The 70,464-nt window shown below is 46.5% G+C and overlaps 21 non-coding genes and 1 pseudogene across 21 annotated transcripts; 9 read left to right on the forward strand and 13 right to left on the reverse strand.

The window, feature by feature from the left end:
- The first annotated feature begins 19,316 nt into the window (after positions 1 to 19,316).
- Positions 19,317 to 19,480, forward strand: LOC134898849 (U1 spliceosomal RNA). The gene has a single exon (XR_010172537.1). It is a non-coding gene; the product is annotated as a U1 spliceosomal RNA (small nuclear RNA).
- Positions 19,481 to 19,632: 152 nt separating this feature from the next.
- On the forward strand, positions 19,633 to 19,795 carry LOC134899440 (U1 spliceosomal RNA). The gene has a single exon (XR_010173119.1). It is a non-coding gene; the product is annotated as a U1 spliceosomal RNA (small nuclear RNA).
- Positions 19,796 to 20,469: 674 nt separating this feature from the next.
- On the forward strand, positions 20,470 to 20,633 carry LOC134899195 (U1 spliceosomal RNA). The gene has a single exon (XR_010172876.1). It is a non-coding gene; the product is annotated as a U1 spliceosomal RNA (small nuclear RNA).
- A 152-nt stretch (positions 20,634 to 20,785) lies between these two features.
- Positions 20,786 to 20,948, forward strand: LOC134899377 (U1 spliceosomal RNA). The gene has a single exon (XR_010173054.1). It is a non-coding gene; the product is annotated as a U1 spliceosomal RNA (small nuclear RNA).
- A 674-nt stretch (positions 20,949 to 21,622) lies between these two features.
- On the forward strand, positions 21,623 to 21,786 carry LOC134899119 (U1 spliceosomal RNA). The gene has a single exon (XR_010172802.1). It is a non-coding gene; the product is annotated as a U1 spliceosomal RNA (small nuclear RNA).
- Positions 21,787 to 21,938: 152 nt separating this feature from the next.
- Positions 21,939 to 22,101, forward strand: LOC134899435 (U1 spliceosomal RNA). Its single transcript, XR_010173113.1, has one exon. It is a non-coding gene; the product is annotated as a U1 spliceosomal RNA (small nuclear RNA).
- A 671-nt stretch (positions 22,102 to 22,772) lies between these two features.
- On the forward strand, positions 22,773 to 22,936 carry LOC134898939 (U1 spliceosomal RNA). The gene has a single exon (XR_010172627.1). It is a non-coding gene; the product is annotated as a U1 spliceosomal RNA (small nuclear RNA).
- A 152-nt stretch (positions 22,937 to 23,088) lies between these two features.
- On the forward strand, positions 23,089 to 23,251 carry LOC134899600 (U1 spliceosomal RNA). The gene has a single exon (XR_010173253.1). It is a non-coding gene; the product is annotated as a U1 spliceosomal RNA (small nuclear RNA).
- A 671-nt stretch (positions 23,252 to 23,922) lies between these two features.
- LOC134899014 (U1 spliceosomal RNA) lies at positions 23,923 to 24,086 on the forward strand. The gene has a single exon (XR_010172701.1). It is a non-coding gene; the product is annotated as a U1 spliceosomal RNA (small nuclear RNA).
- Positions 24,087 to 24,443: 357 nt separating this feature from the next.
- On the reverse strand, positions 24,444 to 24,606 carry LOC134899486 (U1 spliceosomal RNA). The gene has a single exon (XR_010173158.1). It is a non-coding gene; the product is annotated as a U1 spliceosomal RNA (small nuclear RNA).
- A 152-nt stretch (positions 24,607 to 24,758) lies between these two features.
- On the reverse strand, positions 24,759 to 24,922 carry LOC134899047 (U1 spliceosomal RNA). Its single transcript, XR_010172733.1, has one exon. It is a non-coding gene; the product is annotated as a U1 spliceosomal RNA (small nuclear RNA).
- Positions 24,923 to 25,592: 670 nt separating this feature from the next.
- Positions 25,593 to 25,755, reverse strand: LOC134899289 (U1 spliceosomal RNA). Its single transcript, XR_010172969.1, has one exon. It is a non-coding gene; the product is annotated as a U1 spliceosomal RNA (small nuclear RNA).
- A 152-nt stretch (positions 25,756 to 25,907) lies between these two features.
- On the reverse strand, positions 25,908 to 26,071 carry LOC134899097 (U1 spliceosomal RNA). The gene has a single exon (XR_010172782.1). It is a non-coding gene; the product is annotated as a U1 spliceosomal RNA (small nuclear RNA).
- A 674-nt stretch (positions 26,072 to 26,745) lies between these two features.
- On the reverse strand, positions 26,746 to 26,908 carry LOC134899267 (U1 spliceosomal RNA). Its single transcript, XR_010172947.1, has one exon. It is a non-coding gene; the product is annotated as a U1 spliceosomal RNA (small nuclear RNA).
- A 152-nt stretch (positions 26,909 to 27,060) lies between these two features.
- LOC134898815 (U1 spliceosomal RNA) lies at positions 27,061 to 27,224 on the reverse strand. Its single transcript, XR_010172506.1, has one exon. It is a non-coding gene; the product is annotated as a U1 spliceosomal RNA (small nuclear RNA).
- A 38,464-nt stretch (positions 27,225 to 65,688) lies between these two features.
- On the reverse strand, positions 65,689 to 65,852 carry LOC134898728 (U1 spliceosomal RNA). Its single transcript, XR_010172419.1, has one exon. It is a non-coding gene; the product is annotated as a U1 spliceosomal RNA (small nuclear RNA).
- Positions 65,853 to 66,523: 671 nt separating this feature from the next.
- Positions 66,524 to 66,686, reverse strand: LOC134899642 (U1 spliceosomal RNA). Its single transcript, XR_010173293.1, has one exon. It is a non-coding gene; the product is annotated as a U1 spliceosomal RNA (small nuclear RNA).
- A 152-nt stretch (positions 66,687 to 66,838) lies between these two features.
- LOC134898730 (U1 spliceosomal RNA) lies at positions 66,839 to 67,002 on the reverse strand. The gene has a single exon (XR_010172421.1). It is a non-coding gene; the product is annotated as a U1 spliceosomal RNA (small nuclear RNA).
- A 671-nt stretch (positions 67,003 to 67,673) lies between these two features.
- On the reverse strand, positions 67,674 to 67,836 carry LOC134899454 (U1 spliceosomal RNA). Its single transcript, XR_010173132.1, has one exon. It is a non-coding gene; the product is annotated as a U1 spliceosomal RNA (small nuclear RNA).
- A 152-nt stretch (positions 67,837 to 67,988) lies between these two features.
- LOC134898778 (U1 spliceosomal RNA) lies at positions 67,989 to 68,152 on the reverse strand. Its single transcript, XR_010172468.1, has one exon. It is a non-coding gene; the product is annotated as a U1 spliceosomal RNA (small nuclear RNA).
- A 693-nt stretch (positions 68,153 to 68,845) lies between these two features.
- On the reverse strand, positions 68,846 to 68,987 carry LOC134899557 (U1 spliceosomal RNA; annotated as a pseudogene).
- A 152-nt stretch (positions 68,988 to 69,139) lies between these two features.
- On the reverse strand, positions 69,140 to 69,303 carry LOC134898787 (U1 spliceosomal RNA). Its single transcript, XR_010172477.1, has one exon. It is a non-coding gene; the product is annotated as a U1 spliceosomal RNA (small nuclear RNA).
- Between the last annotated feature and the right edge of the window lie 1,161 nt (positions 69,304 to 70,464).

The following is a 70,464-nucleotide window of genomic DNA, read 5'->3' on the forward strand; positions in this document are numbered from 1 at the left end:
AGGTGAATGAAAGTGGGGTAACAGGAAAGGTGGGGGAAGAAAACAGAGGGATGGAGGGGAGACAGAGGAGGGGAGAGAGGAGGAGGTGGAGGAGACTAGGGGGGAAGGCTAAAGATACATTATTAGGTAGACACTGAGTGATGTGGGGAGTATAAGAAAACCTTGACATAGTGTTAAGTAGGTAAATAGGTTGAGGGAAAGTGGAAGTAGGAGAGGAGACTGTAAGGCAATCCGAGCAGAAGAATTGCAGAAATGCAGGTGAGAAAAGCAGTGTAGGCTCAAGGGGTGTAGATTTAGTATGAAATGAGTCAAAAGCGTAGATAAAGTGGGTGCAGAAAAGTATTTGGAGTGTAAGAAATGAAAGGATTGTGAGAGGTTTAAGAAGCAATGGTAATTATGTTAGATGTTTTAAGTGTTTGCAGGTAAAATTGCATTGGTGCAGCTGTGCTTAAAAAACAAAATTACAATAATACAGATACAGGCATTTGTAGGTGAAATGGATGGTTTATGAAATGTCCAAGTAAGGTAGTTCTGTGCTATGTAATCAGATGCAACAATCAGGAGGTGAGTGATCTGAGGAGTAAGTGACTCACATTTGTTATTAGTTCTTCAGTTTTCTTTGTTTTGTTAGATTGGTGTGCTTCTGTTTTCCTTCTTTTTCACTTCGATTGAACGCTGATTGAACACTGCTGTTATGTGTCAATTTTATCACGCTTTGATAAAAATGCACGCTTAGATCAATAAATGCACAGCCAAATGGCTTTGCACAGCCTACACCATTGGACTTAAGTAGAAGACTATTACAAGTGAAACCAATAATTGAAATCTGTAACCACACCCCACCCCCTCAAATGCCAGGCAATAAATTACCGTAAAAACAACAACCAGGCATTCCACAAAGATTAAACTGGGTCTATATCATTCAAAACTTTAAAAAAGTACTTCAAAATCACATACTATGCAATAATGTTTCAATTTGCATAACCCAGCAGAATTAGCTTTGCATATATAGATATAGTGCAGCAGAATATATTGGTGGTTGTAGTCAATTGTAATTACCTGTAGGTGACAAGAAGAGAAGAAACGTCAATTCACAATCAATATCAGCTGAAGATAAATTAACGCTGATTGAACGCTGCTGTTATGTGTCAATTTTATCACGCTTTGATAAAAATGCACGCTTAGATCAATAAATGCACAGCCAAACGGCTTTGCACAGCCTACACCATTGGACTTAAGTAGAAGACTATTACAAGTGAAACCAATAATTGAAATCTGTAACCACACCCCACCCCCTCAAATGCCAGGCAATAAATTACCTTAAAAACAACAACCAGGCATTCCACAAAGATTAAACTGGGTCTATATCATTCAAAACTTTAAAAAAGTACTTCAAAATCACATACTATGCAATAATGTTTCAATTTGCATTACCCAGCAGAATTAGCTTTGCATATATAGATATAGTGCAGCAGAATATATTGGTGGTTGTAGTCAATTGTAATTACTCAGCAGAATTAGCTTTGCATATATAGATATAGTGCAGCAGAATATATTGGTGGTTGTAGTCAATTGTAATTACCCAGCAGAATTAGCTTTGCAAATATAGATATATTGCAGCAGAATATATTGGTGGTTGTAGTCAGTTGTAATTACCCAGCAGAATTAGCTTTGCATATATATAGTGCAGCAGAATATATTGGTGGTTGTAGTCAATTGTAATTACCCAGCAGCAGCTCTACTGCACTCAACATCACCAGTGCTCACAATATATATAATGCTATATACTATGCCATAGTGGTGCTTACTGTATAACACCTCCTACTGCGTTCCCCCTGGCAATGAGCATGACACCCAGAGAGTGAAACCCCTGGCAATGAGCATGACACCCAGCACGTGAAACTCTTGGCATTGAGCAGTTTTTGTAAAAGTAATTAGAAGCTTTACTGTAGGGCATAGTGTATCACAGATATTGTGGTGAGTGACATAATATGTTCCAAAGGGCATTAATGTGTGGGGCTTAACATGGTGGAAATTACTGTACTTTTTTCCCTGTGGTGGCCGAGGTCTGTTGGTGCAGGGTCAAGAACTGGGGTGTAAGGTAGTCTTTGCCTGCAAGGCTACGCCCATTTTATGGAGACCATACCCATTTTTGCGAGGTTACGCCCCCCCATCCCGTCCGGAGCGCTCACGCAAATATAGTTTTTTTTATATATATATATATATGGGGGAGGGGCACAATTTTTAATGCCAATGGTGGCGGGGGGCACGCATTTGAAGCCAAATTGTTTAGAAACACCCCTGCAAGAAAATATCTGCAAATCCAATGTTACCATAAGTGTGGCATATACCTGCGCTTGCTCGCGGGATGAGAACATCTCCCTAATTGAATTCAGCGATATGAATAGAGGTTGTGCAGCAGCCACAGAAAGGGTTAATCTCTGCAGCTTGTCACGAAATTACATTGTTGCAATTTTAGCTGGGAGCTGCAATAATTACTCTAATACATAACACAGCCAACACTTCTATATTCACACAATATACTGCATGGTGAATATAGAAGTGGTGCTTACTAAACAGCACCTCCTACTGCATTCCACATCACCGCTGGTCACACTCATATCAGGCCCATAATGCTGTATACTATGCCATAGTGGTGCTTACTATATAACACCAGGTGCTGTGCAGTGGTCAAAACACACTAACTGGTCCCATGCTGTTGTTGAACTAAAGGCCTATACACACGATGAGATTCGGTCTTTGCTAATAGGTTTAAAAAGGTTACATAAAAGCTACTTTATGTATTTATTCATTAAAGTTTTTAAGTTGTATTTTACAACCATACAATGATATGATATATAATGTATCGTATAATCATTACATAATGTTGATGGCATTGAATTGTCTCTGCCTTGACTAGTGGCAGCAGCTTCAGCACTAGGTGGAAGTGGATCTTGATCTTTCCCTATTTTACCCTCTACCTTTTTGTTCTCCATTTTTTAATGTGTGGAATTATATGCCAGTAATATATCTGGAATTAGACGGTGGTAATGTCTGGAATTAGATACCACTAGATAGATACCAGATATCACTGCATACCCTCCAACATTTTACACACAAAAATCGGTACAAATTAGAAAAAATGGGCGTGGTCACAGGTAAAGGGGCGTGGTCACGCCCCTTTTCCTATACTTTCAATGGAAGTTTGGAGAGCCAAAAATAGGTACAGACCATGAAAAAAAGGCACTGTACCTATTAAAAAGGTACAGTTGGAGGGTATGTCACTGTGACTGGAATGATGACATATGCACAGTGACAGGACACTACCACAGCACCCTACAGCAGCCATATGCGGCACAAGACACTGGAGTATTAGTAATGTACTGTAGTATACTGAGCACCACAAGACAATGAGCAGTGATACGGAGCACTGATGAGATTACTAGAACTGACACAGAGCAGCCAGATGCAGCACTGGACTATTAGTAATGTTCTGTAGTATACTGAGCACCACAATGCAGCACAAAACAATGAGCAGTGATACTGAGCACTGATGAGGATACTAGAACTGACACTGAGCAGCAAGATGCAGCACTGGACTATTAGTAATGTACTCTAGTATACTGAGCACCACAATGCAGCACAAGACAATGAGCAGTGATACTGAGCACTGATGAGGATACTACTGAGAACTGACACTGAGCAGGAGAGACACACTACAATTTCATCTTGCGCCTCTTTTTTTATTTATCTTTGCATCATGTGCTGTTTGGGGCTATTTTTTTAAGTGCCATCCTGTCTGACACTGCAGTGCCACTCCTAGATGGGCCAGGTGTTTGTGCTGCCCACTTGGGTCGCTTAGCTTAGTCATCCAGGGACCTTGGTGCAAATTTTAGGACTAAAAATAATATTGGGAGGTGTGAGGTGTTCAGAATAGACTGGAAAGGAGTAGAAATTGGTTATTGAGCTTAATACTATAGGATCAAAATTACCCCCAAATTCTATGATTTTAGCTGTTTGAGGTTTTAAAAAAAAATCACCCGAATCCAAAACCCGAAAGGGTGGTTTTGCCAAAACGCGTCCGTATCCAAAACACAACTGCGGATCCGAAACCAAAACCAAAACATGAAACACGAAAAATGCCCGCTGCACATCTCTAGTTAGGGGAGAAGCATGTAGCCTTGTAGACTATGCACAGCTATATCTAGAAAAATATACGATCTAATCTTTAACCAACCAATGCAAGAAAGTATTTAATGTGAAAATACGAAACACTAGACTAATTGGAGGTGCGCCCTAAAGCAAATTACAATGTTAGGATTAGGGGGTTCGGAAAGACCTCTAGTGTATACACTACTATATACATTTTAAGATAGGAAGGTACAAATTACATATTCACATTGCATCTATGGGCTGGATTCAAATGTCCCTTTCCTCCCTCAATCGTGCCCGTCAGCAGCTATTCTAATGTTGCTGCCAACGGGTGCGACATGTTTATTTCAGCTCGCTACCCCCAGGGGAAACAAGCTGAAATGTGTGCAAAGAGACCCATTTGGGCAACCAAACGGTGTCTTTTCACGATCGCGCCCATTACTTTATTCAGGTTTAGGTGCTTTGTGCACCTAAACCAGAGTGTAATGGGCGCAATAATTGAGGGCATTTGAATTTCCCTTATATGTGTGTGTGTGATATACACATAGACACACATACTGTATTTCTTTATATAATGGACACCTCAGTTTCTATTCATTCATGTCCTGCCCCCTACTCTGTCAGACCCCTTCCCCTCTACTTTTCTGACCCCAAACGCCACTCATTCTTGTTGAGTGCTGGTGGGCCCATTCAGAATTTTGCTATGGGGCCCACAAAGGTCTAGTTACGCCACTGGGCAGGGTTATAGAGGAGGCGGTGCAAGGCATCCTGGGAACAGTCAAAGCTTTAGCCTGTTGGTGCCTTGGATCAACATCCAACTCTACACCCCGATGTTAGTGTAGTGCCTTTTGGGGTTAAGGTTTTACAGAAAGTTACAGGTTTTTTTAATTTAGTAAAATATGCCCCATTTTAAAGATAGGGCATTTCAATTTGTTGCACCTGTGCAGTACATAGCAGCCTGCAGGGCATGTACAGTGGCTTCATTTGGGTGCACATACATTGCCGGCTCCTGGTTGCAAACTGAAATTATTGTGTGTAAGTGGAATTAGCGGTGTTTATGACATACAGGGGGTGGGGGAGGTTTGTGGTTGGCGGGGGGCACGCTGTGCGATTATTATCCTGCATCTATACATACATGCGCTAACACCTGGACATACACTGATGTACCCACACCTAATATCCATACATACACGCCCTGACACCTGGACATACACCAACATTCCCACACCTGCATCTATACATACACATGCTGACACCTGGACATACACCAACATACAAGCACCTGCATCTATATATACACGCGCTGACAAATGGACATACACCGACGTACCCACACTTGCATCTATACATACATGCACTGACATCTGGACATACAAGCACCTGCATCTATACATACACGCGCTGACACCTGAACCTACACTGACGTTCCCACACCTGCATCTATACATACACATTCTGACACCTGGACATACACAGACGTACCCACACCTGCATCTATACATACACGCGTTGACACCTGGACGTACACTGACGTACACACACCTACATCTATATATGCATGGATGCAAATGTGGGTACGTCTGTATACGTCCAGTTGTTAGCATGTGTATGTATAGATGTTAGGTGTGGGTACATCAGTGTATGTCCAGGTGTCAGCACATGTATGTATAGATTCACATGTGGGTACGTTGGTGTACGTTTAGGGGTCAGCGTGTTTATGTATAGATGTTGGTGTGTGTATGTCAGTGTACGTACAGATATAGGTGTGTGTATGTATGTATGTATGTATGTATGTATGTATGTATGTATAGTGGAAGGTGTGATACATACATATAACACATACATGATAGATACATACATATATCACACACACGATAGATAGATAGATAGATAGATAGATAGAACACATACATACAAGATAGATACATACATACATACATGATAGATACATATATACACACACATACGATAGATAGATAGATAGATAGATAGATAGATAGATAGATAGATAGATACATATATATATATATATATATATATATATCACAAACATATATGATTCATACATATATCACACACACATACATGATACATACATGAGAAAGACCTGGGATGGTGATGAGGCCCGGGCCCCCTGCTGATGTTGCGTTGAGGAAGGCAGTGTTCCAGGGCGGATGCCAGTCGGGGAGAGCGCCGCGCAGCCCGGGAAAAATACTGCTGAGGAGCTACATCTGGAAGAGCCCCAGGGAGGGAGAGTGTCACATGCCCCATCCTGCGCGGCACACTCTGCAGGCCTGCACATGGGAAGGGAGGTCTCTGGCCACACATACTCACCCTGCTGCTGAAGCCCCGCTGCTGTCCCCATCAGCGCTCTCCAGCGGGGAGCGGGGCCAGGATGAACCTCAACCTGTGAGAACTATCTTCATGATCAAGAGATCTCATATGCAAGATAAGTATGTGTTGGGAAAGGGCTGGGGAGGGCGGCTGCTCGGGCACACCCTCGTCAAGTTAAGGAGATTTAACTGAGGAAGCACAAGGGAACTCTCGTCTGGGGACAACAACTGCAGGGAGACCACATCTTTTCAGATGAACATGGGAGGGCGGAAGGCTGCCTAATACTGAAGCACCCTCAGACATTAAACCATATGCAACAACTATTGCAAGCATTCCTGGGGGAAGGTCTGCAGCAGACGGATTTGCATTCGGTGATGTCATCCAAGCAGTGGGCCAAAGTTGGCTGGAACCCTCATCTGTATATGAAAAGAGAAAAGGGGCATGCGGGGCATGGCGGTCTTTTGCGGCGCTTGGATAACCCCAAGTTTGCATTAAACACCCCCACCCTCCTTCGGTGTGGGGCTCATGTTGGCCATGCCCAAGCCCCTGAAGCATTCAAGCTGATTTCTTGCAGCAGCTGGGTACTGTAACAGCTTCAGAGCTGCTCTACAAGACAAGTAAAAGGGTGTGGGCCCTGCAGCACCACCGGTAGTTTGCATACACACATATATAGGACAGCATCTCTTATATGCCCCAGGGTCAATAAAATAGTATCCTTGTCTAGGCTATCCATCCCCTCAGATAAGGCATTTGTCCATGCCGCTACAGCACTACACACCCAGGTCGACGCAATTGCCGGTCTGAGTAAGGTACCTGAATGTGTATAAATGGACTTCAGGGTAATCTCCTGTTTGCAGTCAGCACACTCTTTGAGGGTAGCCGTATCCTGGGACGGAAGGGCTACCTTCTTGGATAAGCGTGTTAATGCTTTGTCCACCCTAGGGGAGGATTCCCATCGTAACCTATCCGTTGATGGGAAAGGATACGCCATAAGAATCCTTTTGGAAATCTGCAGTCTTTTATCTGGAGATTTCCAAGCTTTTTCACATAACTCGTTCAGCTCGTGTGAGGGGGGAAAGGTTACCTCAGGCTTCTTTCCCTTGTACATATGTACCCTCTTGTCAGCGACAGGGGGTTACTCTGTGATGTGCAAAACATTTTTTATTGCCATAATCATAAATCGAATGGATTTTGCCAATTTTGGCTGTAACTTGCATCATCGTAATCGACACTGGAGTCAGAATCCGTGTCGGTATCTGTGTCAACAAACTGGGATAGTGGGCGCTTATGAGACCCTGACAGTCCCTGCAACATAGGATCAGGCATGGGTTGAGACCCTGACTGTCCCAAAGCTTCTGCCTTGTCTAATCTTTTGTGCAATGAGTTTACACTAGCATTTAAAACATTCCACATATCCATCCAATCAGCTGTCGGCGGAGACACCACATTCATTTGCTCCCGCTCCTCTCTAATATAGCCTTCTTCCTCAGACATGTCGACACACGTGTACCGACACACCACACACACAGGGAATGCTTTTTCTGAAGACAGTTTCCCCACAAGGCCCTTTGGAGAGACAGAGAGGGAGTATGCCAGCACACACCCCAGCGCTATATAACCCAGGAATAAAACAGTAACTTAATGTTTGCCCAGTAGTGCTGCTGTATGTAATTTGCGAATTATGTGCCCCCCCCCCTCTTTTCAACCCTCTTGTCTAACGTGGTATAAGCAGGGTAGAGTCCGGGGAGCTTCCTCTCAGCGGTGCTGTGGAGAAAAAATGGCGCTGGTGAGTGCTGAGGGAGAAGCCCCGCCCCCTCGGAGGCGGGCTTCTGTCCCGCTTAAACTGTAAAATTGGTGGGGGCTCATACATATATACAGTGCCCAGCTGTATATATGTTATATTTTTGCGAAAGAGGTTTATATTGCTGCCCTGCACCCTTACAGTGACCGGAGTATGTGAGGTGTATGGGAGCAAAGGCACACAGCTGCAGTGCTGTGCGTTACCTCAGTGAAGATCATGAAGTCTTCTGCCGCCCCTGAAGTCTTCTTTTCTTCTCATACTCACCCGGCTTCTATCTTCCGGCTCTGCGAGGGGGACGGAGGCGCGGCTCTGGGACGGACGGTGAGGGTGAGATCCTGCGTACCAATCCCTCTGGAGCTAATGGTGTCCAGTAGCCTAAGAAGCAGGACCTTGCAACTCAGAGAGTAGGGCTGCTTCTCTCCCCTCAGTCCCTCGATGAGGGAGTCTGTTGCCAGCAGTGCTCCCTGAAAATTAAAAACCTAACAAAATACTTTCTGTCAGAAAGCTCAGGAGAGCTCCTGAAAAGCACCCAGTCTCCACTGGGCACAGTATCAAACTGAGGTCTGGAGGAAGGGCATAGAGGGAGGAGCCAGTGCACACCCAGAACTAAAGTCTTTCTTAAAGTGCCCATGTCTCCTGCGGAGCCCGTCTATCCCCATGGTCCTTACGGAGTCCCCAGCATCCTCTAGGACTTTAGAGAAAATAGGATTTTAATACCTACTGGTAAATACTTTTCTCTTAGTCCGTAGAGGATGCTGGGCACCCGTCCCAGTGCGTACTGTGTCTGCAGTTATTAAATGGCCCTTAACTCCAGAACATTTATGTGGAGACAACTTTCCTGACTTAACCATCTTCCTTGGATGTTTTCCCCCTGTGTGACCGCTCCCCAGCCTCGGAGGGTTGCATCCGTGGTCCCTAGGATCCCGTCCTGGATCCCAAACCATCGCCCCTCTAGGTGGTGAGAACTGTGCAGCCACCAATGGAGTGAGATTCTGGTCTTGGAAGACAGGATTATCCTCCGGTGCATGTGTAGGTGGGATCCGGACCACTTGTCCAACAGGTCCCACTGGAACACTCTGGCATGGAGCCTGCCAAACTGAATGGCCTCGTAGGCCGCAACCATCTTCCCCAGCAACCGAATGCATTGATGGATTAACACTCTTGCTGGTTTCAGAATTTGTTTGACCAGACTCTGGATCTCCAGAGCCATTCCACTAGAAGAAAACCTCTTCTGTGTCCAGTATCACTCCCAAAAACAACAACCGCGTCATTAGGACCAACTGCGATTTTGGCAAGTTTAGGAGCCAACCATGTTGTTAAAGAACTGTCAGGGAGAGTAGATGTTTTGCACCAACTGGTACCTGGATCTCGCCTTTATCAGGAGATCATCCAAGTACGGGATAATTGTGACTCCTTGCTTGCGAAGGAGAACCATCATTTCCGCCATCACCCTGGTGAAAATCCTCGGAGCCGTGGACAGACCAAACGGCAACGTCTGAAATTGGTAATGACAATCCTGAATTGCAAACCTCAGGTAGCTTGATGCAGTGGCTAAATGGGAACATGTAAGTAGGCATCCTTTATGTCTACCAAAACCAGGAAATCTCCTTTATCCCCCGGACTGGAGATCACTACCCTGAGAGATTCCATCTTGAAATTGAATTTCTTTAGGTAGAAATTAAGGGATTTCAGATTTAAGATTGGTCTGACTGAGCCGTCCGGCTTCGGGACCACGAAGAGGCTTGAATAAAAACCTTCTCCCTGCTGACTAAGGCTGATTTGAACAATCGGTGAGGGGGAACTTCTTGAAACCCCAGTTTGTACCCTTGGGACACTATTTGTAAAACCCACGAGTCCAGGTCCGAATTAATCCCGAACTGACTGAAGAGTTTTAGACGTGCCCCCCAGTGGTGGAACTAGCGAGCAGTGGGCCCATGTGCGACAAAATGGCTTGGGCCCCCCCCCCCCCATCCCTTCCCATCCAAGTCCACCCCCTCACCCCTGGAGAGGATCTGGTGAGGGGGGCCTGCTCAGGGAAGTGGATACCTAGCAACAGTGCCGTAACTAGACATTTTAGCAGTGTGTGCAAGAAACGGCATTGGAGCCCCACCCCTGCATGCAAAACAGGGGCAGTGCGCGCTGTAGGCGCGCGCAAAAAAACATAGTGGCGTGGCTTCGTGGTTAAGGGGTGTGGCCACAAAATAATACCAATTCATAAAACGGTGCACAGTAGTCTCCATTATTCAAATTACGCCGCACAGTAGCACCACTACACCAGGTAGAGACCCTTTTACACCTTACGGCGGACAGATTCCTCTTTTTACACATTACAGCAGACAGCGTCCTCTTTTTACACATTACAGCAGACAGCGTCCCCTTTTTACACATTACGGCAGACAGCATCCCCCTTTTTTACACAACGGCAGACAGCGTGCCCTTGTTACACATAGCGGCAGACAGCGTACATTTTTTTCACATAACGGCAGACAGCCTGCCCTTGTTAAACATAGCGACAGACAGCGTACACTTTTTACACATAACGGCAGACAGCCTGCCCTTGTTAAACATAGCGGCAGACAGCGTACACTTTTTTCACATAACAGCAGTCAGCCTGCCCTTGTTACACATAATGGCAGACATCGTACACTTTTTACACATTACAGCAGACAGCTTGCCCTTGTTACACATTACAGCAGACAGCTTGCCCTTGTTACACATTATGGCAGACAGCGTGCCCTTGTTACACATTACGGCAGACAGCATCCCCCTTGTTACACATTACGGCAGGCAGATTCCCCCTTGTTACACATTGCGGCAAGCAGATTCCCCCTTTTTACACATTGCGGCAAGCAGCTTCCCCCTTTTTACACATTGCGGCAGGCAGATTCCCCCTTTTTACACATTGCGGCAGGCAGTCCCCCTTTTTACACATAGCTGCAGGCAGATTCCCCCTTTTTACACATAGCGGCAGTCAGATTCCCCCTTTTTACACATTGCGGCAGGCAGTCCCCCTTTTTACACATAGCTGCAGGCAGATTCCCCCTTTTAACACATAGCTGCAGGCAGATTCCCCCCTTTTACACATAGCTGCAGGCAGATTCCCCCTTTTTACACATAGCGGCAGGCAGATTCCCCCTTTTTACACATAGCGGCAGGCAGATTCCCCCTTTTTACACATAGCGGCAGGCAGTCCCAACAAAGAAAGAAAGAGAAGAAAGAAAGAAAGAAAGAAAGAAAGAAAGAAAGAAAGAAAGAAAGAAAGAAAGAAAGAAAGAAAGAAAGAAAGAAAGAAAGAAAGAAAGAAGAATTATACTTACCCTCTCCGCTGGCTCAGGCTCCTCGTGCAGCTTGACGATTCCCGGGCAGTAGAGAAGGAGGAGGAGGGAGGTGGAGGAGGGAGCCGCAGCAGCGCTGTCTTATTGGTGGAGGCGCTGCTGCTGCTGCCCCTCTGCTTCACTATAGGCTGTTCTCGGAAGACAGCCTATAGTGAAGCAGAGGGGCAGCAGCAGCAGCGCCTCCACCAGTAACAAAGCGCTGCTGCAGCTCATTCCTTCACCTCCCTCCTCCTCCTCCTCCCCCCCGTGCCGCTGCTCCTCTCATCTCCAAGCGACCCTCCTCCCTCTTCGTGTGTTACAGAGGCGGCAGCGTGTCTGGTGCTGCGGCTGCTGCCCGTAGTGCCCTGGCCTGATCTGTTCGTTACGACGGGCGGGCGGCGGGAGTCGCAGGACGCAGACCTGACGGGAGCGCTGGTGTGCGGCTGCGGCATGATACAATGAGTCATTGTGACTCATTGTAATGCCGGCGGCTGTGGGCCCTTGAGTGCGGCGGGGCCCCAGTGCAATGCACTGCCTGCCCTGCCAGTAGTTTCGCCCCTGGTGCCCCCCACTGGTGTGGGCTCCTGCAAGAGAGCCCCAGCGTCATGCAGTGGATTTGGCAGAAGCAGAGGACTCTGCTCCTGCGATCTTGAAGAGGCTTCTTGGAGTCAGCATCAGCATTCCCTTGGTGAATCCACAATGCCCTCCTATCCGAGACTGCCATGAAATTGGCCCGTGAGCACTTGTGCCCGGTGTAGGATTTTTAAATATGTGTAGTTTACTGTATGCAAGGGTTTAAAACCTTTTAGGAACTGAGATCTAAGGTGTATTACATGTAGTTTAAAAAAAACAAAAAAGGTTTATTTTATGGCAGTAGTTTCCAAACTGGGGTTCTTGCACTGGTAGCATAGTTTGGTGGTCCAGGACCAATTAAAATTATTTATACTTTATTAAATTGGCAAAACCATTCCCTCACAACATAACTGAACCTGAGGATGACATGCTATAAACACAATTTACTTAATTTTATATTTTTTTCTGAATTTCTCAATAAAAAAAACTTTGGCCTAGGGGTGCCGTGAAACAAATTTTGATACTATTTATTTATATAGTGCTCTTTCTCCAACAGGACTTGAGATATGGCTTCTGGAACTGAACACAGGATTCTAAATGTGGCTGTACCAAGGACCTATACAGTGGCATTACAGGTTGAGTATCCCTTATCCAAAATGCTTGGGACCAGAGGAATTTTGGATATCGGATTTTTCTGTATTTTGGAATAATTGCATACCATAACGAGATATTATGGTGATGGGACCTAAATCTAAGCACAGAATGCATTTATGTTTCATATATACCATATACACACAGCCTGAAGGTCATTTTAGCCAATATTTTTTATAACTTTGTGCATTAAACAAAGTGTGTGTACATTCACAGAATTCATTTATGTGTCATTTATACACACAGTCTGAAGTTCATTTAATACAATATTTTTAATAACTTTGAGTATTAAACAAAGTTTGTGTACACTGAGCCATCAAAAAACAAAGGTTTCACTATCTCAGTCTCACTCAAAAAAGTCCGTATTTCGAAATATTCCGTATTTCGGAATATTTGGATATGGGATACTCAACCTGTATTACTTTTTTCTGCTACTGGTTCTTTACCTATGCAAACAAGCATCTGACTTGCCTTTCCTATTGCTTTGTTACATTGCTCACCTGAAATAGTAATACTTAGATAGCTTTCCTCTTGCCATTATAATGCCCTTAATATTATAGTTAGCCTTTGTATTTTTGAGACGTGTATGATTTTGCATTTTTTGGCATTAAATGTTGCCATGTTCTTGACCATTCCTCTAGTCCAGGGGCGGAACTGCCAGAGACAACGGAGTCAGTTGCCGCCGGGCTCCAGCCCTAAAGGGGCTTCCTCCATTGCCCTCCGGCTGTTACGTGCCCTTCCTACTAAATAGACAAAGGCGCTACCAGCAGGGTCTCGCAGTTTGTACATTCCATGCCGTAACACCCTTCTTTCCACCTTTTTCAAGACCCAGCCCAGCAGCCTCGCCGCTGCCACCACCGCTAGCTGCAGCACTGCCAGCGGTGGGGTGCCCCTGCTTCTTCTCACACCACAGATAGCTGGGCAGCACTGCAACTGCCTGCCTGATTGCTCCGCCCCCTTCCGGCTCCCAAGCACCTCTGCTGCCCAGTGATCCAGGAGCCTGCTGCTAGGAAGAAGTGGCCGAGCTTCAGCAAGCGAGTCTGGACACTGGCGGAGGAAGCCATGATAACCAGATAATGGGGAGTGGAGAGCCAGTTCCAAGGTAATACTTTATACAGCTGGTTGAGATCCTGGTCGGTGGATATGGATTCCAAGAAAACCCTGGAGGTGCTTCCTTTCAAGGGAGACACTCTCTTTGGAGAAGACCTCAATAAGATTGTAGCTGATCTGGCTACTGCTAAAACAGCTTGCCTACCTAGTATGACTCCTACCACGCAGAAGGCTAAAAGTACTTTCCCTTGGCCCTTTCATCCTCAAGGTAAAGCGTACCCAAGGTCAGGCATACCCAAAGCAAGCTCATGCTTCCAGACCTGCCAAGCCCAGACTGAAGCAAGCCTGGGCTGCCCATCAGCCTGCTTCCAAAACGGACAAGCCTGCCGCATGACGGTGCAGGCCTCCCTCTGGGGGATCCCAGGGTGGGGGCCCCGACTTCTAGGTTTGGCATAATTCTAAGCTAGAGAATTCTGTTTGGAGCTCACCTTGTACTTTGTGAAGAAATAATCAGCATTGTGGCTGAGCAGATACATGTAGTGTGTGGCTGCAAACTGCATGGATCTCCTGCGTTGTAATGCTGATACTTTTTTTTTCAAAGTACCAATAGCTTCATATAATGTTCACAATTTTTATGCAGGATCAAATAGCTCAATAGGTAGGGTGTTTGATTAGAATTCAACAGGTTATAGGTTTGAATCCTGGGTATGGTAGTTTGAGATGTGTTATTTAATAAAGTATGTTGTTCTGACTGCCGGCATCCTATCACCTGGGATATCATACTAAATAAATGGAGTTGATCAATTTTTTTTTTTTTTTTTTTTTAAACTAGGGACAATTTCCAGATACTTTTCTTTATAACTGAGATTGCCCCCTGGAACTTCACATCAGTTGACAACTATGCATGAGTGGGCAGTGGTTGCTCTGGATCTGCCCACCCATTTATGTGCCGTCATAAAAGAAAGCACAACTGACAGTTATCCTGGGCGTACACTACACAATTATCTGTCAGGCTATCTATCCAGTCTGGATGGATGGAATGAAAATCTGGTAATGTATAGGAGCAAATGTCAATTAACCATTTGCTCCCAAACACTAGAAAAGTGGTCAAAAATGGTCATTACACAAATTGGTTAAACCCAAAATTTTACCAATTTGTTTAGGGGACCATTTTTGTCCATTTTCTAGTGTTTGAGAGTAAATCGTTGATGGTCATTTGCTCACATAGATAACCGGATTTCTATTCCAACCAGCCAGTGTTGGAGATATGGTCTGCCAGATTACATAATGCATACCAGAGCCATAACTAGACTTTTTGGTGCCCTGTGACAGATAATTATATGCCCCCCCACCCCTCCCCATTTTTGCAATATGGACAAAAGGCGCATGCCTTGTGGGGAAGGGGCATAACAAGATTGGTCTCAGAGAAAGCACATGAGATATGAAGATATATCTAGTATACTTGACACTCAATGGTTTGTGGTATTGCCGGGGTGCCCTCCTTAAATGCATATACAGTCACACATGGCGTGTTTGTGCAAATGGCATATCAGCAGTCAGCACTAACTGGTGACATGCCATTTGTACAAGTAAGCCATGTGTGACTAATATATAAACATACTTTATTAAATAACACCTCAAACTATCATACCCAGGATTCAAACCTATAACCTGTTGAATTCTAATCAAATACCCTACCCATTGAGCTACTTGATCCTGCATCTATTCTAACCTCCAAAAACAGATTCAGTTGCATTTTCCAGCGTGTTTTGTTTGCGCCTTTGCAAATGTCTTACATCGACAAACTTATTTAGTACTATTTTGCAAATAGGGTTACATTGTCGCAACATTGTGTTCCCTAATTGCTTGATTTTTTTAAATGCAACAATTGATAAAGACACCTGATAATTGCTCTGTGGAGTCTTATTTTGTGTCTACTTCTTATCTACATTTAATTCCCTACCTCTAATCAAGGCATTTTTAAATGCTGGGGGCTGCCAGGACGTGAGGCCTACCTAGACTTTAGATCTGAATTTGAATGTACTTGTGAACTAACTTAATTTCCTACTTCTAAATTCATTCCTAAATTCACTACTTACATTAATCCTGTAGTTGGGCATTTTGAGCCTTCAATTGTGGGCATTGTTTTGTGTCCAGACCAGCAGCTGGTGGTGTGCATTTGCTGGAAAGGCATCGAAGACCTCCGATATGCTGCATCTCCTGATGTGTGTCTCCCTCAAGTGGCTGTCAGCAAATGCATGCTAGACACCCCATTCCAAGCTGATTGTGACATCACGGAACATGCATCATAGAACAGGCATGCTAGAATATGGGTCTTCAACCTGCGACCCTCCAGCTGCTGTGGAACTACATATACCAGCATGCCCTGCCTCAGTTTTAGCATACCTTAATAGCAAAACTGTGGCAGGGCATGCTGGGATGTGTAGTTTCACAGCAGCTGGAGAGCCACAGGATGAAGACCCATGTGCTAGAGCCAAGCCGCAGGTACATTGAATGCTAGCAAGCTGAATGTTTAAATCATTTTTGTTCCGCAGCATTCCAATGCGGAAGATTCCATGGAACCAGAGATTATTCCATTGAGAAGGACATGCTGCCTGGATGACTGCACTGTGCAAATTAAATCACGGAGCCAGTTGGCTTGTGGGTGGCTCTGGTGACTGGGTGGTTGGGTGGGCGGTGTGTCGGAGGTGGAGCACATGCAAATGAATGTGTATCATCCAGCTAGTGAGAGTGAAAACTCATGCAGGAGTGTGCCTGCTTGTCAGTGGGTTATGCACATTGCCAGGCGTCAAATCTACATGGAGCAGCTGGAGGGGACAAGAGCAGGTTTGCAAAATATAGATAGAAGAGCATATATGCTGGCGCATTCTCCATGATTGTGTCAGCTTATGTTTTGGTGCACTGCACTTTCCTTCACTAAGTTTTAGCCATTTTGGTTAAACGCAAGTGTAGTTGCTTCTCGCCCTTTTGGCTGTGATCTTGTATCGTGGTTGAAGAGTCTGCTGGAGGGATTGTTTTCTTCATTGGCGAGAGACTGAAGATATTCCAGGATGGAAGGCTTGGGAACACTATCCGTTTTTCAGTTGTGGAAGAGCACAGAGGTCGGATTAGACTACATTCTATAGTAAAGGATACCTTTCTATTTATTGCCCCTCCCCTTATATGTGTCTGTGTTACAATAAAGCTTCGGTCTTGTGATTCCCTCACCCTCTTACACTCCACACACATAGCCTTATTAACTGTTGTATTATTGTATAGTTTAAATGTATAGTGCAGTTCATGATTTATAGTGTAGGCTGGCCTGTGCTGTAGTTCTTGAACTGTACTATACCGACAGCATTTGTATTGTGTTTTGGCTGTGCTGCAACACAGTACTTATGTGTGTAATGTTTATGTATGTTTTTTTGCTTCTTTATGTCAATAAAGACTGCTTTTTCAATCCAATATCTGAAAACAATCAATGTTTATCTTTGATGGCAATAGAAGTGGTATGATATTTGCTGCTTTGAAAGGCAATATCTGATATGTCCCCTATCTGGGAACCATATATTAAATGGCTTTTCAGAAAAGGAAGATGGTAGAAGAGCTTTCAGTACTTGTTGGACCGATGCACATTTCCTATTCTAGCCTCCAAAAACAGATTCAGTTGCATTTTCCAGTGTGTTTTAAATGCGCCTTTGCAAATGTCTTACATCTACAAACTTATTTAGTACTATTTTGCAAATAGGGTTACATTGTTGCAACATTGTGTTCCCTAATTGCTTGATTTTTTAAATGCAACAATTGATAAAGACACCTGATAACTGCTCTGTGGAGTCTTATTTTGCGTCTACTTCTTATCTACATTTAATTCCCTACCTCTAATCAAGGCATTTTTAAATGCTGGGGGCTGCCAGGACGTGAGGCCTACCTAGACTTTAGATCTGAATTTGAATGTACTTGTGAACTAACTTAATTTCCTACTTCTAAATTCATTCCTAAATTCACTACTTACATGAATCCTGTAGTTGGGCATTTTGGGACTTCGATTGTGGGCATTGTTTTGTGTCCAGACCAGCAGCAGGTGGTGTGCATTTGCTGGAAAGGCATCGAAGACCTCCGATATGCTGCATCTCCTGATGTGTGTCTCCCTCAAGTGGCTGTCAGCAAATGCCTGCTAGACACCCCATTCCAAGCTGATTGTGACATCACGGAACATGCATCATAGAACAGGCATGCTAGAACATGGGTCTTCAACCTGCGACCCTCCAGCTGCTGTGGAACTACACATCCCAGCATGCCCTGCCTCAGTTTTAGCATACCTTAATAGCAAAACTGTGGCAGGGCATGCTGGGATGTGTAGTTTCACAGCAGCTGGAGGGCCACAGGATGAAGACCCATGTGCTAAAGCCAAGCCGCAGGTACATTGAATGCTAGCAAGCTGAATATTTAAATCCTTTTTATTCCGCAGCATTCCAATGTGGAAGATTCCATGGAACCAGAGATCCTTCCATTGAGAAGGAAATGCTGCCTGGATGACTACACTGTGCAAATTAAATCACGGAGCCAGTTGGCTTGTGGGTGGCTCTGGTCACTGGGTGGTTGGGTGGGTGGTGTGTCGGAGGTGGAGCACATGCAAATGATTGTGTATCATCCAGCTAGTGAGAGAGAAAACTCATGCAGGAGTGTGCCTGCTTGTCAGTGGGTTATGCACCTTTCCAGACGTCAAATCTACATGGAGCAGCTGGAGAGGACAAGAGCAGGTTTGCAAAATATAGACAGAAGAGCTCTCCAGCCTAGTTTGCTGTCTGTTTCCACTTCTCTTTTCTTGAGCCGCTCCCTTCTATGCCCTTGCGCACTATCCTGACTTCTCCCATCTGCTTACTTTGTGCCTTCCAACGCACAATGCGAACTACAGGTAGTGCTGCAGGGCCCACACCCTTTTACTTGCCATACAGAGCATCTCTGGAGCTGTTACAGTGCCCAGCTTCTGCAAGAAATCAGCTTGAATGCTTCAGGGGCTGGGGCATAGCCAACATGAGCCCCACACCGAAGGAGGGTGGAGGTGTTTAATGCAAACTATAGGTCATCCAAGCGCCGCAAAAGGCCGCCATGCCCTGCACGCCCCTTTTCTCTTTTCATATGCAGACGAGGGTTGAAGCCAACTTTGACCCACTGCTTGGATGACATCACCATATGCAAATCCATCTGCTGCAGGCCTTCCCGCAGGAATGCTTGCACTAGTTGTTGCATTTGGTTTGTTGTTTGGGGGTGCTTCAGTATTAGGCAGCCTTCTGCCCTCCCATGTTCATCTGAAAATATGTGTTCTCCCTGCAGTTGTTGTCCCCAGATGAGAGTTCCCTTGTGCTGCCTCAGTTGAATCTTCTTTACTTGACAGAGATGTGCCTGAGCAGCGGCCCTCCCCAGCCCTATCCCAAATCATACTTATTTTGCATAGGAGATACCATGGTCATGAAGATTGTTCTCCCAGGGTGAGGTTCATTCATTGCATTCTGGGTATGCTGACCCCTGTGATTTCCCCAAATTTGGGAAACTTGACTGCATTATTTGTGGTAGTGGGGGACTGTGTTTGTGCTTTCCTCTGGTCAGCTCTGGTAAAAGTCAGATTTCTTTGTCTCAGATCTTCCTCTAGCCTTGTTCTTCTTTCGAGAGTTCCCTTGTGCTGCCTCAGTTGGATCTCCTTTACTTGACAGGGGGGTGCCCAAGCAGCGACCCTCCCCAGCTCTAGCCCAACTCCTACTTACCTGCCAGGTGAGATACTATGATCATGAAGGTGCTTCTCCCAGGGCAAGGGTCACCCATTGCACTCTGGGTGTGCTGCCCCTGTGATTTCCCCAAATGTGGGAAACTTGACTGCATAATTTGTATTTCCACTGGTCGGCTTTCATATAATTCAGATCTCTTTGTCTCAGGTCTCTCTCCAGCCTAGTTTGCAGTCTGTTTCCACTTCTTCTTTTTTGAGCCCCTCCCTTCTATACCCTTGTGCACTATCCTGACTTCTCCTCCTGTCTGCTTACTTTGTGCCTTCCAATGCACAATGCAAACTACAGGTAGTGCTGCAGGGCCCACAAACTTTTACTTGCATTACAGAGCAGCTCTGGAACTGTTACAGTGCCAAGCTGCTGCAAGAAATCAGCTTGAATGCTTCAGGGGCTGGGGCATTGCCAACATGAGCCCCACACCGAAGGAGGGTGGGGGTGTTTAATGCGAACTAAGGGTCATCCAAAAGCCGCAAAAGGCCGCCATTCCCTGCATACCCCTTTTCTCTTTTCATATGCAGATGAGGGTTCCAGCCAACTTTGGCCCACTGCTTGGATGACATCACTGTATGCAAATCCGTCTTCTGCAGACCTTCCCCCAGGAATGCTTGTACTAGTTGTTGCATTTGGTTTGTTGTTTGGGGGTGCTTCAGTATTAGGCAGCCTTCTGCCCTCCCATGTTCATCTGAAAATATGTGTTCTCCCTGCAGTTGTTGTTCCCAGATGAGAGTTCCCTTGTGCTGCCTCAGTTGAATCTCCTTTACTTGACAGAGATGTGCCTGAGCAGCGGCCCTCCCCAGCCCTATCCCAAATCATACTTATTTTGCATAGGAGATATCATGGTAATGAAGACTGTTATCCCAGGGTGAGGTTCATTCATTGCATTCTGGGTATGCTGACCCCTGTGATTTCCCCAAATGTGGGAAACTTGACAGCATTATTTGTGGTAGTGGGGGACTGTGTTTGTGCTTTCCTCTGGTCAGCTCTGGTAAAAGTCAGATTTCTTTGTCTCAGATCTTCCTCTAGCCTTGTTCTTCTTTCGAGAGTTCCCTTGTGCTGACTCAGTTGGATCTCCTTCACTTGACAGGGAAGTGCCCGAGCAGCGACCCTACCCAGCTCTAGCCCAACTCCTACTTACCTGCCAGGTGAGATACTATGATCATGAAGGTGCTTCTCCCAGGGCAAGGCTCACCCATTGCACTCTGGGTGTGCTGCTCTTGCGATTTCCCCAAATATGGGAAACTTGACTGCATAATTTGTGTTTCCACTGGTCGGCTTTCATATAATTCAGATCTCTTTGTCTCAGGTCTCTCTCCAGCCTAGTTTGCAGTCTGTTTCCACTTCTTTTTTTTTGAGCCCCTCCCTTCTATACCCTTGTGCACTATCCTGACTTCTCCTCCTGTCTGCTTACTTTGTGCCTTCCAATGCACAATGCAAACTACAGGTAGTGCTGCAGGGCCCACAAACTTTTACTTGCATTACAGAGCAGCTCTGGAGCTGTTACAGTGCCAAGCTGCTGCAAGAAATCAGCTTGAATGCTTCAGGGGCAGGGGCATTGCCAACATGAGCCCCACACCGAAGGAGGGTGGGGGTGTTTAATGCGAACTAAGGGTCATCCAAGCGCCGCAAAAGGCCGCCATTCCCTGCATACCCCTTTTCTCTTTTCATATGCAGATGAGGGTTCCAGCCAACTTTGGCCCACTGCTTGGATGACATCACTGTATGCAAATCCGTCTTCTGCAGACCTTCCCCCAGGAATGCTTGCACTAGTTGTTGCATTTGGTTTGTTGTTTGGGGGTGCTTCAGTATTAGGCAGCCTTCTGCCCTCCCATGTTCATCTGAAAATATGTGTTCTCCCTGCAGTTGTTGTCCCCAGATGAGAGTTCCCTTGTGCTGCCTCAGTTGAATCTCCTTTACTTGACAGAGATGTGCCTGAGCAGCGGCCCTCCCCAGCCCTATCCCAAATCATACTTATTTTGCATAGGAGATATCATGGTAATGAAGACTGTTATCCCAGGGTGAGGTTCATTCATTGCATTCTGGGTATGCTGACCCCTGTGATTTCCCCAAATGTGGGAAACTTGACTGCATTATTTGTGGTAGTGGGGGACTGTGTTTGTGCTTTCCTCTGGTCAGCTCTGGTAAAAGTCAGATTTCTTTGTCTCAGATCTTCCTCTAGCCTTGTTCTTCTTTCGAGAGTTCCCTTGTGCTGACTCAGTTGGATCTCCTTCACTTGACAGGGAAGTGCCCGAGCAGCGACCCTACCCAGCTCTAGCCCAACTCCTACTTACCTGCCAGGTGAGATACTATGATCATGAAGGTGCTTCTCCCAGGGCAAGGCTCACCCATTGCACTCTGGGTTTGCTGCTCTTGCGATTTCCCCAAATGTGGGAAACTTGACTGCATAATTTGTGTTTCCCCTGGTCGGCTCTCGTATAATTCAGATCTCTTTGTCTCAGGTCTCTCTCCAGCCTAGTTTGCTGTCTGTTTCCACTTCTCTTTTCTTGAGCCGCTCCCTTCTATGCCCTTGCGCACTATTATGACCTCTCCTGTCTGCTTACTTTGTGCCTTCCAACGTCAATGCAAACTACAGGTAGTGCTGCAGGGCCCACACCCTTTTACATGCTTTACAGAGCAGCTCTGGAGCTGTTACAGTGCCCAGCTGCTGCAAGAAATCAGCTTGAATGCTTCAGGGGCTGGGGCATAGCCAACATGAGCCCCACACCGAAGGAGGGTGGAGGTGTTTAATGTGAATTAGGGGTCATCCAAGCGCCGCAAAAGGCCGCCATGCCCTGCACATCCCTTTTTTCTTTTCATATGCAGACGAGGGTTGAAGCCAACTTTGACCCACTGCTTGGATGACATCACCATATGCAAATCCATCTGCTGCAGGCCTTCCCCCAGGAATGCTTGCACTAGTTGTTGCATTTGGTTTGTTGTTTGGGGGTGCTTCAGTATTAGGCAGCCTTCTGCCCTCCCATGTTCATCTGAAAATATGTGTTCTCCCTGCAGTTGTTGTCCCCAGATGAGAGTTCCCTTGTGCTGCCTCAGTTGAATCTCCTTTACTTGACAGAGATGTGCCTGAGCAGCGGCCCTCCCCAGCTCTATCCCCAAATCATACTTATTTTGCATAGGAGATACCATGGTCATGAAGATTGTTCTCCCAGGGTGAGGTTCATTCATTGCATTCTGGGTATGCTGACCCCTGTGATTTCCCCAAATGTGGGAAACTGGACTGCATTATTTGTGGTAGTGAGGGACTGTGTTTGTGCTTTCCTCTGGTCAGCTCTGGTAAAAGTCAGATTTCTTTGTCTCAGATCTTCCTCTAGCCTTGTTCTTCTTTCGAGAGTTCCCTTGTGCTGCCTCAGTTGGATCTCCTTCACTTGACAGGGGGGTGCCCGAGCAGCGACCCTCCCCAGCTCTAGCCCAACTCCTACTTACCTGCCAGGTGAGATACTATGATCATGTAGGTGCTTCTCCCAGGGCAAGGCTCACCCATCGCACTCTGGGTGTGCTGCCCCTGTGATTTCTCCAAATGTGGGAAACTTGACTGCATAATTTGTGTTTCCCCTGGTCGGCTCTCGTATAATTCAGATGTCTTTGTCTCAGGTCTCTCTCCAGCCTAGTTTGCTGTCTGTTTCCACTTCTCTTTTCTTGAGCCGCTCCCTTCTATGCCCTTGCGCACTATCCTGACTTCTCCCGTCTGCTTACTTTGTGCCTTCCAACGCACAATGCGAACTACAGGTAGTGCTGCAGGGCCCACACCCTTTTACTTGCCTTACAGAGCAGCTCTGGAGCTGTTACAGTGCCCAGCTGCTGCAAGAAATCAGCTTGAATGCTTCAGGGGCTGGGGCATAGCCAACATGAGCCCCACACCGAAGGAGGGTGGAGGTGTTTAATGCGAACTAGGGGTCATCCAAGCGCCGCAAAAGGCCGCCATGCCCTGCACGCCCCTCTTCTCTATTCATATGCAGATGAGGGTTGAAGCCAACTTTGACCCACTGCTTGGATGACATCACCATATGCAAATCCATCTGCTGCAGGCCTTCCCCCAGGAATGCTTGCACTAGTTGTTGCATTTGGTTTGTTGTTTGGGGGTGCTTCAGTATTAGGCAGCCTTCTGCCCTCCCATGTTCATCTGAAAATATGTGTTCTCCCTGCAGTTGTTGTCCCCAGATGAGAGTTCCCTTGTGCTGCCTCAGTTGAATCTCCTTTACTTGACAGAGATGTGCCTGAGCAGCGGCCCTCCCCAGCTCTATCCCAAATCATACTTATTTTGCATAGGAGATACCATGGTCATGAAGATTGTTTTCCAAGGGTGAGGTTCATTCATTGCATTCTGGGTATGCTGACCCCTGTGATTTCCCCAAATGTGGGAAACTGGACTGCATTATTTGTGGTAGTGAGGGACTGTGTTTGTGCTTTCCTCTGGTCAGCTCTGGTAAAAGTCAGATTTCTTTGTCTCAGATCTTCCTCTAGCCTTGTTCTTCTTTCGAGTTGCTCCCTCGGTGTGGGGCTCATGATGGCTATGCCCCAGCCCCTGAAGCATTCAAGCTGATTTCTTGCAGCAGCTGGGCACTGTAACAGCTCCAAAGCTGCTCTGTAAGGCAAGTAAAAGGGTGTGGGCCCTGCAGCACTACCTGTAGTTTGCATTGTGCGTTGGAAGGCACAAAGTAAGCAGACAGAAGAAGTCAGGATAGTGCGCAAGGGCATAGAAGGGAGCAACTCAAGAAAAGAGAAGTGGAAACAGACTGCAAATTAGGCTGGAGAGAGACCTGAGACAAAGAGATCTGAATTATACGAGAGCCGACCAGGTGAAACACAAATTATGCAGTCAAGTTTCCCACATTTGGGGAAATCACAGGGGCAGCACACCCAGAGTGCGATGGGTGAGCCTTGCCCTGGGAGAAGCACCTACATGATCATAGTATCTCACCTGGCAGGTAAGTAGGAGTTGGGCTAGAGCTGGGGAGGGTCGCTGCTCGGGCACCCCCCTGTCAAGTGAAGGAGATCCAACTGAGGCAGCACAAGGGAACTCTCGAAAGAAGAACAAGGCTAGAGGAAGATCTGAGACAAAGAAATCTGACTTTTACCAGAGCTGACCAGAGGAAAGCACAAACACAGTCCCCCACTACCACAAATAATGCAGTCAAGTTTCCCACATTTGGGGAAATCACAGGGGTCAGCATACCCAGAATGCAATGAATGAACCTCAATCTGGGAGAACAATCTTCATGACCATGGTATCTCCTATGCAAAATAAGTATGATTTGGGATAGAGCTGGGGAGGGCCGCTGCTCAGGCACATCTCTGTCAAGTAAAGGAGATTCAACTGAGGCAGCACAAGGGAACTCTCATCTGGGGACAACAACTGCAGGGAGAACACATATTTTCAGATGAACATGGGAGGGCAGAAGGCTGCCTAATACTGAAGCACCCCCAAACAACAAACCAAATGCAACAACTAGTGCAAGCATTCCTGGGGGAAGGCCTGCAGCAGATGGATTTGCATATGGTGATGTCATCCAAGCAGTGGGTCAAAGTTGGCTTCAACCCTCGTCTGCATATGAAAAGAAAAAAGGGATGTGCAGGGCATGGCGGCCTTTTGCGGCGCTTGGATGACCCCTAATTCACATTAAACACCTCCACCCTCCTTCGGTGTGGTGCTCATGTTGGCTATGCCCCAGCCCCTGAAGCATTCAAGCTGATTTCTTGCAGCAGCTGGGCACTGTAACAGCTCCAGAGCTGCTCTGTAAAGCATGTAAAAGGGTGTGGGCCCTGCAGCACTACCTGTAGTTTGCATTGACGTTGGAAGGCACAAAGTAAGCAGACAGGAGAGGTCATAATAGTGCGCAAGGGCATAGAAGGGAGCGGCTCAAGAAAAGAGAAGTGGAAACAGACAGCAAACTAGGCTGGAGAGAGACCTGAGACAAAGAGATCTGAATTATACGAGAGCCGACCAGGGGAAACACAAATTATGCAGTCAAGTTTCCCACATTTGGGGAAATCGCAAGAGCAGCACACCCAGAGTGCAATGGGTGAGCCTTGCCCTGGGAGAAGCACCTTCATGATCATAGTATCTCACCTGGCAGGTAAGTAGGAGTTGGGCTAGAGCTGGGTAGGGTCGCTGCTCGGGCACTTCCCTGTCAAGTGAAGGAGATCCAACTGAGTCAGCACAAGGGTACTCTCGAAAGAAGAACAAGGCTAGAGGAAGATCTGAGACAAATAAATCTGACTTTTACCAGAGCTGACCAGAGGAAAGCACAAACACAGTCCCCCACTACCACAAATAATGAAGTCGAGTTTCCCACATTTGGGGAAATCACAGGGGTCAGCATACCCAGAATGCAATGAATGAACCTCACCCTGGGATAACAATCTTCATTACCATGATATCTCCTATGCAAAATAAGTATGATTTGGGATAGGGCTGGGGAGGGCCGCTGCTCAGGCACATCTCTGTCAAGTAAAGGAGATTCAACTGAGGCAGCACAAGGGAACTCTCATCTGGGGACAACAACTGCAGGGAGAACACATATTTTCAGATGAACATGGGAGGGCAGAAGGCTGCCTAATACTGAAGCACCCCCAAACAACAAACCAAATGCAACAACTAGTACAAGCATTCCTGGGGGAAGGTCTGCAGAAGACGGATTTGCATACAGTGATGTCATCCAAGCAGTGGGCCAAAGTTGGCTGGAACCCTCATCTGCATATGAAAAGAGAAAAGGGGTATGCAGGGAATGGCGGCCTTTTGCGGCGCTTAGATGACCCTTAGTTCGCATTAAACACCCCCACCCTCCTTCGGTGTGGGGCTCATGTTGGCAATGCCCCAGCCCCTGAAGCATTCAAGCTGATTTCTTGCAGCAGCTTGGCACTGTAACAGCTCCAGAGCTGCTCTGTAATGCAAGTAAAAGTTTGTGGGCCCTGCAGCACTACCTGTAGTTTGCATTGTGCATTGGAAGGCACAAAGTAAGCAGACAGGAGGAGAAGTCAGGATAGTGCACAAGGGTATAGAAGGGAGGGGCTCAAAAAAAAAGAAGTGGAAACAGACTGCAAACTAGGCTGGAGAGAGACCTGAGACAAAGAGATCTGAATTATATGAAAGCCGACCAGTGGAAACACAAATTATGCAGTCAAGTTTCCCACATTTGGGGAAATCACAGGGGCAGCACACCCAGAGTGCAATGGGTGAGCCTTGCCCTGGGAGAAGCACCTTCATGATCATAGTATCTCACCTGGCAGGTAAGTAGGAGTTGGGCTAGAGCTGGGGAGGGTCGCTGCTTGGGCACCCCCCTGTCAAGTAAAGGAGATCCAACTGAGGCAGCACAAGGGAACTCTCGAAAGAAGAACAAGGCTAGAGGAAGATCTGAGACAAAGAAATCTGACTTTTACCAGAGCTGACCAGAGGAAAGCACAAACACAGTCCCCCACTACCACAAATAATGCAGTCAAGTTTCCCACATTTGGGGAAATCACAGGGGTCAGCATACCCAGAATGCAATGAATGAACCTCACCCTGGGAGAACAATCTTCATGACCATGGTATCTCCTATGCAAAATAAGTATGATTTGGGATAGGGCTGGGGAGGGCCGATGCTCAGGCACATCTCTGTCAAGTAAAGAAGATTCAACTGAGGCAGCACAAGGGAACTCTCATCTGGGGACAACAACTGCAGGGAGAACACATATTTTCAGATGAACATGGGAGGGCAGAAGGCTGCCTAATACTGAAGCACCCCCAAACAACAAACCAAATGCAACAACTAGTGCAAGCATTCCTGGGGGAAGGCCTGCAGCAGATGGATTTGCATATGGTGATGTCATCCAAGCAGTGGGTCAAAGTTGGCTTCAACCCTCGTCTGCATATGAAAAGAGAAAAGGGGCATGCAGGGCATGGCGGCCTTTTGCGGCGCTTGGATGACCTATAGTTCACATTAAACACCTCCACCCTCCTTCGGTGCAGGGCTCATGTTGGCTATGCCCCAGCCCCTGAAGCATTCAAGCTGATTTCTTGCAGAAGCTGGGCACTGTAACAACTCCAGAGCTGCTCTGTATGGCAAGTAAAAGGGTGTGGGCCCTGCAGCACTACCTGTAGTTCGCATTGTGCGTTGGAAGGCACAAAGTAAGCAGATGGGAGAAGTCAGGATAGTGCGCAAGGGCATAGAAGGGAGCGGCTCAAGAAAAGAGAAGTGGAAACAGACAGCAAACTAGGCTGGAGAGCTCTTCTGTCTATATTTTGCAAACCTGCTCTTGTCCTCTCCAGCTGCTCCATGTAGATTTGACGTCTGGAAAGGTGCATAACCCACTGACAAGCAGGCACACTCCTGCTTGAGTTTTCTCTCTCACTAGCTGGATGATACACAATCATTTGCATGTGCTCCACCTCCGACACACCACCCACCCAACCACCCAGTGACCAGAGCCACCCACAAGCCAACTGGCTCCGTGATTTAATTTGCACAGTGTAGTCATCCAGGCAGCATGTCCTTCTCAATGGAAGTATCTCTGGTTCCATGGAATCTTCCACATTGGAATGCTGCGGAATAAAAGGATTTAAATATTCAGCTTGCTAGCATTCAATGTACCTGCGTCTTGGCTTTAGCACATGGGTCTTCATCCTGTGGCCCTCCAGCTGCTGTGAAACTACACATCCCAGCATGCCCTGCCACAGTTTTGCTATTAAGGTATGCTAAAACTGAGGCAGGGCATGCTGGGATGTGTAGTTCCACAGCAGCTGGAGGGTCGCAGGTTGAAGACCCATGTTCTAGCATGCCTGTTCTATGATGCATGTACCGTGATGTCACAATCAGCTTGGAATGGGGTGTCTAGCAGGCATTTGCTGACAGCCACTTGAGGGAGACACACATCAGGAGATGCAGCATATCGGAGGTCTTCGATGCCTTTCCAGCAAATGCACACCACCTGCTGCTGGTCTGGACACAAAACAATGCCCACAATCGAAGTCCCAAAATGCCCAACTACAGGATTCATGTAAGTAGTGAATTTAGGAATGAATTTAGAAGTAGGAAATTAAGTTAGTTCACAAGTACATTCAAATTCAGATCTAAAGTCTAGGTAGGCCTCACGTCCTGGCAGCCCCCAGCACTTAAAAATGCCTTGATTAGAGGTAGAGAATTAAATGTAGATAAAAAGTAGACACAAAATAAGACTCCACAGAGCAGTTATCAGGTGTCTTTATCAATTGTTGCATTTAAAAAATCAAGCAATTAGGGAACACAATGTTGCAACAATGTAACCCTATTTGCAAAATAGTACTGAATAAGTTTGTCGATGTAAGACATTTGCAAAGGCGCATCCAAAACACGCTGGAAAATGCAACTGAATCTGTTTTTGGAGGCTAGAATAGGAAATGTGCATCGGTCCTACAAGTACTGAAAGCTCTTCTACCATCTCCCTTTTCTGAAAAGCCATTTAATATATGGTTCCCAGATAGGGGACATATCAGATATTGCCTTTCAAAAGCAGCAAATATCATACCACTTCTATTGCCATCAAAGATAAACATTGATTGTTTTCAGATATTGGATTGAAAAAGCAGTCTTTATTGACATAAAGAAGCAAAAAAACATACATAAACATTACACACATAAGTACTGTGTTGCAGCACAGATAAAACACAATACAAATGCTGTCGGTATAGTACAGTTCAAGAACTACAGCACAGGCCAGCCTACACTATAAATCATGAACTGCACTATACATTTAAACAATACAATAATACAACAGTTAATAGGGCTATGGGTGTGGAGTGTAAGAGGGTGAGGGAATCACAAGACCGAAGCTTTATTGTAACACAGACACATATAAGGGGAGGGGCAATAAATAGAAAGGTATCCTTTACTATAGAATGTAGTCCAATCCGACCTCTGTGCTCTTCCACAACTGAAAAACGGATAGTGTTCCCAAGCCTTCCATCCTGGAATATCTTTGGTCTTTCGCCAATGAAGAAAACAATCCCTCCCTCCAGCAGACCCTTCAACCACGATACAAGATCACAGCCAAAAGGCCGAGAAGCAACTACACTTGAGCTTAACAAAAATGGCTAAAACTTAGTGGAGGAAAGTGCAGTGCACCAAAACATAAGCTGACACAATCATGGAGAATGTGCCAGCATATATGCTCTTCTATCTATATTTTGCAAACCTGCTCTTGTCCCCTCCAGCTGCTCTATGTAGATTTGACGTCTGGCAAGGTGCATAACCCACTGACAAGCAGGCACACTCCTGCATGAGTTTTCTCTCTCACTAGCTGGATGATACACAATCATTTGCATGTGCTCCACCTCCGACACACGACCCACCCAACCACCCAGTCACCAGAGCCACCCACAAACCAACTGGCTCCGTGATTTAATTTGCACAGTGTAGTCATCCAGGCAGCATGTCCTTCTCAATGGAAGGATCTCTGGTTCCATGGAATCTTCCACATTGGAATGCTGCGGAACAAAAAGGATTTAAATATTCAGCTTGCTAGCATTCAATGTACCTGCGGCTTGGCTCTAGCACATGGGTCTTCATCCTGTGGCCCTCCAGCTGCTGTGAAACTACACATCCCAGCATGCCCTGCCACAGTTTTGCTATTAAGGTATGCTAAAACTGAGGCAGGGCATGCTGGGATGTGTAGTTCCACAGCAGCTGGAGGGTCGCAGGTTGAAGACCCATGTTCTAGCATGCCTGTTCTATGATGCATGTACCGTGATGTCACAATCAGCTTGGAATGGGGTGTCTAGCAGGCATTTGCTGACAGACACTTGAGGGAGACACACATCAGGAGATGCAGCATATCGGAGGTCTTCGATGCCTTTCCAGCAAATGCACACCACCTGCTGCTGGTCTGGACACAAAACAATGCCCACAATCGAAGTCCCAAAATGCCCAACTACAGGATTCATGTAAGTAGTGGATTTAGGAATGAATTTAGAAGTAGGAAATTAAGTTAGTTCACAAGTACATTCAAATTCAGATCTAAAGTCTAGGTAGGCCTCACGTCCTGGCAGCCCCCAGCATTTAAAAATGCCTTGATTAGAGGTAGAGAATTAAATGTAGATAAGAAGTAGACACAAAATAAGACTCCACAGAGCAGTTATCAGGTGTCTTTATCAATTGTTGCATTTAAAAAATCAAGCAATTAGGGAACACAATGTTGCAACAATGTAACCCTATTTGCAAAATAGTACTAAATAAGTTTGTCGATGTAAGACATTTGCAAAGGCGCATCCAAAACACGCTGGAAAATGCAACTGAATCTGTTTTTGGAGGCTAGAATAGGAAATGAGCATCGGTCCTACAAGTACTGAAAGCTCTTCTCCCATCTCCCTTTTCTGAAAAGCCATTTAATATATGGTTCCCAGATAGGGGACATATCAGATATTGCCTTTCAAAAGCAGCAAATATCATACCACTTCTATTGCCATCAAAGATAAACATTGATTGTTTTCAGATATTGGATTGAAAAAGCAGTCTTTATTGACATAAAGAAGCAAAAAAACATACATAAACATTACACACATAAGTACCGTGTTGCAGCACAGCCAAAACACAATACAAATGCTGTCGGTATAGTACAGTTCAAGAACTACAGCACAGGCCAGCCTACACTATAAATCATGAACTGCACTATACATTTAAACAATACAATAATACAACAGTTAATAAGGCTATGGGTGTGGAGTGTAAGAGGGTGAAGGAATCACAAGCCCGAAGCTTTATTGAAAGACAGACACATATAAATGGAGGATTAATAAATACAAAGATATCCTTTACTATAGAATGTAGTCCAATCCGGTCTTTCAACTCTTCCACAACTGAAAAACGGATAGTGTTCCCAAGCCTTCCATCCTGGAATATCTTCAGTCTCTCGCCAATGAAGAAAACAATCCCTCCAGCAGACTCTTCAACCACGATACAAGATCACAGCCAAAAGGGCGAGAAGCAACTACACTTGCGTTTAACCAAAATGGCTAAAACTTAGTGAAGGAAAGTGCAGTGCACCAAAACATAAGCTGACACAATCATGGAGAATGCGCCAGCATATATGCTCTTCTATCTATATTTTGCAAACCTGCTCTTGTCCCCTCCAGCTGCTCCATGTAGATTTGACGCCTGGCAAGGTGCATAACCCACTGACAAGCAGGCACACTCCTGCATGAGTTTTCACTCTCACTAGCTGGATGATACACATTCATTTGCATGTGCTCCACCTCCGACACACCGCCCACCCAACCACCCAGTCACCAGAGCCACCCACAAGCCAACTGGCTCCGTGATTTAATTTGCACAGTGCAGTCATCAAGGCAGCATGTCCTTCTCAATGGAATAATCTCTGGTTCCATGGAATCTTCCGCATTGGAATGCTGCGGAACAAAAATGATTTAAACATTCAGCTTGCTAGCATTCAATGTACCTGCGGCTTGGCTCTAGCACATGGGTCTTCATCCTGTGGCTCTCCAGCTGCTGTGAAACTACACATCCCAGCATGCCCTGCCACAGTTTTGCTATTAAGGTATGCTAAAACTGAGGCAGGGCATGCTGGTATATGTAGTTCCACAGCAGCTGGAGGGTCGCAGGTTGAAGACCCATATTCTAGCATGCCTGTTCTATGATGCATGTTCCGTGATGTCACAATCAGCTTGGAATGGGGTGTCTATCATGCATTTGCTGACAGCCACTTGAGGGAGACACACATCAGGAGATGCAGCATATCGGAGGTCTTCGATGCCTTTCCAGCAAATGCACACCACCAGCTGCTGGTCTGGACACAAAACAATGCCCACAATTGAAGGCTCAAAATGCCCAACTACAGGATTAATGTAAGTAGTGAATTTAGGAATGAATTTAGAAGTAGGAAATTAAGTTAGTTCACAAGTACATTCAAATTCAGATCTAAAGTCTAGGTAGGCCTCACGTCCTGGCAGCCCCCAGCATTTAAAAATGCCTTGATTAGAGGTAGGGAATTAAATGTAGATAAGAAGTAGACACAAAATAAGACTTCACAGAGCAATTATCAGGTGTCTTTATCAATTGTTGCATTTAAAAAAATCAAGCAATTAGGGAACACAATGTTGCGACAATGTAACCCTATTTGCAAAATAGTACTAAATAAGTTTGTCGATGTAAGACATTTGCAAAGGCGCAAACAAAACACGCTGGAAAATGCAACTGAATCTGTTTTTGGAGGTTAGAATAGATGCAGGATCAAGTAGCTCAATGGGTAGGGTATTTGATTAGAATTCAACAGGTTATAGGTTTGAATCCTGGGTATGATAGTTTGAGGTGTTATTTAATAAAGTATGTTTATATATTAGTCACACATGGCTTACTTGTACAAATGGCATGTCACCAGTTAGTGCTGACTGCTGATATGCCATTTGCACAAACACGCCATGTGTGACTGTATATGCATTTAAGGAGGGCACCCCGGCAATACCACAAACCATTGAGTGTCAAGTATACTAGATATATCTTCATATCTCATGTGCTTTCTCTGAGACCAATCTTGTTATGCCCCTTCCCCACAAGGCATGCGCCTTTTGTCCATATTGCAAAAATGGGGAGGGGGGGGGCATATAATTATCTGTCACAGGGCACCAAAAAGTCTAGTTATGGCTCTGGTATGCATTATGTAATCTGGCAGACCATATCTCCAACACTGGCTGGTTGGAATAGAAATTCGGTTAGCTATGTGAGCACATGACCATCAACGATTTACTCTCAAACACTAGAAAATGGACAAAAATGGTCCCCTAAACAAATTGGTTAAATTTTGGGTTTAACCAATTTGTGTAATGACCATTTTTGACCACTTTTCTAGTGTTTGGGAGCAAATGGTTAATTGACATTTGCTCCTATACATTACCAGATTTTCATTCCATCCATCCAGACTTGATAGATAGCCTGACAGATAATTGTGTAGTGTACGCCCAGGATAACTGTCAGTTGTGCTTTCTTTTATGACGGCACATAAATGGGTGGGCAGATCCAGAGCAAGCACTGCCCACTCATGCATAGTTGTCAACTGATGTGAAGTTCCAGGGGGCAATCTCAGTTATAAAGAAAAGTATCTGGAAATTGTCCCTAGTTTAAAAAAAAATTAAAAAAAAATTGATCAACTCCATTTATTTAGTATGATATCCCAGGTGATAGGATGCCGGCAGTCAGAACAACATACTTTATTAAATAACACATCTCAAACTACCATACCCAGGATTCAAACCTATAACCTGTTGAATTCTAATCAAACACCCTACCTATTGAGCTATTTGATCCTGCATAAAAATTGTGAACATTATATGAAGCTATTGGTACTTTGAAAAAAAAAAGTACCAGCATTGCAACGCAGCAGATCCATGCAGTTTGCAGCCACACACTACATGTATCTGCTCAGCCACAATGCTGATTATTTCTTCACAAAGTACAAGGTGAGCTCCAAACAGAATTCTCTAGCTTAGAATTACGCCAAACCTAGAAGTCGGGCCCCCCACCCTGGGATCCCCCAGAGGGAGGCCTGCACCGTCATGCGGCAGGCTTGTCCGTTTTGGAAGCAGGCTGATGGGCAGCCCAGGCTTGCTTCAGTCTGGGCTTGGCAGGTCTGGAAGCATGAGCTTGCTTTGGGTATGCCTGACCTTGGGTACGCTTTACCTTGAGGATGAAAGGGCCAAGGGAAAGTACTTTTAGCCTTCTGCGTGGTAGGAGTCATACTAGGTAGGCAAGCTGTTTTAGCAGTAGCCAGATCAGCTACAATCTTATTGAGGTCTTCTCCAAAGAGAGTGTCTCCCTTGAAAGGAAGCACCTCCAGGGTTTTCTTGGAATCCATATCCACCGACCAGGATCTCAACCAGCTGTATAAAGTATTACCTTGGAACTGGCTCTCCACTCCCCATTATCTGGTTATCATGGCTTCCTCCGCCAGTGTCCAGACTCGCTTGCTGAAGCTCGGCCACTTCTTCCTAGCAGCAGGCTCCTGGATCACTGGGCAGCAGAGGTGCTTGGGAGCCGGAAGGGGGCGGAGCAATCAGGCAGGCAGTTGCAGTGCTGCCCAGCTATCTGTGGTGTGAGAAGAAGCAGGGGCACCCCACCGCTGGCAGTGCTGCAGCTAGCGGTGGTGGCAGCGGCGAGGCTGCTGGGCTGGGTCTTGAAAAAGGTGGAAAGAAGGGTGTTACGGCATGGAATGTACAAACTGCGAGACCCTGCTGGTAGCGCCTTTGTCTATTTAGTAGGAAGGGCACGTAACAGCCGGAGGGCAATGGAGAAAGCCCCTTTAGGGCTGGAGCCCGGCGGCAACTGACTCCGTTGTCTCTGGCAGTTCCGCCCCTGGACTAGAGGAATGGTCAAGAACATGGCAACATTTAATGCCAAAAAATGCAAAATCATACACGTCTCAAAAATACAAAGGCTAACTATAATATTAAGGGCATTATAATGGCAAGAGGAAAGCTATCTAAGTATTACTATTTCAGGTGAGCAATGTAACAAAGCAATAGGAAAGGCAAGTCAGATGCTTGTTTGCATAGGTAAAGAACCAGTAGCAGAAAAAAGTAATACAGGTTGAGTATCCCATATCCAAATATTCCGAAATACGGAATATTCCGAAATACGGACTTTTTTGAGTGAGACTGAGATAGTGAAACCTTTGTTTTTTGATGGCTCAGTGTACACAAACTTTGTTTAATACTCAAAGTTATTAAAAATATTGTATTAAATGAACTTCAGACTGTGTGTATAAGGTGTATATGACACATAAATGAATTCTGTGAATGTACACACACTTTGTTTAATGCACAAAGTTATAAAAAAATATTGGCTAAAATGACCTTCAGGCTGTGTGTATATGGTATATATGAAACATAAATGCATTCTGTGCTTAGATTTAGGTCCCATCACCATAATATCTCGTTATGGTATGCAATTATTCCAAAATACAGAAAAATCAGATATCCAAAATACCGCTGGTCCCAAGCATTTTGGATAAGGGATACTCAACCTGTAATGCCACTGTATAGGTCCTTGGTACAGCCACATTTAGAATCCTGTGTTCAGTTCCAGAAGCCATATCTCAAGTCCTGTTGGAGAAAGAGCACTATATAAATAAATAGTATCAAAATTTGTTTCACGGCACCCCTAGGCCAAAGTTTTTTTTATTGAGAAATTCAGAAAAAAATATAAAATTAAGTAAATTGTGTTTATAGCATGTCATCCTCAGGTTCAGTTATGTTGTGAGGGAATGGTTTTGCCAATTTAATAAAGTATAAATAATTTTAATTGGTCCTGGACCACCAAACTATGCTACCAGTGCAAGAACCCCAGTTTGGAAACTACTGCCATAAAATAAACCTTTTTTGTTTTTTTTAAACTACATGTAATACACCTTAGATCTCAGTTCCTAAAAGGTTTTAAACCCTTGCATACAGTAAACTACACATATTTAAAAATCCTACACCGGGCACAAGTGCTCACGGGCCAATTTCATGGCAGTCTCGGATAGGAGGGCATTGTGGATTCACCAAGGGAATGCTGATGCTGACTCCAAGAAGCCTCTTCAAGATCGCAGGAGCAGAGTCCTCTGCTTCTGCCAAATCCACTGCATGACGCTGGGGCTCTCTTGCAGGAGCCCACACCAGTGGGGGGCACCAGGGGCAAAACTACTGGCAGGGCAGGCAGTGCATTGCACTCGGGCCCCGCCGCACTCAAGGGCCCACAGCCGCCGGCATTACAATGAGTCACAATGACTCATTGTATCATGCCGCAGCCGCACACCAGCGCTCCCGTCAGGTCTGCGTCCTGCGACTCCCGCCGCCCGCCCGTCGTAACGAACAGATCAGGCCAGGGCACTACGGGCAGCAGCCGCAGCACCAGACACGCTGCCGCCTCTGTAACACACGAAGAGGGAGGAGGGTCGCTTGGAGATGAGAGGAGCAGCGGCACGGGGGGGAGGAGGAGGAGGAGGGAGGTGAAGGAAGGAGCCGCAGCAGCGCTTTGTTACTGGTGGAGGCGCTGCTGCTGCTGCCCCTCTGCTTCACTATAGGCTGTCTTCCGAGAACAGCCTATAGTGAAGCAGAGGGGCAGCAGCAGCAGCGCCTCCACCAATAAGACAGCGCTGCTGCGGCTCCCTCCTCCACCTCCCTCCTCCTCCTTCTCTACTGCCCGGGAATCGTCAAGCTGCACGAGGAGCCTGAGCCAGCGGAGAGGGTAAGTATAATTCTTCTTTCTTTCTTTCTTTCTTTCTTTCTTTCTTTCTTTCTTTCTTTCTTTCTTTCTTTCTTTCTTTCTTTCTTTCTTTCTTTCGTCTCTTTCTTTCTTTGTTGGGACTGCCTGCCGCTATGTGTAAAAAGGGGGAATCTGCCTGCCGCTATGTGTAAAAAGGGGGAATCTGCCTGCCGCTATGTGTAAAAAGGGGGAATCTGCCTGCCGCTATGTGTAAAAAGGGGGAATCTGCCTGCAGCTATGTGTAAAAGGGGGGAATCTGCCTGCAGCTATGTGTTAAAAGGGGGAATCTGCCTGCAGCTATGTGTAAAAAGGGGGACTGCCTGCCGCAATGTGTAAAAATGGGGAATCTGCCTGCCGCTATGTGTAAAAAGGGGGAATCTGCCTGCAGCTATGTGTAAAAAGGGGGACTGCCTGCCGCAATGTGTAAAAAGGGGGAATCTGCCTGCCGCAATGTGTAAAAAGGGGGAAGCTGCTTGCCGCAATGTGTAAAAAGGGGGAATCTGCTTGCCGCAATGTGTAACAAGGGGGAATCTGCCTGCCGTAATGTGTAACAAGGGGGATGCTGTCTGCCGTAATGTGTAACAAGGGCACGCTGTCTGCCATAATGTGTAACAAGGGCAAGCTGTCTGCTGTAATGTGTAACAAGGGCAAGCTGTCTGCTGTAATGTGTAAAAAGTGTACGATGTCTGCCATTATGTGTAACAAGGGCAGGCTGACTGCCATAATGTGTAACAAGGGCAAGCTGTCTGCTGTAATGTGTAACAAGGGCAAGCTGTCTGCTGTAATGTGTAAAAAGTGTACGATGTCTGCCATTATGTGTAACAAGGGCAGGCTGACTGCTGTTATGTGAAAAAAGTGTACGCTGTCTGCCGCTATGTTTAACAAGGGCAGGCTGTCTGCCGTTATGTGTAAAAAGTGTACGCTGTCTGCCGCTATGTTTAACAAGGGCAGGCTGTCTGCCGTTATGTGAAAAAAATGTACGCTGTCTGCCGCTATGTGTAACAAGGGCACGCTGTCTGCCGTTGTGTAAAAAAGGGGGATGCTGTCTGCCGTAATGTGTAAAAAGGGGACGCTGTCTGCTGTAATGTGTAAAAAGAGGACGCTGTCTGCTGTAATGTGTAAAAAGAGGAATCTGTCCGCCGTGAGGTGTAAAAGGGTCTCTACCTGGTGTAGTGGTGCTACTGTGCGGCGTAATTTGAATAATGGAGACTACTGTGCACCGTTTTATGAATTGGTATTATTTTGTGGCCACACCCCTTAACCACGAAGCCACGCCACTATGTTTTTTTGCGCGCGCCTACAGCGCGCACTGCCCCTGTTTTGCATGCAGGGGTGGGGCTCCAATGCCGTTTCTTGCACACACTGCTAAAATGTCTAGTTACGGCACTGTTGCTAGGTATCCACTTCCGTGAGCAGGCCCCCCTCACCAGATCCTCTCCAGGGGTGAGGGGGTGGACTTGGATGGGAAGGGATGGGGGGGGGGCCTAAGCCATTTTGTCGCACATGGGCCCACTGCTCGCTAGTTCCACCACTGGGGGGCACGTCTAAAACTCTTCAGTCAGTTCTGGATTCATTCGGACCTGGACTCGTGGGTTTTACAAATAGTGTCCCAAGGGTACAAACTGGGGTTTCAAGAAGTTCCCCCTCACCGATTGTTCAAATCAGCCTTAGTCAGCAGGGAGAAGGTTTTTATTCAAGCCTCTTCGTGGTCCCGAAGCCGGACGGCTCAGTCAGACCAATCTTAAATCTGAAATCCCTTAATTTCTACCTAAAGAAATTCAATTTCAAGATGGAATCTCTCAGGGTAGTGATCTCCAGTCCGGGGGATAAAGGAGATTTCCTGGTTTTGGTAGACATAAAGGATGCCTACTGACATGTTCCCATTTAGCCACTGCATCAAGCTACCTGAGGTTTGCAATTCAGGATTGTCATTACCAATTTCAGACGTTGCCGTTTGGTCTGTCCACGGCTCCGAGGATTTTCACCAGGGTGATGGCGGAAATGATGGTTCTCCTTCGCAAGCAAGGAGTCACAATTATCCCGTACTTGGATGATCTCCTGATAAAGGCGAGATCCAGGTACCAGTTGGTGCAAAACATCTACTCTCCCTGACAGTTCTTTAACAACATGGTTGGCTCCTAAACTTGCCAAAATCGCAGTTGGTCCTAATGACGCGGTTGTTGTTTTTGGGAGTGATACTGGACACAGAAGAGGTTTTCTTCTAGTGGAATGGCTATGGAGATCCAGAGTCTGGTCAAACAAATTCTGAAACCAGCAAGAGTGTTAATCCATCAATGCATTCGGTTGCTGGGGAAGATGGTTGCGGCCTACGAGGCCATTCAGTTTGGCAGGCTCCATGCCAGAGTGTTCCAGTGGGACCTGTTGGACAAGTGGTCCGGATCCCACCTACACATGCACCGGAGGATAATCCTGTCTTCCAAGACCAGAATCTCACTCCATTGGTGGCTGCACAGTTCTCACCACCTAGAGGGGCGATGGTTTGGGATCCAGGACGGGATCCTAGGGACCACGGATGCAACCCTCCGAGGCTGGGGAGCGGTCACACAGGGGGAAAACATCCAAGGAAGATGGTCAAGTCAGGAAAGTTGTCTCCACATAAATGTTCTGGAGTTAAGGGCCATTTAATAACTGCAGACACAGTACGCACTGGGACGGGTGCCCAGCATCCTCTACGGACTAAGAGAAAAGGATTTACCAGTAGGTATTAAAATCCTATTTTCTCTAAAGTCCTAGAGGATGCTGGGGACTCCGTAAGGACCATGGGGATAGACGGGCTCCGCAGGAGACATGGGCACTTTAAGAAAGACTTTAGTTCTGGGTGTGCACGGGCTCCTCCCTCTATGCCCCTCCTCCAGACCTCAGTTTGATACTGTGCCCAGTGGAGACTGGGTGCTTTTCATGAGCTCTCCTGAGCTTTCTGACAGAAAGTATTTTGTTAGGTTTTTAATTTTCAGGGAGCACTGCTGGCAACAGACTCCCTCATCGAGGGACTGAGGGGAGAGAAGCAGCCCTACTCTCTGAGTTGCAAGGTCCTGCTTCTTAGGCTACTGGACACCATTAGCTCCAGAGGGATTGGTACGCAGGATCTCACCCTCGCCGTCCGTCCCAGAGCCGCGCCTCCGTCCCCCTCGCAGAGCCGGAAGATAGAAGCCGGGTGAGTATGAGAAGAAAAGAAGACTTCAGAGGCGGCAGAAGACTTCATGATCTTCACTGAGGTAACGCACAGCACTGCAGCTGTGTGCCTTTGCTCCCATACACCTCACATACTCCGGTCACTGTAAGGGTGCAGGGCGCAGGGGGGGCGCCCTGGGCAGCAATATAAACCTCTTTCGCAAAAATATAACATATATACAGCTGGGCACTGTATATATGTATGAGCCCCCACCAATTTTACAGTTTAAGCGGGACAGAAGCCCGCCTCCGAGGGGGCGGGGCTTCTCCCTCAGCACTCACCAGCGCCATTTTTTCTCCACAGCACCGCTGAGAGGAAGCTCCCCGGACTCTACCCTGCTTATACCACGTTAGACAAGAGGGTTGAAAAGAGGGGGGGAGGCACATAATTCGCAAATTACATACAGCAGCACTACTGGGCAAACATTAAGTTACTGTTTTATTCCTGGGTTATATAGCGCTGGGGTGTGTGCTGGCATACTCCCTCTCTGTCTCTCCAAAGGGCCTTGTGGGGAAACTGTCTTCAGAAAAAGCATTCCCTGTGTGTGTGGTGTGTCGGTACACGTGTGTCGACATGTCTGAGGAAGAAGGCTATATTAGAGAGGAGCGGGAGCAAATGAATGTGGTGTCTCCGCCGACAGCTGATTGGATGGATATGTGGAATGTTTTAAATGCTAGTGTAAACTCATTGCACAAAAGATTAGACAAGGCAGAAGCTTTGGGACAGTCAGGGTCTCAACCAATGCCTGATCCTATGTTGCAGGGACTGTCAGGGTCTCATAAGCGCCCACTATCCCAGTTTGTTGACACAGATACCGACACGGATTCTGACTCCAGTGTCGATTACGATGATGCAAAGTTAAAGCCAAAATTGGCAAAATCCATTCGATTTATGATTATGGCAATAAAAAAGGTTTTGCACATCACAGAGTAACCCCCTGTCGCTGACAAGAGGGTACATATGTACAAGGGAAAGAAGCCTGAGGTAACCTTTCCCCCCTCACACGAGCTGAACGAGTTATGTGAAAAAGCTTGGAAATCTCCAGATAAAAGACTGCAGATTTCCAAAAGGATTCTTATGGCGTATCCTTTCCCATCAACGGATAGGTTACGATGGGAATCCTCCCCTAGGGTGGACAAAGCATTAACACGCTTATCCAAGAAGGTAGCCCTCCCGTCCCAGGATACGGCTACCCTCAAAGAGTGTGCTGACCGCAAACAGGAGATTACCCTGAAGTCCATTTATACACATTCAGGTACCTTACTCAGACCGGCAATTGCGTCGACCTGGGTGTGTAGTGCTGTAGCGGCATGGACAAATGCCTTATCTGAGGGGATGGATAGCCTAGACAAGGATACTATTTTATTGACCCTGAGGCATATAAGAGATGCTGTCCTATATATGTGTGTACGCAAACTACCGATGGTGCTGCAGGGCCCACACCCTTTTACTTGTCTTGTAGAGCAGCTCTGAAGCTGTTACAGTGCCCAGCTGCTGCAAGAAATCAGCTTGAATGCTTCAGGGGCTTGGGCATGGCCAACATGAGCCTCACACCGAAGGAGGGTGGGGGTGTTTAATGCAAACTTGGGGTTATCCAAGCGCCGCAAAAGACCGCCATGCCCCGCATGCCCCTTTTCTCTTTTCATATACAGATGAGGGTTCCAGCCAACTTTGGCCCACTGCTTGGATGACATCACCGAATGCAAATCCGTCTGCTGCAGACCTTCCCCCAGGAATGCTTGCAATAGTTGTTGCATATGGTTTAATGTCTGAGGGTGCTTCAGTATTAGGCAGCCTTCCGCCCTCCCATGTTCATCTGAAAAGATGTGGTCTCCCTGCAGTTGTTGTCCCCAGACGAGAGTTCCCTTGTGCTTCCTCAGTTAAATCTCCTTAACTTGACGAGGGTGTGCCCGAGCAGCCGCCCTCCCCAGCCCTTTCCCAACACATACTTATCTTGCATATGAGATCTCTTGATCATGAAGATAGTTCTCACAGGTTGAGGTTCATCCTGGCCCCGCTCCCCGCTGGAGAGCGCTGATGGGGACAGCAGCGGGGCTTCAGCAGCAGGGTGAGTATGTGTGGCCAGAGACCTCCCTTCCCATGTGCAGGCCTGCAGAGTGTGCCGCGCAGGATGGGGCATGTGACACTCTCCCTCCCTGGGGCTCTTCCAGATGTAGCTCCTCAGCAGTATTTTTCCCGGGCTGCGCGGCGCTCTCCCCGACTGGCATCCGCCCTGGAACACTGCCTTCCTCAACGCAACATCAGCAGGGGGCCCGGGCCTCATCACCATCCCAGGTCTTTCTCATGTATGTATCCTGTATGTGTGTGTGATATATGTATGAATCATATATGTTTGTGATATATATATATATATATATCTATCTATCTGTCTATCTATCTATCTATCTATCTATCTATCTATCTATCTATCTATCTATCTATCTATCTATCTATCGTATGTGTGTGTATATATGTATCTATCATGTATGTATGTATGTATCTATCTTGTAGGTATGTGTTCTATCTATCTATCTATCTATCTATCTATCGTGTGTGTGATATATGTATGTATCTATCATGTATGTGTTATATGTATGTATCACACCTTCCTCTATACATATACATACATACATACATACACACACCTATATCTGTACGTACACTGACATACACACACCAACATCTATACATAAACACGCTGACCCCTAAACGTACACCAACGTACCCACATGTGAATCTATACATACATGTGCTGACACCTGGACATACACTGATGTACCCACACCTAACATCTATACATACACATGCTAACAACTGGACGTATACAGACGTACCCACATTTGCATCCATGCATATATAGATGTAGGTGTGTGTACGTCAGTGTACGTCCAGGTGTCAACGCGTGTATGTATAGATGCAGGTGTGGGTACGTCTGTGTATGTCCAGGTGTCAGAATGTGTATGTATAGATGCAGGTGTGGGAACGTCAGTGTAGGTTCAGGTGTCAGCGCGTGTATGTATAGATGCAGGTGCTTGTATGTCCAGATGTCAGTGCATATATGTATAGATGCAAGTGTGGGTACGTCGGTGTATGTCCATTTGTCAGCGCGTGTATATATAGATGCAGGTGCTTGTATGTTGGTGTATGTCCAGGTGTCAGCATGTGTATGTATAGATGCAGGTGTGGGAATGTTGGTGTATGTCCAGGTGTCAGGGCGTGTATGTATGGATATTAGGTGTGGGTACATCAGTGTATGTCCAGGTGTTAGCGCATGTATGTATAGATGCAGGATAATAATCGCACAGCGTGCCCCCCGCCAACCACAAACCTCCCCCACCCCCCTGTATGACATAAACACCGCTAATTCCACTTACACACAATAATTTCAGTTTGCGACCAGGAGCCGGCAATGTATGTGCACCCAAATGAAGCCACTGTACATGCCCTGCAGGCTGCTATGTACTGCACAGGTGCAACAAATTTAAATGCCCTATCTTTAAAATGGGGCATATTTTACTAAATTAAAAAAACCTGTAACTTTCTGTAAAACCTTAACCCCAAAAGGCACTACACTAACATCGGGGTGTAGAGTTGGATGTTGATCCAAGGCACCAACAGGCTAAAGCTTTGACTGTTCCCAGGATGCCTTGCACCGCCTCCTCTATAACCCTGCCCAGTGGCGTAACTAGACCTTTGTGGGCCCCATAGCAAAATTCTGAATGGGCCCACCAGCACTCAACAAGAATGAGTGGCGTTTGGGGTCAGAAAAGTAGAGGGGAAGGGGTCTGACAGAGTAGGGGGCAGGACATGAATGAATAGAAACTGAGGTGTCCATTATATAAAGAAATACAGTATGTGTGTCTATGTGTATATCACACACACACACATATAAGGGAAATTCAAATGCCCTCAATTATTGCGCCCATTACACTCTGGTTTAGGTGCACAAAGCACCTAAACCTGAATAAAGTAATGGGCGCGATCGTGAAAAGACACCGTTTGGTTGCCCAAATGGGTCTCTTTGCACACATTTCAGCTTGTTTCCCCTGGGGGTAGCGAGCTGAAATAAACATGTCGCACCCGTTGGCAGCAACATTAGAATAGCTGCTGACGGGCACGATTGAGGGAGGAAAGGGACATTTGAATCCAGCCCATAGATGCAATGTGAATATGTAATTTGTACCTTCCTATCTTAAAATGTATATAGTAGTGTATACACTAGAGGTCTTTCCGAACCCCCTAATCCTAACATTGTAATTTGCTTTAGGGCGCACCTCCAATTAGTCTAGTGTTTCGTATTTTCACATTAAATACTTTCTTGCATTGGTTGGTTAAAGATTAGATTGTATATTTTTCTAGATATAGCTGTGCATAGTCTACAAGGCTACATGCTTCTCCCCTAACTAGAGATGTGCAGCGGGCATTTTTCGTGTTTCATGTTTTGGTTTTGGTTTCGGATCCGCAGTTGTGTTTTGGATACGGACGCGTTTTGGCAAAACCACACTTTCGGGTTTTGGATTCGGGTGATTTTTTTTTTAAACCTCAAACAGCTAAAATCATAGAATTTGGGGGTAATTTTGATCCTATAGTATTAAGCTCAATAACCAATTTCTACTCCTTTCCAGTCTATTCTGAACACCTCACACCTCCCAATATTATTTTTAGTCCTAAAATTTGCACCAAGGTCCCTGGATGACTAAGCTAAGCGACCCAAGTGGGCAGCACAAACACCTGGCCCATCTAGGAGTGGCACTGCAGTGTCAGACAGGATGGCACTTAAAAAAATAGCCCCAAACAGCACATGATGCAAAGATAAATAAAAAAAGAGGCGCAAGATGAAATTGTAGTGTGTCTCTCCTGCTCAGTGTCAGTTCTCAGTAGTATCCTCATCAGTGCTCAGTATCACTGCTCATTGTCTTGTGCTGCATTGTGGTGCTCAGTATACTAGAGTACATTACTAATAGTCCAGTGCTGCATCTTGCTGCTCAGTGTCAGTTCTAGTATCCTCATCAGTGCTCAGTATCACTGCTCATTGTTTTGTGCTGCATTGTGGTGCTCAGTATACTACAGAACATTACTAATAGTCCAGTGCTGCATCTGGCTGCTCTGTGTCAGTTCTAGTAATCTCATCAGTGCTCCGTATCACTGCTCATTGTCTTGTGGTGCTCAGTATACTACAGTACATTACTAATACTCCAGTGTCTTGTGCCGCATATGGCTGCTGTAGGGTGCTGTGGTAGTGTCCTGTCACTGTGCATATGTCATCATTCCAGTCACAGTGACATACCCTCCAACTGTACCTTTTTAATAGGTACAGTACCTTTTTTTCATGGTCTGTACCTATTTTTGGCTCTCCAAACTTCCATTGAAAGTATAGGAAAAGGGGCGTGACCACGCCCCTTTACCTGTGACCACGCCCCTTTTTCTAATTTGTACCGATTTTTGTGTGTAAAATGTTGGAGGGTATGCAGTGATATCTGGTATCTATCTAGTGGTATCTAATTCCAGACATTACCACCGTCTAATTCCAGATATATTACTGGCATATAATTCCACACATTAAAAAATGGAGAACAAAAAGGTGGAGGGTAAAATAAGAATTTACTTACCGATAATTCTATTTCTCGTAGTCCGTAGTGGATGCTGGGGACTCCGTCAGGACCATGGGGAATAGCGGCTCCGCAGGAGACAGGGCACAAAAGTAAAAGCTTTAGGATCAGGTGGTGTGCACTGGCTCCTCCCCCTATGACCCTCCTCCAAGCCTCAGTTAGGATACTGTGCCCGGACGAGCGTACACAATAAGGAAGGATTTTGAATCCCGGGTAAGACTCATACCAGCCACACCAATCACACTGTACAACCTGTGATCTGAACCCAGTTAACAGCATGATAACAGCGGAGCCTCTGAAAAGATGGCTCACAACAATAATAACCCGATTTTTGTAACAATAACTATGTACAAGTATTGCAGACAATCCGCACTTGGGATGGGCGCCCAGCATCCACTACGGACTACGAGAAATAGAATTATCGGTAAGTAAATTCTTATTTTCTCTGACGTCCTAAGTGGATGCTGGGGACTCCGTCAGGACCATGGGGATTATACCAAAGCTCCCAAACGGGCGGGAGAGTGCGGATGACTCTGCAGCACCGAGTGAGAGAACTCCAGGTCCTCCTCATCCAGGGTGTGCCCCTGACCAAGTAGCAGCTCGGCAAAGTTGCAAAGCCGAGACCCCTCGGGCAGCCGCCCAAGATGAGCCCACCTTCCTTGTGGAATGGGCATTTACATATTTTGGCTGTGGCAGGCCTGCCACAGAATGTGCAAGCTGAATTGTACTACACATCCAACTAGCAATCGTCTGCTTAGAAGCAAGAGCACCCAGTTTGTTGGGTGCATACAGAATAACAGCAAGTCAGTTTTCCTGACTCCAGCCGTCCTGGAAACCTATATTTTCAGGGCCCTGACAACATCTAGCAACTTGGAGTCCTCCAAGTCCCTAGTAGCCGCAGGTACCACAATAAGCTGGTTCAGGTGAAACGCTGACACCACCTTAGGGAGAAACTGGGGACGAGTCCGCAGCTCTGCCCTGTCCGAATGGACAATCAGATATGGGCTTTTGTGAGACAAAGCCGCCAATTCTGACACTCGCCTGGCCGAGGCCAGGGCCAACATCATGGTCACTTTCCATGTGAGATATTTCAAATCCACAGATTTGAGCGGTTTAAACCAATGTGATTTGAGGAATCCCAGAACTACGTTGAGATCCCACAGTGCCACTGGAGGCACAAAAGGGGGTTGTATATGCAGTACTCCCTTGACAAACTTCTGGACTTCAGGAACTGAAGCCAATTCTTTCTGGAAGAAAATCGACAGGGCCGAAATTTGAACCTTAATGGACCCCAATTTGAGGCCCATAGACACTCCTGTTTGCAGGAAATGCAGGAATCGACCGAGTTGAAATTTCTTCGTGGGGCCTTCCTGGCCTCACACCACGCAACATATTTTCGCCACATGTGGTGATAATGTTGTGCGGTCACCTCCTTCCTGGCTTTGACCAGGGTAGGAATGACCTCTTCCGGAATGCCTTTTTCCCTTAGGATCCGGCGTTCAACCGCCATGCCGTCAAACGCAGCCGCGTTAAGTCTTGGAACAGACATGGTACTTGCTGAAGCAAGTCCCTTCTTAACGGCAGAGGCCATGAGTCCTCTGTGAGCATCTCTTGAAGTTCCGGGTACCAAGTCCTTCTTGGCCAATCCGGAGCCACGAGTATAGTTCTTACTCCTCTACGTCTTATAATTCTCAGTACCTTAGGTATGAGAAGCAGAGGAGGGAACACATACACCGACTGGTACACCCACGGTGTTACCAGAACGTCCACAGCTATTGCCTGAGGGTCTCTTGACCTGGCGCAATACCTGTCCAGTTTTTTGTTCAGGCGGGACGCCATCATGTCCACCTTTGGTCTTTCCCAACGGTTCACAATCATGTGGAAGACTTCCCGATGAAGTCCCCACTCTCCCGGGTGGAGGTCGTGCTGAGGAAATCTGCTTCCCAGTTGTCCACTCCCGGAATGAACACTGCTGACAGTGCTATCACATGATTTTCCGCCCAGCGAAGAATCCTTGCAGTTTCTGCCATTGTCCTCCTGCTTCTTGTGCCGCCCTGTCTGTTTACGTGGGCGACTGCCGTGATGTTGTCCCACTGGATCAATACCGGCTGACCTTGAAGCAGAGGTCTTGCTAAGCTTAGAGCATTGTAAATTGCTCTTAGCTCCAGTATATTTATGTGGAGAGAAGTCTCCAGACTTGATTACACTCCCTGGAAATTTTTTCCTTGTGTGACTGCTCCCCAGCCTTTCAGGCTGGCATCCGTGGTCACCAGGACCCAGTCCTGAATGCCGAATCTGTGGCCCTTTAGTAGATGAGCACTCTGCAGCCACCACAGAAGAGACACCCTTGTCCTTGGAGACAGGGTTATCCGTTGATGCATCTGAAGATGCGATCCGGACCATTTTTCCAGCAGATCCCACTGAAAAGTTCTTGCGTGAAATCTGCCGAATGGAATCGCTTCGTAAGAAGCCACCATTTTTCCCAGGACCCTTGTGCAATGATGCACTGACACTTTTCCTGGTTTTAGGAGGTTCCTGACTAGCTCGGATAACTCCCTGGCTTTCTCCTCCGGGAGAAACACCTTTTTCTGGACTGTGTCCAGAATCATCCCTAGGAACAGCAGACGTGTCGTCGGAGACAGCTGCGATTTTGGAATATTTAGAATCCACCCGTGCTGTCGTAGAACTACTTGAGATAGTGCTACTCCGACCTCCAACTGTTCTCTGGACCTTGCCCTTATCAGGAGATCGTCCAAGTAAGGGATAATTAAGACGCCTTTTCTTTGAAGAAGAATCATCATTTCGGCCATTACCTTGGTAAAGACCCGGGGTGCCGTGGACAATCCAAACGGCAGCGTCTGAAACTGATAGTGACAGTTTTGTACCACGAACCTGAGGTACCCTTGGTGAGAAGGGCAAATTGGGACATGGAGGTAAGCATCCTTGATGTCCAGGGACACCATATAGTCCCCTTCTTCCTGGTTCGCTATCACTGCTCTGAGTGACTCCATCTTGATTTGAACCTTTGTATGTAAGCGTTCAAATATTTCAGATTTAGAATAGGTCTCACCGAGCCGTCTGGCTTCAGTACCACAATATAGTGTGGAATAATACCCCTTTCCTTGTTGTAGGAGGGGTACTTTGATTATCACCTGCTGGGAATACAGCTTGTGAATTGTTTCCAATACTGCCTCCCTGTCGGAGGGAGACGTTGGTAAAGCAAACTTCAGGAACCTGCGAGGGGGAGACGTCTCGAATTTCCAATCTGTACCCCTGGGATACTACTTGTAGGATCCAGGGGTCCACTTGCGAGTGAGCCCACTGCGTGTTGAAACTCTTGAGACGACCCCCCACCGCACCTGTTTGTACGGCCTCAGCGTCATGCTGAGGACTTGGCAGAAGCGGTGGAAGGCTTCTGTTCCTGGGAATGGGCTGCCTGCTGCAGTCTTCTTCCCTTACCTCTATCCCTGGGCAGATATGACTGGCCTTTTGCCCGCTTGCCCTTATGGGGACGAAAGGACTGAGGCTGAAAAGACGATGTCTTTTTCTGCTGAGATGTGACTTGGGGTAAAAAAGGTGGATTTTCCAGCTGTTGCCGTGGCCACCAGGTCCGATGGACCGACCCCAAATAACTCCTCCCCTTTATACGGCAATACTTCCATGTGCCGTTTGGAATCTGCATCACCTGACCACTGTCGTGTCCATAAACATCTTCTGGCAGATATGGACATCGCACTTACTCTTGATGCCAGAGTGCAATTATCCCTCTGTGCATCTCGCATATATAGAAATGCATCCTTTAAATGCTCTATAGTCAATAAAATACTGTCCCTGTCAAGGGTATCAATATTTCCAGTCAGGGAATCCGACCAAGCCACCCCAGCGCTGCCCATCCAGGCTGAGGCGATCGCTGGTCGCAGTATAACACCAGTATGTGTGTATATACTTTTTAGGATATTTTCCAGCCTCCTATCAGTTGGCTCCTTGAGGGCGGCCGTATCTGGAGACGGTAACGCCACTTGTTTTGATAAGCGTGTGAGCGCCTTATCCACCCTAAGGGGTGTTTCCCAACGCGCCATAACTTCTGGCGGGAAAGGGTATACCGCCAATAATTTTCTATCGGGGGAAACCCACGCATCATCACACACTTCATTTAATTTATCTGATTCAGGAAAAACCACATGTAGTTTTTTCACACTCCACATAATACCCTTTTTTGTGGTACTTGTAGTATCAGAAATATGTAACATCTCCTTCATTGCCCTTAACAAGTAACGTGTGGCCCTAAAGGAAAAATACGTTTGTTTCTTCACCGTCGACACTGGAGTCAGTGTCCGTGTCTGTGTCTGTGTCGACCGACTGAGGTAAAGGACGTTTTAACGCCCCTGACGGTGTTTGAGACGCCTGGACAGGTACTAATTGGTTTGCCGTCTCATGTCGTCAACCGACCTTGCAGCGTGTTGACATTATCACGTAATTCCTTAAATAAGCCATCCATTCCGGTGTCGACTCCCTAGAGAGTGACATCACCATTACAGGCAATTGCTCCGCCTCCTCACCAACATCGTCCTCATACATGTCGACACACACGTACCGACACACAGCACACACACAGGGAATGCTCTGATAGAGGACAGGACCCCACTAGCCCTTTGGGGAGACAGAGGGAGAGTTTGCCAGCACACACCAAAAACGCTATAATTATACAGGGACAACCTTTATATAAGTGTTTTTCCCTTATAGCATTTTAATATATATAGTCATATCGCCAAATAAGTGCCCCCCCTCTCTGTTTTAACCCTGTTTCTGTAGTGCAGTGCAGGGGAGAGCCTGGGAGCCTTCCCACCAGCATTTCTGTGAGGGAAAATGGCGCTGTGTGCTGAGGAGAATAGGCCCCGCCCCCTTTTCGGCGGGCTTCTTCTCCCGTTTTTCTGAGACCTGGCAGGGGTTAAATACAGGGGCTATATGTGATGTATTTTTAGCCAGAATAAGGTACTATCATTGCTGCCCAGGGCGCCCCCCCCCAGCGCCCTGCACCCTCAGTGCTGACAACAATGGCGCACAGCTGCAGTGCTGTGCGCTACCTTATGAAGACTGAAAAGTCTTCTGCCGCCGGTTTCTGGACCTCTTCACTTTTCGGCATCTGCAAGGGGGTCGGCGGCGCGGCTCCGGGACGAACCCCAGGGTGAGACCTGTGTTCCGACTCCCTCTGGAGCTAATGGTGTCCAGTAGCCTAAGAAGCCAATCCATCCTGCATGCAGGTGAGTTCACTTCTCTCCCCTAAGTCCCTCGATGCAGTGAGCCTGTTGCCAGCAGGACTCACTGAAAATAAAAAAACCTAACAAAACTTTTACTCTAAGCAGCTCTTTAGGAGAGCCACCTAGATTGCACCCTTCTCGGCCGGGCACAAAAATCTAACTGAGGCTTGGAGGAGGGTCATAGGGGGAGGAGCCAGTGCACACCACCTGATCCTAAAGCTTTTACTTTTGTGCCCTGTCTCCTGCGGAGCCGCTATTCCCCATGGTCCTGACGGAGTCCCCAGCATCCACTTAGGACGTCAGAGAAAATAGAGAAAGATCAAGATCCACTTCCACCTAGTGCTGAAGCTGCTGCCACTAGTCAAGGCAGAGACAATTCAATGCCATCAACATTATGTAATGATTATACGATACATTATATATCATATCATTGTATGGTTGTAAAATACAACTTAAAAACTTTAATGAATAAATACATAAAGTAGCTTTTATGTAACCTTTTTAAACCTATTAGCAAAGACCGAATCTCATCGTGTGTATAGGCCTTTAGTTCAACAACAGCATGGGACCAGTTAGTGTGTTTTGACCACTGCACAGCACCTGGTGTTATATAGTAAGCACCACTATGGCATAGTATACAGCATTATGGGCCTGATATGAGTGTGACCAGCGGTGATGTGGAATGCAGTAGGAGGTGCTGTTTAGTAAGCACCACTTCTATATTCACCATGCAGTATATTGTGTGAATATAGAAGTGTTGGCTGTGTTATGTATTAGAGTAATTATTGCAGCTCCCAGCTAAAATTGCAACAATGTAATTTCGTGACAAGCTGCAGAGATTAACCCTTTCTGTGGCTGCTGCACAACCTCTATTCATATCGCTGAATTCAATTAGGGAGATGTTCTCACCCCGCGAGCAAGCGCAGGTATATGCCACACTTATGGTAACATTGGATTTGCAGATATTTTCTTGCAGGGGTGTTTCTAAACAATTTGGCTTCAAATGCGTGCCCCCCGCCACCATTGGCATTAAAAATTGTGCCCCTCCCCCATATATATATATATATAAAAAACTATATTTGCGTGAGCACTCCGGACGGGATGGGGGGGCGTGACCTCGCAAAAATGGGTATGGTCTCCATAAAATGGGCGTAGCCTTGCAGGCAAAGACTACCTTACACCCCAGTTCTTGACCCTGCACCAACAGACCTCGGCCACCACAGGGAAAAAAGTACAGTAATTTCCACCATGTTAAGCCCCACACATTAATGCCCTTTGGAACATATTATGTCACTCACCACAATATCTGTGATACACTATGCCCTACAGTAAAGCTTCTAATTACTTTTACAAAAACTGCTCAATGCCAAGAGTTTCACGTGCTGGGTGTCATGCTCATTGCCAGGGGTTTCACTCTCTGGGTGTCATGCTCATTGCCAGGGGGAACGCAGTAGGAGGTGTTATATAGTAAGCACCACTATGGCATAGTATATAGCATTATATATATTGTGAGCACTGGTGATGTTGAGTGCAGTAGAGCTGCTGCTGGGTAATTACAATTGACTACAACCACCAATATATTCTGCTGCACTATATATATGCAAAGCTAATTCTGCTGGGTAATTACAACTGACTACAACCACCAATATATTCTGCTGCACTATATCTATATTTGCAAAGCTAATTCTGCTGGGTAATTACAATTGACTACAACCACCAATATATTCTGCTGCACTATATCTATATATGCAAAGCTAATTCTGCTGAGTAATTACAATTGACTACAACCACCAATATATTCTGCTGCACTATATCTATATATGCAAAGCTAATTCTGCTGGGTAATGCAAATTGAAACATTATTGCATAGTATGTGATTTTGAAGTACTTTTTTAAAGTTTTGAATGATATAGACCCAGTTTAATCTTTGTGGAATGCCTGGTTGTTGTTTTTAAGGTAATTTATTGCCTGGCATTTGAGGGGGTGGGGTGTGGTTACAGATTTCAATTATTGGTTTCACTTGTAATAGTCTTCTACTTAAGTCCAATGGTGTAGGCTGTGCAAAGCCGTTTGGCTGTGCATTTATTGATCTAAGCGTGCATTTTTATCAAAGCGTGATAAAATTGACACATAACAGCAGCGTTCAATCAGCGTTAATTTATCTTCAGCTGATATTGATTGTGAATTGACGTTTCTTCTCTTCTTGTCACCTACAGGTAATTACAATTGACTACAACCACCAATATATTCTGCTGCACTATATCTATATATGCAAAGCTAATTCTGCTGGGTTATGCAAATTGAAACATTATTGCATAGTATGTGATTTTGAAGTACTTTTTTAAAGTTTTGAATGATATAGACCCAGTTTAATCTTTGTGGAATGCCTGGTTGTTGTTTTTACGGTAATTTATTGCCTGGCATTTGAGGGGGTGGGGTGTGGTTACAGATTTCAATTATTGGTTTCACTTGTGATAGTCTTCTACTTAAGTCCAATGGTGTAGGCTGTGCAAAGCCATTTGGCTGTGCATTTATTGATCTAAGCGTGCATTTTTATCAAAGCGTGATAAAATTGACACATAACAGCAGTGTTCAATCAGCGTTCAATCGAAGTGAAAAAGAAGGAAAACAGAAGCACACCAATCTAACAAAACAAAGAAAACTGAAGAACTAATAACAAATGTGAGTCACTTACTCCTCAGATCACTCACCTCCTGATTGTTGCATCTGATTACATAGCACAGAACTACCTTAGTTGGACATTTCATAAACCATCCATTTCACCTACAAATGCCTGTATCTGTATTATTGTAATTTTGTTTTTTAAGCACAGCTGCACCAATGCAATTTTACCTGCAAACACTTAAAACATCTAACATAATTACCATTGCTTCTTAAACCTCTCACAATCCTTTCATTTCTTACACTCCAAATACTTTTCTGCACCCACTTTATCTACGCTTTTGACTCATTTCATACTAAATCTACACCCCTTGAGCCTACACTGCTTTTCTCACCTGCATTTCTGCAATTCTTCTGCTCGGATTGCCTTACAGTCTCCTCTCCTACTTCCACTTTCCCTCAACCTATTTACCTACTTAACACTATGTCAAGGTTTTCTTATACTCCCCACATCACTCAGTGTCTACCTAATAATGTATCTTTAGCCTTCCCCCCTAGTCTCCTCCACCTCCTCCTCTCTCCCCTCCTCTGTCTCCCCTCCATCCCTCTGTTTTCTTCCCCCACCTTTCCTGTTACCCCACTTTCATTCACCTCTGCCCCATGGTCCTGCTACCCCACAACTCAGCCCTGCTCCCTCTCTCCCTTCCCTGTCACCTCCCCACACCCCCATCCACATCACACTGACCTCCCTCCCTGCCCACCTCCTGCAGTTTCCCCTCCTAGCTCAGGCACCCGTACCATCACTACTCTCTCATCATCCCTGCCCTCAAAGTTAATCCCACCTCATCGCTACAGCAACCCTGAAAATCTAATTCACATCTCTCCCACAAACTCATACCCCCTATCCTGTGCCCTCTGGAATGCCAGATCTGTTTATAACAAACTGGTCCCCACTCATGACCTTTTCATTTCCAACTCCCTACACCTACTAGCCATTACTGAAACTTGGATTACGCCCTCTGACACTACTTCTGCTGCTGCTCTCTCTGCTGGGGGCCTTACATTCACACACACACCCCGACCTGGGGGTCGCCATGGGGGTGGTGTTGGGGTCCTTTTACCTTCTAGTTACTCCTACCAACTCATACCACCAGAACCATCCCTTATATTCTCTACATTTGAGGTCCACGCCATATGCCTCTTCCAACCAGTCCATCTTAGAGTAGCTGTCATTTACCGCCCCCCTGGCACTGCTTCCAAATTAATCGACAACTTTGCTTCCTGGCTTCCTCACTTCCTCTCTTCTGACATTCCCACCATTATCCTAGGCGATTTCAACATCCCTATTGACATCCCCACACAATCCCCTGCCTCTAAACTCCTTAACCTCACCTCTTCACTTGGTCTCTCCCAGTGGACCTCCTCACCCTCCCATGTGAATGGGAGCTCACTGGATCTGGTCTTCACTCACCGCTGTGATATTTCTGATTTTTCCAACTCCCCATTTCCCCTCTCTGACCACCACCTGCTCTCCTTCAACCTATCTCTCTCGACTTCCCCATCTCTACCTCCTAAGGCTACCATCACTAAGCGTAACATTGAAGCTATTGACACCACATTCCTTTCCTCCCTGTTTGACTCACTTCTCTCTCCTATTCTCTCTCTCTCATGCCCTGAACAAGCCACTTCCACATACAATGCTTCCCTTACTTCTGCTCTTGACTCTGTTGCTCCACCAACCACTATTCACCCTCACAAATTAACCTAGAGATGAGCGCCTGAAATTTTTCGGGTTTTGTGTTTTGGTTTTGGGTTCGGTTCCGCGGCCGTGTTTTGGGTTCGAACGCGTTTTGGTAAAACCACACCGAATTTTTTTTGTCGGATTCGGGTGTGTTTTGGATTCGGGTGTTTTTTTCAAAAAACACTAAAAAACAGCTTAAATCATAGAATTTGGGGGTCATTTTGATCCCAAAGTATTATTAACCTCAAAAACCATAATTTACACTCATTTTCAGTCTATTCTGAATACCTCACACCTCACAATATTATTTTTAGTCCTAAAATTTGCACCGAGGTCGCTGTGTGAGTAAGATAAGCGACCCTAGTGGCCGACACAAACACCGGGCCCATCTAGGAGTGGCACTGCAGTGTCACGCAGGATGTCCCTTCCAAAAAACCCTCCCCAAACAGCACATGACGCAAAGAAAAAAAGAGGCGCAATGAGGTAGCTGTGTGAGTAAGATTAGCGACCCTAGTGGCCGACACAAACACCGGGCCCATCTAGGAGTGGCACTGCAGTGTCACGCAGGATGGCCCTTCCAAAAAACCCTCCCCAAACAGCACATGACGCAAAGAAAAAAAGAGGCGCAATGAGGTAGCTGTGTGAGTAAGATTAGCGACCCTAGTGGCCGACACAAACACCGGGCCCATCTAGGAGTGGCACTGCAGTGTCACGCAGGATGTCCCTTCCAAAAAACCCTCCCCAAACAGCACATGACGCAAAGAAAAAAAGAGGCGCAATGAGGTAGCTGTGTGAGTAAGATTAGCGACCCTAGTGGCCGACACAAACACCGGGCCCATCTAGGAGTGGCACTGCAGTGTCACGCAGGATGTCCCTTCCAAAAAACCCTCCCCAAACAGCACATGACGCAAAGAAAAAAAGAGGCGCAATGAGGTAGCTGACTGTGTGAGTAAGATTAGCGACCCTAGTGGCCGACACAAACACCGGGCCCATTTAGGAGTGGCACTGCAGTGTCACGCAGGATGTCCCTTCCAAAAAACCCTCCCTAATCAGCACATGATGCAAAGAAAAAGAAAAGAAAAAAGAGGTGCAAGATGGAATTGTCCTTGGGCCCTCCCACCCACCCTTATGTTGTATAAACAAAACAGGACATGCACACTTTAACCAACCCATCATTTCAGTGACAGGGTCTGCCACACGACTGTGACTGATATAACGGGTTGGTTTGGACCCCCCCCAAAAAAGAAGCAATTAATCTCTCCTTGCACAAACTGGCTCTACAGAGGCAAGATGTCCACCTCATCATCACCCTCCGATATATCACCGTGTACATCCCCCTCCTCACAGATTATCAATTCGTCCCCACTGGAATCCACCATCTCAGCTCCCTGTGTACTTTGTGGAGGCAATTGCTGCTGGTCAATGTCTCCGCGGAGGAATTGATTATAATTCATTTTAATGAACATCATCTTCTCCACATTTTCTGGATGTAACCTCGTACGCCGATTGCTGACAAGGTGAGCGGCGGCACTAAACACTCTTTCGGAGTACACACTTGTGGGAGGGCAACTTAGGTAGAATAAAGCCAGTTTGTGCAAGGGCCTCCAAATTGCCTCTTTTTCCTGCCAGTATAAGTACGGACTGTGTGACGTGCCTACTTGGATGCGGTCACTCATATAATCCTCCACCATTCTATCAATGTTGAGAGAATCATATGCAGTGACAGTAGACGACATGTCCGTAATCGTTGTCAGGTCCTTCAGTCCGGACCAGATGTCAGCATCAGCAGTCGCTCCAGACTGCCCTGCATCACCGCCAGCGGGTGGGCTCGGAATTCTGAGCCTTTTCCTCGCACCCCCAGTTGCGGGAGAATGTGAAGGAGGAGATGTTGACAGGTCGCGTTCCGCTTGACTTGACAATTTTGTCACCAGCAGGTCTATCAACCCCAGCAGACTTGTGTCTGCCGGAAAGAGAGATCCAAGGTAGGCTTTAAATCTAGGATCGAGCACGGTGGCCAAAATGTAGTGCTCTGATTTCAACAGATTGACCACCCGTGAATCCTTGTTAAGCGAATTAAGGGCTCCATCCACAAGTCCCACATGCCTAGCGGAATCGCTCCGTGTTAGCTCCTCCTTCAATGTCTCCAGCTTCTTCTGCAAAAGCCTGATGAGGGGAATGACCTGACTCAGGCTGGCAGTGTCTGAACTGACTTCACGTGTGGCAAGTTCAAAGGGCATCAGAACCTTGCACAACGTTGAAATCATTCTCCACTGCGCCTGAGACAGGTGCATTCCACCTACTATATCGTGCTCAATTGTATAGGCTTGAATGGCCTTTTGCTGCTCCTCCAACCTCTGAAGCATATAGAGGGTTGAATTCCACCTCGTTACCACTTCTTGCTTCAGATGATGGCAGGGCAGGTTCAGTAGTTTGTGGTGGTGCTCCAGTCTTCTGTACGTAGTGCCTGTACGCCGAAAGTGTCCCGCAATTCTTCTGGCCACCGACAGCATCTCTTGCACGCCCCTGTCGTTTTTTAAAAAATTCTGCACCACCAAATTCAAGGTATGTGCAAAACATGGGACGTGCTGGAATTTGCCCATATTTAATGCACACACAATATTGCTGGCGTTGTCCGATGCCACAAATCCACAGGAGAGTCCAATTGGGGTAAGCCATTCCGCGATGATCTTCCTCAGTTGCCGTAAGAGGTTTTCAGCTGTGTGCGTATTCTGGAAAGCGGTGATACAAAGCGTAGCCTGCCTAGGAAAGAGTTGGCGTTTGCGAGATGCTGCTACTGGTGCCGCCGCTGCTGTTCTTGCGGCGGGAGTCCATACATCTACCCAGTGGGCTGTCACAGTCATATAGTCCTGACCCTGCCCTGCTCCACTTGTCCACATGTCCGTGGTTAAGTGGACATTGGGTACAACTGCATTTTTTAGGACACTGGTGAGTCTTTTTCTGACGTCCGTGTACATTCTCGGTATCGCCTGCCTAGAGAAGTGGAACCTAGATGGTATTTGGTAACGGGGGCACACTGCCTCAATAAATTGTCTAGTTCCCTGTGAACTAACGGCGGATACCGGACGCACGTCTAACACCAACATAGTTGTCAAGGCCTCAGTTATCCGCTTTGCAGCAGGATGACTGCTGTGATATTTCATCTTCCTCGCAAAGGACTGTTGAACAGTCAATTGCTTACTGGAAGTAGTACAAGTGGGCTTACGACTTCCCCTCTGGGATGACCATCGACTCCCAGCAGCAACAACAGCAGCGCCAGCAGCAGTAGGCGTTACACGCAAGGATGCATCGGAGGAATCCCAGGCAGGAGAGGAATCGTCAGAATTGCCAGTGACATGGCCTGCAGGACTATTGGCATTCCTGGGGAAGGAGGAAATTGACACTGAGGGAGTTGGTGGGGTGGTTTGCATGAGCTTGGTTACAAGAGGAAGGGATTTACTGGTCAGTGGACTGCTTCCGCTGTCACCCAAAGTTTTTGAACTTGTCACTGACTTATTATGAATGCGCTGCAGGTGACGTATAAGGGAGGATGTTCCGAGGTGGTTAACGTCCTTACCCCTACTTATTACAGCTTGACAAAGGGAACACACGGCTTGACACCTGTTGTCCGCATTTCTGGTGAAATACCTCCACACCGAAGAGCTGATTTTTTTGGTATTTTCACCTGGCATGTCAACGGCCATATTCCTCCCACGGACAACAGGTGTCTCCCCGGGTGCCTGACTTAAACAAACCACCTCACCATCAGAATCCTCCTGGTCAATTTCCTCCCCAGCGCCAGCAACACCCATATCCTCCTCATCCTGGTGTACTTCAACACTGACATCTTCAATCTGACTATCAGGAACTGGACTGCGGGTGCTCCTTCCAGCACTTGCAGGGGGCGTGCAAATGGTGGAAGGCGCATGCTCTTCACGTCCAGTGTTGGGAAGGTCAGGCATCGCAACCGACACAATTGGACTCTCCTTGTGGATTTGGGATTTCGAAGAATGCACAGTTCTTTGCTGTGCTGCTTTTGCCAGCTTGAGTCTTTTCATTTTTCTAGCGAGAGGCTGAGTGCTTCCATCCTCATGTGAAGCTGAACCACTAGCCATGAACATAGGCCAGGGCCTCAGCCGTTCCTTGCCACTCCGTGTCGTAAATGGCATATTGGCAAGTTTACGCTTCTCCTCCGACAATTTTATTTTAGGTTTTGGAGTCCTTTTTTTTCTGATATTTGGTGTTTTGGATTTGACATGCTCTGTACTATGACATTGGGCATCGGCCTTGGCAGACGACGTTGCTGGCATTTCATCGTCTCGGCCATGACTAGTGGCAGCAGCTTCAGCACGAGGTGGAAGTGGATCTTGATCTTTCCCTAATTTTGGAACCTCAACATTTTTGTTCTCCATATTTTAATAGGCACAACTAAAAGGCACCTCAGGTAAACAATGGAGATGGATACTAGTATACAATTATGGACTGCCTGCCGAGTGCAGACACAGAGGTAGCCACAGCCGTGAACTACCGTACTGTACTGTGTCTGCTGCTAATATAGACTGGTTGATAAAGAGATGTCTATGTAACTATGTATGTATAAAGAAGAAAGAAAAAAAAACCACGGTTAGGTGGTATACAATTATGGACGGACTGCCTGCCGAGTGCAGACACAGAGGTAGCCACAGCCGTGAACTACCGCACTGTACTGTGTCTGCTGCTAATATAGACTGGTTGATAAAGAGATAGTATACTCGTATCTAGTATGTATGTATAAAGAAAGAAAAAAAAACCACGGTTAGGTGGTATATACAATTATGGACGGGCTGCCGAGTGCCGACACAGAGGTAGCCACAGCCGTGAACTACCGCACTGTACTGTGTCTGCTGCTAATATATAGACTGGTTGATAAAGAGATAGTATACTCGTAACTAGTATGTATGTATAAAGAAAGAAAAAAAAACCACGGTTAGGTGGTATATACAATTATGGACGGGCTGCCGAGTGACGACACAGAGGTAGCCACAGCCGTGAACTACCGCACTGTACTGTGTCTGCTGCTAATATATAGACTGGTTGATAAAGAGATAGTATACTCGTAACTAGTATGTATGTATAAAGAAAGAAAAAAAAACCACGGTTAGGTTGTATATACAATTATGGACGGGCTGCCGAGTGACGACACAGAGGTAGCCACAGCCGTGAACTACCGCACTGTACTGTGTCTGCTGCTAATATATAGACTGGTTGATAAAGAGATAGTATACTCGTAACTAGTATGTATGTATAAAGAAAGAAAAAAAAACCACGGTTAGGTGGTATATACAATTATGGACGGGCTGCCGAGTGCCGACACAGAGGTAGCCACAGCCGTGAACTACCGCACTGTACTGTGTCTGCTGCTAATATAGACTGGTTGATAAAGAGATAGTATACTCGTAACTAGTATGTATGTATAAAGAAAGAAAAAAAAACCACGGTTAGGTGGTATATACAATTATGGACGGGCTGCCGAGTGCCGACACAGAGGTAGCCACAGCCGTGAACTACCGCACTGTACTGTGTCTGCTGCTAATATATAGACTGGTTGATAAAGAGATAGTATACTCGTAACTAGTATGTATGTATAAAGAAAGAAAAAAAAAAACACGGTTAGGTGGTATATACAATTATGGACGGGCTGCCGAGTGCCGACACAGAGGTAGCCACAGCCGTGAACTACCGCACTGTACTGTGTCTGCTGCTAATATAGACTGGTTGATAAAGAGATAGTATACTCGTAACTAGTATGTATGTATAAAGAAAGAAAAAAAAACCACGGTTAGGTGGTATATACAATTATGGACGGGCTGCCGAGTGCCGACACAGAGGTAGCCACAGCCGTGAACTACCGCACTGTACTGTGTCTGCTGCTAATATAGACTGGTTGATAAAGAGATAGTATACTCGTAACTAGTATGACTATAAAGAAAGAAAAAAAAACCACGGTTAGGTGGTATATACAATTATGGACGGGCTGCCGAGTGCCGACACAGAGGTAGCCACAGCCGTGAACTACCGCACTGTACTGTGTCTGCTGCTAATATAGACTGGTTGATAAAGAGATAGTATACTACTAATATTATATATACTGGTGGTCAGGTCACTGGTCACTAGTCACACTGGCAGTGGCACTCCTGCAGCAAAAGTGTGCACTGTTTAATTTTAATATAATATTATGTACTCCTGGCTCCTGCTATAACCTATAACTGGCACTGCAGTGCTCCCCAGTCTCCCCCACAATTATAAGCTGTGTGAGCTGAGCACAGTCAGATATATATATACATTGATGCAGCACACTGGGCTGAGCAGTGCACACAGATATGGTATGTGACTGAGTCACTGTGTGTATCGTTTTTTTCAGGCAGAGAACGGATATATTAAATAAAACAAACAACTGCACTGTCTGGTGGTCACTGTGGTCGTCAGTCACTAAACTCTGCACTCTCTTCTACAGTATCACAGCCTCAGGTCAATCTCTCTCTCTCTCAACCCTAATCTAAATGGAGAGGACGCCAGCCACGTCCTCTCCCTATCAATCTCAATGCACGTGTGAAAATGGCGGCGACGCGCGGCTCCTTATATAGAATCCGAGTCTCGCGAGAATCCGACAGCGTCATGATGACGTTCGGGCGCGCTCGGGTTAACCGAGCAAGGCGGGAGGATCCGAGTCTGCTCGGACCCGTGAAAAAAACATGAAGTTCGTGCGGGTTCGGATTCAGAGAAACCGAACCCGCTCATCTCTAATTAACACCTCAACCCTGGCACACCAAATGCACCAGATATCTGCAAAAATGCTCACGTACGGCTGAGCGACACTGGAGGAAATCACGCTCTAAGGCAGACTTCCTCCATTTCAAACTTATGCTCTCATCCTTCAGTGCTGCCCTTTCTCTTGCTAAACAGTCATACTTCAAGAACCTCATCTCCTCCCAGTCTTCCAACCCCCGGCGCCTCTTTGCCACTCTCAACTCACTCCTCTGCCCACCTCCACCTCATCTCCCTTCCTCACTCTCTGCTCTTGACTTTGCCACTTACTTCACATCCAAAATTGACTCCATACGTCAGGACATCACATCACACCAGACTATCAGTAACCAGCCTTCTCGCAACCCTTACGAACCCTCCCCATCCCTCGCACCAACTCTGTCATCTTTCTCCCATGCATCTGGAGAGGAAGTCATGGCCCTCATTCGTTCCTGTCCCCTCACCACCTCCCCACTTGACCCAATCCCCTCCTGCCTCCTTTGCCACCTCTCTTCTTCTGCTTTTTCCCATCTTTCCCACCTTCTCAATCTCTCCCTCTCATCAGGCACTGTCCCCTCTGCCTTCAAGCACGCTCTCATCTCTCCTATTCTTAAAAAACCTACCCTTGATCCAAACACTCTCTCCAACTACCGACCCATCTCTCTCCTCCCTTTTGCCTCCAAACTCCTTGAGCGTATTGTCTACAACCGCCTTACTTCCTTTCTTTCCTCACACTCACTGCTTGACCCATTCCAGTCTTGCTTCCGTCCTCTCCACTCCACTGAAACTGCCCTTACAAAAGTATGCAATGACCTCCATGCTGCTAAATCTAAGGGACACTACTCTCTACTTATTCTACTTGATCTCTCTGCTGCTTTTGACACTGTGGACCATCCTCTCCTACTGCAAATCCTTCACTCCATTGGTCTGCGTAACACAGCCCTCTCTTGGTTGTCGTCCTACCTTTCTGACCGTTCATTCTCTGTCTCCTCTCATGACTCCACCTCCCCCTCACTTCCACTAACTGTAGGGGTACCCCAAGGTTCTGTCCTTGGTCCTCTTCTCTTCTCTCTCTATACGTCCTCACTAAGTAAGCTCATTAGTTCTTTTGGTTTCCAATATCATCTCTATGCTGATGACACTCAAATTTATCTTTCCTCTCCAGACCTCTCCCCTACTCTCCTCACTCGTATCTCCAACTGTCTCTCTGCTATCTCTTCCTGGATGTCCCAGCTCTTTCTTAAACTTAACATGTCTAAGACCGAGCTGATCATCTTCCCTCCCTCCCGCATAACCTCACCTCCTACAATCTCATTATCTATTGATGGCACTACTATCTCCTCTACCCCCCAAGTGCGCTGTCTTGGAGTAATCCTTGACTCCTCCCTCTCCTTCAAACCACACATTCAGCACCTCTCACAAACCTGCCGTTTTCATCTAAAAAATATTTCCAGGATCAGACCCTTTCTGACCCAGGATGCTACTAAGACTCTTATCCACTCACTGGTCATCTCCAGACTGGACTGCTGTAATCTCTTCCTGACTGGCATTCCTGACAAATACCTCTCTCCACTCCAATCTATCCTCAATGCTGCTTCCCGGCTCATTTTCCTCACCAAACGCACTACGTCCACCTCTCCTCTCTTACTAGTCCTTCACTGGCTCCCCTTCCCTTTCAGAATCCATTTCAAGCTTCTCACACTTGCTTACAAAGCCCTCACCCACTCCTCTCCCATCTACATCTCTGATCTTATCTCGCTTTACACTCCCACCCGTCCTCTTCGCTCTGCTAATGCACACCGACTCCTGCCTACGGATTACTTCCTCCCACTCCTACCTCCAAGATTTTTCACGTGCTGCACCACTTCTCTGGAATTCCCTACCTCTCCCCCTCAGACTCTCCACCTCTCTACAAAACTTCAAACGGGCTCTCAAAACCCACTTCTTCACCAAACCCAGACAAATCTCATCCTAAACCTCTGTTCCACGCTCTCTATGTACCCCATCTGTCTCACCCCTGTCTGTCTACCCCTCCCTTTTAGAATGTAAGCTCTCACGAGCAGGGCCCTCTTCCCTCATGTGCTTACTCTTTTCTTACTTTAATAATCTTCAGCTGCACCAAATCCAGCAGTCTTCTGCCACCTGATACTTATTCCAGTGTCATCTGCTGATGTAGCTATGTTTATTTACCCTGTACTTGTCCTATATTGTCGTCAACTGTAAGTTGCTGTTTTCCTGTTTGATTATTTGTTCATGTACTCTGTAATTGGGCACTGCGGAACCCTTGTGGCGCCATATAAATAAAGGATAATAATAATAATAAATAATATAATATATAGCAGTACGGTACAGTAGGCCACTGCTCTACCTACCTCTGTGTCGTCAAGTATACTATCCATCCATACCTGTGGTGCATTTTAGAAAAAAAACATGTCTCGGCAGAGCAATCTATAAATCCATAATTTTTCAGACAGCAACAGTGGGTATTGTAATAGTCACCCAATCCATCACTTTTATAGGGTTACATGCACCCACATGCTACAGCCTGTCTCAATAATTTTACTGTCACGCTGTGTGTGTTTGTGTTTTTATTTGGGTATTTTTTGTTGTTGTAGAACTACAGGTACCAGCAAGCCCGTTATTTCCCCGCCTGCTGGTACTTGAGGTTCTCCAAGTACCAGCAAGCGGGGGAGGCTTGCTGGGCCTTGTAGTTCCACAACAACAAAAAACAATATTATTTTTTTACACACATGGCTATCAGCCCGGCACCCACCACCCAGGGGTGCTGGGGACAGCCTCGGGCTTTACCTCTGGCCCTTGGGTGCCTCGAGGGGAGGAACCTCTTGATTTAAGGGGTCCCCACTCCTCCAGGGAACCCCGGCCAGGGGTGACTAGTTGGAGGGGTAATGCCAGGGCCGCAGGGACCTACATAAAAGTGTCCCCCGGCTGTGGCATTATCTCTCTGGCTAGTGGAGCCCGGTGCTGGTTTTAAAAATATGGGGGACCCCTACATCTTTTGTCCCACGTATTTTTGGAACCTGGACCGTTCTAAGAGCCCGGTGCTGGTTGTCTAAATACGGGGAACCCCTGTCCAATTTTCCCCCCAGTATTTAAATAACCAGGACCGGCTCAAAGAGCCCGAGGCTGGTTATACTAAGGAGGGGGGACCTCACGCATTTTTTTTAACCCATTCAGACCCTTCTCCTTTAAGTTAATGGAAGCCCTGGACAACAAAATTGCATTCATGTCCTCCTCCTTAAATGCTAGTGTAAACTCATTGCACAAAAGATTAGACAAGGCTGAAGCTTTGGGACAGTCAGGGTCTCAACCCATGCCTGATCCTATGTTGCAGGGACTGTCAGGGTCTCATAAGCGCCCACTATCCCAGATTGTTGACACAGATACCGACATGGATTCTGACTCCAGTGTCGATTACGATGATGCAAAGTTACAGCCAAAATTGGCAAAATCCATTCGATATATGATTATGGCAATAAAAGATGTTTTGCACATCAGAGAGGAACCCCCTGTCCCTGACAAGAGGGTACATATGTACAAGGGAAAAAAGCCTGAGGTAACCTTTGAGGGGATCACACGAGCTGAACCAGAGGAAAGCACAAACACAGTCCCCCACTACCACAAATAATGCAGTCGAGTTTCCCACATTTGGGGAAATCACAGGGGTCAGCATACCCAGAATGCAATGAATGAACCTCACCCTGGGAGAACAATCTTCATGACCATGGTATCTCCTATGCAAAATAAGTATGATTTGGGATAGGGCTGGGGAGGGCCGCTGCTCAGGCACATCTCTGTCAAGTAAAGGAGATTCAACTGAGGCAGCACAAGGGAACTCTCATCTGGGGACAACAACTGCAGGGAGAACACATATTTTCAGATGAACATGGGAGGGCAGAAGGCTGCCTAATACTGAAGCACCCCCAAACAACAAACCAAATGCAACAACTAGTGCAAGCATTCCTGGGGGAAGGCCTGCAGCAGATGGATTTGCATATGGTGATGTCATCCAAGCAGTGGGTCAAAGTTGGCTTCAACCCTCGTCTGCATATGAAAAGAGAAAAGGGGCGTGCAGGGCATGGCGGCCTTTTGCGGCGCTTGGATGACCCCTAGTTCGCATTAAACACCTCCACCCTCCTTCGGTGTGGGGCTCATGTTGGCTATGCCCCAGCCCCTTAAGCATTCAAGCTGATTTCTTGCAGCAGCTGGGCACTGTAACAGCTCCAGAGCTGCTCTGTAAGGCAAGTAAAAGGGTGTGGGCCCTGCAGCACTACCTGTAGTTCGCATTGTGCGTTGGAATGCACAAAGTAAGCAGACGGGAGAAGTCAGGATAGTGCGCAAGGGCATAGAAGGGAGCGGCTCAAGAAAAGAGAAGTGGAAACAGACAGCAAACTAGGCTGGAGAGAGACCTGAGACAAAGAGATCTGAATTATACGAGAGCCGACCAGGGGAAACACAAATTATGCAGTCAAGTGTCCCACATTTGGGGAAATCGCAGGAGCAACACACCCAGAGAGCAATGGGTGAGCCTTGCCCTGGGAGAAGCACCTTCATGATCATAGTATTTAACCTGGCAGGTAAGTAGGAGTTGGGCTAGAACTGGGGAGGGTCGCTGCTCGGGCACCCCCCTGTCAAGTGAAGGAGATCCAACTGAGACAGCACAAGAGAACTCTCAAAAGAAGAACAAGGCTAGAGGAATATCTGAGACAAAGAAATCTGACTTTTACCAGAGCTGACCAGAGGAAAGCACAAACACAGTCCCCCACTACCACAAATAATGCAGTCGAGTTTCCCACATTTGGGGAAATCACAGGGGTCAGCATACCCAGAATGCAATGAATGAACCTCACCCTGGGAGAACAATCTTCATGACCATGGTATCTCCTATGCAAAATAAGTATGATTTGGGATAGGGCTGGGGAGGGCCGCTGCTCAGGCACATCTCTGTCAAGTAAAGGAGATTCAACTGAGGCAGCACAAGGGAACTCTCATCTGGGGACAACAACTGCAGGGAGAACACATATTTTCAGATGAACATGGGAGGGCAGAAGGCTGCCTAATACTGAAGCACCCCCAAACAACAAACCAAATGCAACAACTAGTACAAGCATTCCTGGGGGAAGGTCTGCAGAAGACGCATTTGCATACAGTGATGTCATCCAAGCAGTGGGCCAAAGTTAGCTGGAACCCTCATCTGCATATGAAAAGAGAAAAGGGGTATGCAGGGCATGGCGGCCTTTTGCGGCGCTTGGATGACCCTTAGTTCGCATTAAACACCCCCACCCTCCTTCGGTGTGGGGCTCATGTTGGCTATGCCCCAGCCCCTTAAGCATTCAAGCTGATTTCTTGCAGCAGCTGGGCACTGTAACAGCTCCAGAGCTGCTTTGTAAGGCAAGTAAAAGGGTGTGGGCCCTGCAGCACTACCTGTAGTTTGCATTGTGCATTGGAAGGCACAAAGTAAGCAGACGGGAAAAGTCAGGATAATGCGCAAGGGCATAGAAGGGAGCGGCTCAAGAAAAGAGAAGTGGAAACAGACAGCAAACTAGGCTGGAGAGAGACCTGAGACAAAGAGATCTGAATTATACAAGAGTCGACCAAGGGAAACAAAAATTATGCAGTCATGTTTCCCACATTTGGGGAAATCGCAGGAGCAGCACACCCAGAGTGCAATGGGTGAGCCTTGCCCTGGGAGAAGCACCTTCATGATCATAGTATCTCACCTGGCATGTAAGTAGGAGTTGGGCTAGAGCTGGGGAGGGTCGCTGCTCGGGCACCCCCATGTCAAGTGAAGGAGATCCAACTGAGGCAGCGCAAGGGAACTCTCGAAAGAAGAACAAGGCTAGAGGAAGATCTGAGACAAAGAAATCTGACTTTTACCAGAGCTGACCAGAGGAAAGCACAAACACAGTCCCCCACTACCACAAATAATGCAGTCGAGTTTCCCACATTTGGGGAAATCACAGGGGTCAGCATACCCAGAATGCAATGAATGAACCTCACCCTGGGAGAACAATCTTCATGACCATGGTATCTCCTATGCAAATTAAGTATGATTTGGGATAGGGCTGGGGAGGGCCGCTGCTCAGGAACATCTCTGTCAAGTAAAGGAGATTCAACTGAGGCAGCACAAGGGAACTCTCATCTGGGGACAACAACTGCAGGGAGAACACATATTTTCAGATGAACATGGGAGGGCAGAAGGCTGCCTAATACTGAAGCACCCCCAAACAACAAACCAAATGCAACAACTAGTACAAGCATTCCTGGGGGAAGGCCTGCAGCAGATGGATTTGCATATGGTGATGTCATCCAAGCAGTGGGTCAAAGTTGGCTTCAACCCTCGTCTGCATATGAAAAGAGAAAAGGGGTGTGCAGGGCATGGCGGCCTTTTGCGGCGCTTGGATGACCCCTAGTTCGCATTAAACACCTCCACCCTCCTTCGGTGTGGGGCTCATGAGTGCTATGCCCCAGCCCCTTAAGCATTCAAGCTGATTTCTTGCAGCAGCTTGGGCACTGTAACAGCTCCAGAGCTCCTCTGTAAGGCAAGTAAAAGGGTGTGGGCCCTGCAGCACTACCTGTAGTTCGCATTGTGCGTTGGAATGCACAAAGTAAGCAGACGGGAAAAGTCAGGATAGTGCGCAAGGGCATAGAAGGGAGCGGCTCAAGAAAAGAGAAGTGGAAACAGAGAGCAAACTAGGCTGGAGAGAGACCTGAGACAAAGAGATCTGAATTATCTCAGAGCCGACCAGGGGAAACACAAATTATGCAGTCAAGTGTCCCACATTTGGGGAAATCGCAGGAGCAACACACCCAGAGTGCAATGGGTAAGCCTTGCCCTGGGAGAAGCACCTTCATGATCATAGTATCTCACTTGGCAGGTAAGTAGGAGTTGGGCTAGAGCTGGGGAGGGTCGCTGCTCGGGCACCCCCCTGTCAAGTGAAGGAGATCCAACTGAGACAGCACAAGAGAACTCTCAAAAGAAGAACAAGGCTAGAGGAAGATCTGAGGCAAAGAAATCTGACTTTTACCAGAGCTGACCAGAGAAAAGCACAAACACAGTCCCCCACTACCACAAATAATGCAGTCGAGTTTCCCACATTTGGGGAAATCACAGGGGTCAGCATACCCAGAATGCAATGAATGAACCTCACCCTGGGAGAACAATCTTCATGACCATGGTATCTCCTATGCAAAATAAGTATGATTTGGGATAGGGCTGGGGAGGGCCGCTGCTCAGGCACATCTCTGTCAAGTAAAGGAGATTCAACTGAGGCAGCACAAGGGAACTCTCATCTGGGGACAACAACTGCAGGGAGAACACATATTTTCAGATGAACATGGGAGGGCAGAAGGCTGCCTAATACTGAAGCACCCCCAAACAACAAACCAAATGCAACAACTAGTACAAGCATTCCTGGGGGAAGGCCTGCAGCAGATGGATTTGCATATGGTGATGTCATCCAAGCAGTGGGCCAAAGTTGGCTGGAACCCTCATCTGCACATGAAAAGAGAAAAGGGGTATGCAGGGCATGGCGGCCTTTTGCATTGTGCGTTGGAATGCACAAAGTAAGCAGACGAGAGAAGTCAGGATAGTGCGCAAGGGCATAGAAGGGAGCGGCTCAAGAAAAAAGAAGTGGAAACAGACAGCAAACTAGGCTGGAGAGAGACCTGAGACAAAGAGATCTGAATTATACGAGAGCCGACCAAGTTCAATCCCACCCAGGAACGTAATTGACCTTGTTATCAGATTTTGGTGATCTTTAAGTAGACAAGTCAAAATTTCAAACCCCCTCTTATGGTGTAGGGTACCTGGCCTTCTCTGATGTAATCAGAGTTAGATTTGATTCAGTGATTTTATAAAAACAGCTAGGAAGCACAATTTAGCAGTGGGTTGCAGAGAAAAAGAAATATGCTGGCAAAAAAATCCAATTGAGTGATTAAACAGCTCTTCATTTTCTGGCTTTATTTTTATGCTAACAAATTTGTTCTCCTGAAAAGTGTCCACAAAGCCAAGTCTCTGATTAACACCTTTGTAAGGATGGTTTTTCACCTATTACTAAATTAAACTTGCTTCATTGGAAAGGCAGCAAGATGCATCCTCATTTCAATGTCTACTGAAATAATACGGGTTGACACCAGGAAACATTAACGCCACTGCATCCTTGCTGCTTTCTCATGTGGAAGTCTGTTTAATGTGAAAACAAGGTGATATCTAATTAGCACACAGGTAAGGAATTAAGAAAATCTTTATTTAAGGGTGAAGATGTTGCTAACAAAATCGTTGCCCCAATGCATCATTGAAATTCAAGCTGAAAAGATGATTTTAATATATCACTTGTACATTTTGTATTGCTCTTCTGGTG

The sequence above is a fragment of the Pseudophryne corroboree genome, chromosome 3 (assembly GCF_028390025.1).
Source record: "Pseudophryne corroboree isolate aPseCor3 chromosome 3, aPseCor3.hap2, whole genome shotgun sequence".
Taxonomy (NCBI): domain Eukaryota; kingdom Metazoa; phylum Chordata; class Amphibia; order Anura; family Myobatrachidae; genus Pseudophryne; species Pseudophryne corroboree.